The sequence below is a fragment of the Oryzias latipes genome, chromosome 20 (genome assembly GCF_053564925.1).
Source record: "Oryzias latipes strain Hd-rR chromosome 20, Olatipes_Hd-rR_3.1".
NCBI classification, from domain to species: Eukaryota; Metazoa; Chordata; class Actinopteri; order Beloniformes; family Adrianichthyidae; genus Oryzias; species Oryzias latipes.
The window spans coordinates 3,372,963-3,426,696 of record NC_136256.1 but is presented as its reverse complement, the minus strand read 5'-3'; the positions used below and the strand labels follow the sequence as shown (position 1 = coordinate 3,426,696).

General features: G+C 42.7%; 3 long non-coding RNA genes across 6 annotated transcripts; all 3 read left to right on the top strand.

The window, feature by feature from the left end:
* Positions 1-17,152: 17,152 nt before the first annotated feature.
* Positions 17,153-21,891, top strand: LOC144988127 (uncharacterized). 2 transcript variants are annotated; one of them, XR_013651934.1, is made up of 7 exons: positions 17,153-17,310; positions 18,298-18,380; positions 18,682-18,752; positions 19,105-19,216; positions 20,762-20,789; positions 20,906-21,025; positions 21,455-21,891. It is a non-coding gene; the product is annotated as an uncharacterized LOC144988127 (long non-coding RNA). The 2 variants fall into 2 exon arrangements; XR_013651935.1 differs by having other exon boundaries at positions 17,155-17,310; positions 20,926-21,025.
* A 20,951-nt stretch (positions 21,892-42,842) lies between these two features.
* LOC144988315 (uncharacterized) lies at positions 42,843-44,973 on the top strand. 3 transcript variants are annotated; one of them, XR_013652178.1, is made up of 4 exons: positions 42,928-44,014; positions 44,098-44,304; positions 44,371-44,837; positions 44,944-44,973. It is a non-coding gene; the product is annotated as an uncharacterized LOC144988315 (long non-coding RNA). The 3 variants fall into 3 exon arrangements; XR_013652176.1 differs by having other exon boundaries at positions 44,098-44,837; XR_013652177.1 differs by having other exon boundaries at positions 42,843-44,014; positions 44,098-44,960.
* Positions 44,974-44,978: 5 nt separating this feature from the next.
* Positions 44,979-45,888, top strand: LOC144988316 (uncharacterized). Its single transcript, XR_013652179.1, has 2 exons — positions 44,979-45,564; positions 45,648-45,888. It is a non-coding gene; the product is annotated as an uncharacterized LOC144988316 (long non-coding RNA).
* Positions 45,889-53,734: the final 7,846 nt, after the last annotated feature.

The following is a 53,734-nucleotide window of genomic DNA, read 5'->3' as shown; positions in this document are numbered from 1 at the left end:
AAAACAGTTCCAACAGGTTCAAGGTCAGATCAGGAAACACAGCGATGTAAAGCTGTGTATCATCAGCATAGCTCTGAAAGTTTCCTAATGACATCCCATAGAGGCAAAATCTACAAGTTAAAAAGTGAGACCTTTAACTTTTAACAGGTCTGTCGTTATCTAGAGTTTCTGGGTTAAAATCCAGCACTGCTCCACAGATAGAGTGAAGAAATCTGTCTGTCTGATAAATGGATGGATGGATGGATGGACGGACGGATCTTTGTTGTGTTTACAAAGACTACAAATCATTCCACCCTGACCAGGGGCCTCATTTATAAACGTTGCGTACGCACAAAAAAAAGGCGTACGCCACTCTCTACGCAATAATTGATATTGTAACAATCCAGCCGGACCGTCACTTTCGTGGGGTAGCTAAAGCCAACTGCTAATTTAGATGGCTTTGTTGGAGAGCTGACCCTGCCCCATACACCGCACGACCCCGGTCAGCCTCAAGCAGAAATAAAGGAAGAGAGGCAAAGTCTCCTTTTGAGCATCTAGCCCATTTATTCCAGCACTCCCAAACAGCCCAAACAGCATGGAGGTCACTTCAGTACACAACCCTCTGACTCAAGGTTTCACCCTAAAGCTCCCCACTTCCCATGAGCCTTTGGGGCTGAAAGCAGCGCTAACCCCCGGGTCGCCACAATATTTATAAAAAGCAAACTTGACGGGAAAATGTGCGGGGCTTCACGCAAGCTCTGACCCAGGCGTACGCACAAAAACGGGTGAAATGAGAAACGGCGACACCGTCGGCAGATGGAAGAAACACGTGAAAGTGAAAATGACAATCCTGCCTCTCATAAATAACATGAAGACTTCACAAAGCAAGTCTTACAATTAACAGCCTACACCAACACCCGTTTGATCGACCAGCAGGGAAACAAACAAAAAAATCAAACAGAAATTACAGCAGAAATTCAAATGAACACTTATTTGCAAAAATAAAAGTGAAATATGTTCTGCAATATTGGCATGTTGTGCAATTCATCTTCATAAATATTATAGTTAACAGAATGAAATAATGTACAAAACTGATATTCTCGTCAATGTGTCCGTCTAGCGGAGCAGATATAGGAGCAATTAGACAGACAGACAGACGGACGGACATATTAATTGTCCACAAACATTTCTTCATAAGCTATGGAATTATGGCATTCATGCATATGCCTTAAGTTTGTTTTATTTTTGATAAAACAATGTATGGCGTATGTCTCAACCATTCAGAAAGCAACAAGAAATTACATTTGCGCTGAACAATTTCCCATTTCCACGTGGATTATTACCGACATCTGTAGCTTGTCAGATGTAATTAAATGGAGGGAAATAAAATGCCCCATCACAATGCGTAATGACGCACATTGGCTGATCTTGCGCTCTTAGAAGATGTGGCAAATGGAAGAATTCGGAGTGAACGCATCTTTAGACAGCAAGAAGACGTGCTGGCAAACGAGGACGAGTGGCTTATGAGCCGGTTCCTACTTCCTCCAGCCGTCCTGTTGGACCTCTGCGGGCTTTTGGGGGTGTGTCACCCGGTGCATCTGGCGCGTCGGCGTCCCCCTGCGCCTCAGTCACCACTCCACTTAAAAGGGATTCCCCAATTATTGCCGCCAGTCTCTCTCTCCCCCCACCCCCACCCGTGGCAGACACAATCTGGCGATGCAGCGCTAGACGTTTCTTTGCCTCAACTTTGATGTCCGACCATTTCTTCTTTATTTCGGCCACGGTCCGAGGTTGTGAGGCTACAGCATTTGGCGGCTGCCACCGTTTGCCACTCAAGTGCCTTTTTGGGATTAGTAATGCCCACACTGTGCCCTCCAAACAACACTTTTCTCCTCTTTTCCACCTCGCCAACGATAACTTCTACTTCACATTGAGTGAAGTTACGTTTTTTTTTGATTTCCTCTCGGTGTTTGCCATGGTTTCGCAATCAATGAATATTCATTTGTGGGCGTTTGACGGACTATTTATGGGCAACTATGGGCGTGTCATGAAGCCGCAAAAGCTGTGCTGCATTTAGAATTGGTTGTGATTTATTAAGGGAAAGATGCGTTGGATGTGCATCTTTCTTTCTCTTTCTGCTTTTCCCATCAGGGGTCGCCACAGCGAATCATCCTTTTCCACCTCACTCTATCATGAACATCTTCTACCCTAACATTAGCCAACTTCATGTCCTCTGTTAAGACATCCATATACCTCCTCTTTGGCCGTCCTCTTGCCCTCCTTCCAGGCAGCTCCATCTCCAACATCCATCTACCAATATATCCACTATCCCTCCTCTGAACATGTCCATCCATCTCAGTCTGGCTTCTCTGACTTTGTCGCTAACACAGGCAACATGAGCCGTCCCTCTGATGTACTCGTTCCTTATCCTGTCTAACCTGGTCACTCCTAAGGAGAACCTCAACATCTTCATCTCCGCTACCTCCATCTCAGCCTCTTGTCTCTGTCTCACTGCTACCGTCTCTAACCCATAGTGCATGCGCACGGTTTTATAAATCCAAATATTTCTGTGCGTACGTACGTCCTATGTTTCATCCGTACGGCACTTCTGACACAAATCCAACGCAACGTTTTATAAATGAGGCCCCAGAACTTCCCTCACTGTTCTCAATCTGATGTCAGACTGTGTTTCCAGTGTTTTAACCACATTTCATTCCTTTTTCTGTTAAGGTTCTATTTGAATTAGATGATTTTTTAACCCTCCTGTTATGTTATGTTACGGGTTAAATTGACCCGTTTTAAAGTTTGAACATCTGGGAAAAATAGTTAAAAGTATTTTTTCAGCATGAAACTTCTTCTGCTTGCCTTAATTAGCGTAATCAACATATATTATGAAAATGGTTCATCTCATATATATGCAACCCCCCCCCCCCCCCCTGCATGTTTATATCACATAGATACTGTTCGGGTCAATTTGACCCGGCAGTCAAACTTGAGGTATAAGGATGTCTTATTATTAGTAGTATTCCTTTATTTGCAGCTGTGAGACATATTTCACCCAAATCACACATATAGACACACACATAGACAAATAGACACACACACACACAAACACACACACAGGTGCATAGGTGTTATGACTTTTGACAGGAACCATTTATGTTCTAACGGGAAAACTCAACCCACATTCAGTGGACACTCAACAGGGGAGGGGCACAATATTTCAAAGATTCTCTGCATGGGAGTCCTTCCAACATTACACTCTGTCAGGCAGACCTTTACAACATGAGCAGCAGAAGCAGAACGATGACAGTCCAGGAGGCTCTGGAAGTCATCACTGATCATGATCAGAAGAAGACTATCTTGAGCTAAATTCTGATTCTAATGATTCGGATTTTGAACCAGATGAGGGAATTGTTATTCCTTGTCCTCCAAGCAAAACATTCATGTCAAAGGATGCTGAAGTACATTGGTCTTCATCCCCAAATATGCATCAGACAAACCTATAATAAAGACAGACCAGGGCCCACTAGAATGGCAGTGACTCACGTGACCATGTCAATTCAATTCAATTCAATTCAATTTTATTTGTAAAGCCCAAATTCACAACAACAGTCGTCTCAATGGGCTTCGTATCGGTAATTGAAAAAGTAAAACATAAAATCAAAAGGATCATGAATACATAGAATTCAATAGGAAAATACTAAATTGAACTAACAAACTGACTAAACTAAACGGTCATCCTTTCCCATAGACCCCCCTTCGTGGTAAGGAAAAGCTCCTAATAATAAAAAAGGATTCCGGAAAAAACTAAGAAACCTCAGGAGTGTCCACATGAAGGAGGGATCCCCCCAGGCGATTTACCAGAACTCATAAAGAGGAATTAGTTTATCTAACCCTACAACTACATATTTAAAGTCCAGCAGACGAGCTTCATCTAGATGGAGTTGGGGGACGGCCAGGGGCGCGAGTCAAGCCGCAGACAGGATCCAGGTCAAGACAAGCATGAGCTGTACAAAGTGTGCTAAATTAATTTGCTCAAAGCACAGTGTGATGACTGGTCACTCTGGTGCTGTGTAGATGTACAGACACACACACAACTTCATATTGCAATTGCTGGTCTGTTGTACTGTGATTTTGTCTTTTCTGGTTCACAGTGTATTTATGTAAAAAAAAATTTCAAGATTATGTTTCAATGTTATGTAAAACTATTGTATTTTACATGGTGGTCTTTTAAAAGTAATATAGTAGTGAAAAATTAAAAAAGTTTGAACACGTATATTTTTAAGAAAAACGAGTGAATTATCTACCTGTTAGACCTGTTACCTGTTACTTGTTAGAGGTAAGGAACACCATTTCACTAAGTTTTTGAAAGAATGATTGGTAATGGAGTTAGTGATGATATATTCACACTGCTTGTTAGGATTTTCTGGGTTTCAGACATTTTTCAAATTGACCCAGGAACATCATCTCTGTTCCTCAAAAATGAACATAACAGGACGGTTAAAATGATTGTTCATCCTTTTTTTATCCAAGGAAGACGGATAAAGAACAATGTTCTCATTTTTAACTGTGGCCTGGCAAAAGGAAGAATTCTAGGCAGAAATATAAGAAACAATAGTTGATCCTGGAACAAAAGCATTGATTTCAGACCATTTCTGAACACCAATAATAGTTTCCTATGAATCAATAAAAAAGAAAAAAGATGTGACTGAACTTTGGCAGGACTGTGGTGAGTTGGTGAAACGGATGTGACATTATCAGTTCCAGGATTAGCTGCTAACTCTGGTCTGCTCTTTCCAGTCAGGCTGCATTCCTCCGCTCTGTGACTAAGACTTAAAGTTCTGCCACCAAGAACACAATTTATCTGTCACTAGTTAGAGTTTACTTTCTGTTAAGCCACTTGTGTTTTTTTTCTTGTGGATCCGCTGATTCTCAGGTTTTTGAAATGAGTTCAGAATGAAACGTTTTCCTTCATGCTCAGAAATAATTCATTAATCCGACTGGCTTCACAAGAGGAAATTATTAACAAGTCCAGAGCTCCTTGGGTCATTTCATACACATTCCCTGACACTGTAGCTCAGTAGCTAATAAACTTTGAACACGGCGTGTGCGACAGGTGTGTCGTCTCAGTGGAGAATATTTGTCACCTGTCAGACAGAAACTTTACTCATCAGAATCTCCATGGATCATTCAAAAACTGTTCCTTCCAGATCTGAAAGTCTGCTTGTCTCTAATTATTATCATCATCCTGATTGAATAATCAAACTGAGATAAACAGTAAAAACAGAGATTGAACATGTTGTGTGTCGATTGTGCGTTTGCTGGATGCTTTGCTCTTTGTTGTAAAAGTGATTTGCTGCAGTAAAAACTCTATTATCACCTGTTAGTCCTGTTGAAGCAGCTGATTAGTAAAAACCAGGCAAATCTCTAAATAATGAGCAGACATTTCTGGCAAAAACTTTTATTCAAGCTTCTTTATTTCAAAAAGAACCAAAAACAACTTCATCATTTTAACCTTTTCATTGACAACAATCCTGCAAAACTTTAGCAGCAATAAATTCAGTTGGATGAAAACGGTCAGATTATTTAGTAAAAGCTGCCGCATGTTGTTCAAGTTTCAGAATATTGAGTTATTCTCTGCTCTTTTAGTGTCCCACCACAGAAGATCAGTGCGTGGAGGACATTCTTGAATCCTCATGTATTTGCTTTTTACAGCCTCTTTACTTCAGACTATTGTCCTGCTGAAAGATACGTTTAAGGACAGTTGTTCTTTTTAGACCTTTCTCATTATTTTATGCTGTCAGATTTATGTGACATTTACTTTTATAGATTGTTGTGACTTTATATGCTCATTCATTTGAACATTTTTAGTCAATAATGCAAGACTTTTATTTCAGCAATAGCCCTTTAACCCTTGTGCTATCTTAGATGACCCCCCCCTTCCATTGACATGTTCTCCCTACCATGTCAAAGGTGGATAAAGGTGGAAAGATTTCATGTAATCCATGGACACCAGTGAAGATCACAAATCATTGAAGAAAAAAGGTTCAGAGCACTGTCTAGTGGGTCTAGATGACCCAACTCCCAATGTTAACGTAGCACAAGGGTTACAGCTGAAGAGAATGATCTGGAACTACACATCACAGACTGAGACATCCGTCTGTGAATCTGTGACGCGTTACTAACATCAGAATCTGCAATCTTCCATTACAGAGAGTGAGGATCATCTAAAAGCTGTGGCAGAGGCAGACCTTTAGATGCTCTTTATTTCCTGTCTTTGTGTCAAAACATCTGAATGTTCCTGAACTTGTTCTGCAGGTTTCCAAAGAAACAGTCTTTTCTTTTTTATAAATATCTAACAAAGTTCTTAAACCCTTTTAATAAAATCTCAGTATTCATTAACCCAATCCTCCATTGAATAATCTCTAAAACTAGAACAGAAAAACAATAAAACAGAAAGCCCTTTCTTTACACCAAACATCACAAGGAAAACTGAAAATAAATAATAAAGTGACATAAATCATGTTGTGTTTGTGTTGTCAGTTTGGTACCAAATAGTGTTTTTATGTTGGAGCTTTACGGTTTCAAACCCAAATCTAAATGAAGCGTTTTCCCTCAGAAGAGAACAAAGCTTCTCTCCGCACTACCCTGGACTGATGCCCTTTGTCCTGAACCCCATTAACTAACATAGAAGGATTTAGAGTCCATGCTGGAAAGAAAACAGGACATTTTGATTGACAGCCTCATCACTTCTTCTCTTGAAGTTTCGGTCATATAATGACAGATGAACTGCAGGTTTCATCAGAAAGACCAGAAATCTTATCTGACAGGTTTTGTGTCTTTAATGGAAAACATCCTAAACTAACCTGTAATCTCAGGTATTTTGCGTCGACACCATTGGCTGTAATCATCTTTGTTTTCCTTCCTTTTCTTTACTACAGGAACATGTTCTGGACTGTAGTTCTGAGCTGGACATCCTTCATAGAACTTCAGGATTTACTTCTGGTTCTTTAGAAATTTTCAAATAAATAACAATTAAAAGCTTTTTCTACATCAAAGTGCATTGATTTCTTTAGTAAGCTACTTAAATTTGTATTGAAATTCACTAAAGTGCTTTGAGATTTTGGATTTCAAATTTGCTGCAAACTTAATTTGAATTATTTCCATAATGTTCTGGTTATCATCATGTAGAATTAGAAAAGATGTTTTATGTTCATCCTTAAAAAAATAAACACACTACAGTATTTACAGTAAAATCACACTTCTATGCAACGAAAAAGTTAATAAAAGTCACAAAATCTCAAACTAAATGGAGCCACACTCTACAATAAAAACCTGTTGACGCTTTGAATTGAGAAACACCCTTACTCTTTCGGCTTCTCCCATCAGGGGTCGCCACAGCGAACAAGTCGCATGGTAAACTTGGCAATGTTTTACGCTGGATGCCCTTCCTGACGCAACCTTCTCAAACCGGGCTTGGAACCGGCACAGAGGTAGAGAAGGGAACAGGGAGGAGCCCGGAGTCGAACCCTGGTTTCACGGACGGAAGGCGCCGCAAACCAGCACGAGCTAAACCGGCTCTGAATTGAGAAACACCCACTTCTGTCAAAGTTTTCCAATAAAAAGATATTTTAAACAAAATGTTTCTAAACAAAACAAATTTAAAAACAATCTTCAGACATCTAGACTTCTGGCGTTCAGACAAAACTAAGTAATTTAATCTTTTCCATGAAAAATATCCACCCGTCTTCAGCAGACGGAGTAACCCGTCCATCCCAGCACCACAGAGACAATCAACAAACAGGGTTTACTTTGAGGGTTTTTGTGTTTTTCCCTCATCATGATGGGTTTTGCATATTTGATCATTTTAGTGTTTCATCCTTGAAGACAAAATGTAAAGATCTAAAAACGTTACAGAACATGCTAACCAGAGTCTGAGCTTTAAGTGACTCTTCAGTGCGTAATCAGAGGTCTCCTCTAAAGAAATACACTGTGGCAGCTTCTTTACAAACACATCGCTGGCAGTGATCTTCCTGTTATCACTGCACTCATGTTAGAGACAACAAACGGGGAACCCAGCTGTGGATGAACAACATCTGGTCAACTATTGATGACCAGCTATTGATGACCGGCTGGATATATATATATATGTAAAAGCATTCTGTCTCTTTTACTGAAAACCCACAGTTGAAATATAAATACTGTTTTTGTACCTTCATTCTTCGCTTTCAAATAATAAAATAAAATTAAAAAAAAAAAAAAAAAAAAAAAATTGTTCTTCTTATACAGTCTTCACATTACAGCGTGATTATATCTCCATCTTTCATAACCTGGTATTATAAATGAGGAAACTCTTGTTGTTGATCAGTCCTTTGCCTGAAGTTGTCTTTACATGAAGATGGAGGAAGAGGCTCTTCATTGCTGTTTCCAAACCAAAATATTTCAGTCAAAAATTCAAGTGTCCTTCTTCAGACCGTGTGATCCAGAGATTCTCATTTGTCCAAAAAATCTGAGTTATTTCTCATCTTTCATCATCTTGAGTTGGAAGTGCCTCTTAGATCATTCCTTCCTTTCTGTTCTTTTGTTTTTTATTCTGCAAAGAAGTGAATCAGAATTAGTTTCAAAGAGTCACATGTTTCATTTGTCACATGTCATTTCACAGCAGATGTCCTTCCTAAACTCTGCTGAAGCTAAGCTTACAATGGGGGGGGGGGGCTACATTTCTACCACAAAAACTGGATTTTTTGGAAAACTGCAGTTAAAGTGTAACTAAGTCCATTTAAACGTTTTGTCAGAGTGTGATGGTTTGTAACAAAGTGTGCGTGATAAAAACTTGTATTCAAAAGAGAGAGGTGTGCACATGTAAGCCGTGTAAGGACAAATGTTTTATTTACCTTTTTGAACCAGATGGATAATGCTATCGCTGCTGCAACAAGGACCAACACTGCAACAGTTACTCCAATAATTATCACAGTTGTTTTATTATTATTATTATCATCTGTAAAAGGAAAAAATGAAACTCAGTATCAGTTTCTGTGTTGGAAAAGTCACTTGACGTTTCTGCTTTGAACTAAGCTGCTTCTGACTTTACCTTCAATGATTAGAACATCTGAGCTTCTTATGAAGGTCCCGGTGTCATTCCTGATCTCACAGGTGTAGATCCCCGTCAGGCTGGGTTGCAGATGTTTTAATGTGAGTTTCTCTGATGAAGACTCAACAATGTGCTTCTTCCATTTCTCTGGGGGGGAGTGGGGGCCCCCTGCCTTTCCTCTCACAATCTCTTCGCTGTGGTTGAATCTCCAGATGAGAAAGGTGGCGTCAGTGACGGCCGGGCAGGAGATGCTGGCTTCAGTTCCAGAGATATTCTGTTGGACTGAAAAACAAAACACTACATAAATGCCGGGCAGCATTCATAAAGACAACAGCAGCGCAGAATTCTCCACCTGTGGGCTTTAGAACGGCCGTCCTGCTGTTTGCTGGCGTGCTGACGGTGCAGATGACGTCTTGACTTTCCCTGCTGTCAGAAGACGGCACAGAGCTTGTGATGCTGTAGAGTTTCTGCTCCGTCTGTGTGAAGCTGGTGTTTGAGTCAGTTTGATGGGGTGTCCAGGTGAGTGTGGGTTTTGGATAAATCCCATCTGAGCTGCAGATGATCTCCTTCCCTGAATGCTGAATGTGGACGTCCTGAACCAAAGCTGCAACCAGACAGATGGATTTCAGACTGCTGTTCTCATTTCACCGTTTGTAGAACTCTGAATAGATGCAAACCCGACAGATTTTAGTCAAAGCAACTATGAGTGATTTCTGATTTCTTTTTTTTTTTTTTAAAGAGACTGTTTTCTCATTCACAGCTTCCCTGTTGCAGGACTGCTCGTCTGTTCCTGTAACTCAGCTTGTGTTGGGTCACAAAGAAGAGATACTTTTATAAGTGTGTCATGCACTATCCTTAAAGGTTTTAATTTCTGACTCATTGGAAACTTCTTACAATAAAAATGAGGTACTGTAAAAGCCGCTTCGCTTTAACACTGTAAGTGTTACTAACAATGCAAAGCTGCTTTACTCATTGGAGTTGTTGTTTTTGCTTTGAAACAGTTCACCAACAGTGTCGACTGGCTGACCTCAGAAACTCAACCTTGACTGCATTATCAGTAGTTGTGGAATGAAGCAGATCAGCTGCATGCCTGTGTGCAGCAGCACTCAAACCTCCAACACTGTAAGATGAAAGACTCCTGAAACCTAAAGAATCAGCTCAACCTTTTTACAAATTATAAATTCCCCCCAAAGTTCACCTGATGAAGTCAGCTAAATTTCAGCTGCTGCTCTCTTTTTAATAAGCCTTCAGTTGTTGCTTTGTAATCAGGCTCACTGCTTTATGGCAGCTCAATCAGAATGAAAGAATGTAGGATCACTGCTTTCAGCTGTAAAGTCCCTTTCAACATTTCCTTTATCCGGTCTGTTCTGTGCAAATCTGTGACCACTCTCCTTCATTCAGAATGTTTCACTGATGAAAGGTTTTTTTTTAAACCTTGTGCTATCCTAGGCACTTCAACATTGGTAGTTGGGTCATCTAGACCCACTAGACAGTGCTCTGAACCTTTTTTCTTCAATGATTTGTGATCTTCACTGGTGTCCATGGATAACATGAAATCTTTCCACCTTTATCCACCTTTGTCATGGTAGGGAGAACACGTCAATGGTCATCTTGACCCCATAGGATAGCACAAGGGTTAAAAAGTCACCTGGACTTAGTTTTTAATTAATAAACCAAAAACATTTGATGCCCCTGAAACCCTTTTCAAGCTTTTGTTTTCTGAACTTGTGGGTTTCTCTTACCGTACGCCTTCAGGTTGATGAAGGACTCGTGGTTCCCTGCCAGGACGCTGCTGTAGCACCTATATCTGCCCTCATCCTCAACCCTCACTCCTGACAGCAGCAGGGAGGCGTTTCCTCTGGAGATCTGCTCCTGGAACAGAGACGTTCTGCCCCTGAATCCTTGGTGCTGCCGCTGCAGTTGGTCTGTGTTGTAATAGAAGGAGTGGGCCGGTTTCTCAGGCGATGTCATCTGAATCCAGTGGATGACAGTTTCATCTCCAGCTGGAAAACTGCAGGGCAAAGTGCAGCTCTGGCCCAACTGACAGGAGACGTCTGCATCTGTGAAACATCAGGAAGTACCAGCAATCAGGCTCTGATGAAGAAACAGAACCAAAACTCTGGAAAACAACTCCAGTGAGATTCTCAGATCTACAGGATCTGTTCATTTCCTCCACCAGCACGCTTTCTGCTTTCTTGAAGAACCAGAGATTTTAATTAAAACTCGCCTCAAACACCAGCTGCCAGCATCTGCAGACAACGCCTCAGAGAAAGACACACTCCAACTAAAAGCGCTGAATCTCACAAAGCAGGTTTGATTGGTGCCTTTAAAGGTGTAGGCATCGTCAAAGAAAAAGCTCTGGAGCTATAATTAGAAAAACATTCAGAAACTGTTTGGTACTTTCTATTAAAAGCACATTGAAATAAAATAGAAAAACAAAACATATTCTCTTAAGATTGTAGAGTTATCCATGTGGCAACATGCAGTTATAGAAAGAGTGACTTTGACCTCTGACAAGTTAAGCTTTTACAACCACTGACTGCTGAACAGAAACAACTCTGTCACAAACACACTTTGACCTATTTGGAAATTAAAACTATGACAAAACGTTTTTAATAGCTTTTAACACAAAATACTAAAATGTGAATTATTTCAAAAGAAGACCGAGGACTGAAAAAGTATTTACCTCCTCTGGCTAGAGTCCAGGCTGCATTAAGAAGAAACAAAACCTGAAAAAACGTCCTCATGTTGTTGTTTCAGGCTCTCCGTGGGTAGAATGAAGGAAAGAAGACTGAAGAGAAACTCAAGCGAAACTATGTCAGTGTCACCTGACTCAGGGGTGGAGTCAGAGAGATCGATCAAATCAAAGTCAATCAAAGTCTGAAAAAGCAAAATAAAAGTGAGACTAATGTGCAAATCCTTCACTCTCTGCTCCATGAATGTTACCCTAAACCCTTCTGCTATTTTTAGATGAACATGCCCACTCTCTGCCACTGACCAATCAAACCCACTGATCACTGCTGCTGAGAAAACCTTTACTTTTCCAGCTCTGATTGATGATCCCATGAATAAATACGAACTGAGGATGTTTCCATGTGGTTGGACGGCTCTGTGAGCTCATCTGTAGTTTGGGGCATTTGGTTGGGATCCCTGTGTTTGATGCCTCTCATAGACTCCGCCCAATTGGTGATCCTTCTGATGACTAAGCCCCGTGCTCGCCGTCATCTGTTGGATTATTGTTTCTCAAACTCTGCGTATTGGCTGGAACAGATGAAGCCCTGCTGTTTTTGTGGACGGTGTCATCCACACGTTGATGGCGTCCCTGTACAAACCTGACAGCTGCAACCCACAGACTGAGTGACAGAGTACGGCAAGCAAAAGGCTCATAAAACACCAGGCTGTAAATAACGGCATGAATAGCCATCAAGAGTAGGAATGTCCTGATCCTTCTCTGATTTCAAGTCGTTTGATTGTGAGGATCTGCTGATACAGAGTGCTTATCCGATTCTTTTATTACACATTTAAAAAATGAACAAATTTAATAAACAGATCCAGTTTTTTTACCAGTTTAAATTCAACAAACTTTCTTTTATCATTTCATTCTCATCAATCGACTGTAGAACCAACCTGCACACCTGAGAACCAGACGTTTCTCCTCAACAGAGCAGATTATTACTGACAGAAGAAAGCAGCTCAGCTCCTCAAAGCTGACTCATTAAGTCTTTTTAAATGCCAACCTTTATTATAAATTAAAGTTTGTCTTTTATTGTTTTTGTTTTTTTGCATATTTATTTGTTTTCTTGTGTTGTGGTTGCAGTGTTTTGTGTTGTTTCATTTCAAATTTGTTTAAAAAGAGAAAGTTCAAAATATATAGAGTTAAAGTTGAATTGTAAATAGTTTTTTTTTTCCAATTCAATTCAATTCAATTCAATTCAATTCAATTCAATTCAATTCAATTCAATTTTATTTGTATAGCCCAAAATCACAACAACAGTCGTCTCGATGGGCTTTGAAGTAAAACATGAACTCAAAAGGATCACGAATACAAAGAGTTCAATAGGAAAATACTAAAATGAACTAACAAACTGACTAAGCTATACTGGCATCCCTGCCCTTAGACCCCCCTTCGCGGTAAGGAAAAACTCCTAAAAAAAACGGATTCCGGAAAAAACGAAGAAACCTCAGGGGTGTCCACATGAAGGAGGGATCCTCCCCCAGGACGGACAGGCGATTTACCAGAACTCTTAGAGAAGAATTAACTTATCTAAATCTACAACTACATATATAAAAGTCCAGCAGACGAGCTTCATCCAGCCGTGGTTGTGGGGACAGTCAGGGGCGCAAGTCAAGCCGGAGACAGAAACCACATCCAGGTGTAGGAGCAGGAGCAGAGACGAGGTACTCGGTCAGGCACAGAGCAGAGACGAGCCAGAGATGAGCCAGAGGCAGGAACCACAGCCAGGTGTAGGAGCAGGAGCAGAGGCGAGGTAAACGGTCAGGAACTGGAGCACGGATGAACCAACTGGAGTCTGGAAGCACTCCCACTCCCCAGGAGGGGAGAGGGAAAGAGTGACAATACATGAATCGCACTGCACCAAACAGAGGCATGGAGAACTAAATGATAAATTATGATGAAGAATAGAGGAGAGGAAGGGTAGAAGTAAAAAAGGAAAGAGGACAGAACCCCAGTGCACCATAGTTACCCCAGCTTCACCTTCTAGCAGCCTTTTAAAAGAAATAGTTATTATTAAGTTTAATTTAAACAAATTAACATTAAGTTAAATAATCTCTGAATACTAACTAGTCTGACAATAATCCTGTCCAAAGAGGAATGTTTTCAGTCTAGCTTTGAATGTAGAAACTGAGTCGGCCTCTCTTCCATGAGCTGGGAGTTTATTCCATAAGACAGGGGCTTGGTGGCTAAACGCTCTACCTCCAACCGTACTTTTACTAATTCTAGGAACCACAAGCAGTCCTGCATTTTGCGAGTGAAGTGTTCTCATTGGATGGTAAGGGACTATGAGGTCCTTAATATAGGACGGGGCCATTCCATGTAAGGCCTTATAGGTTAACAGGAGGATCTTGAACTTGATTCTAGAATCAACTGGGAGCCAATGGAGCGAAACTAACACAGGAGTGATGTGATCTCTTCTGCTAGTTCCAGCTAACAATCTAGCTGCTGCGTTCTGAACAAGCTGGAGACTTCTTAAGGAACTCTTAGGACACGCTGCTAACAAGGAGTTACAGTAATCCAGCCTCAACGTAACAAATGCATGGATGAGTTTTTCAGCATCACTCTTAGAAAGTATATTTCTGATCTTAGCAATATTCCGCAGGTGAAAAAAGGCAGTTCTACACGCCTGAGATATGTGATCCTTAAATTATAAATCCTGATCAAATAAAACCCCAAGGTTTCTAACTGTGGAATTGGGGGCTATACTTACACCATCCAGGGAGACTATCTGAGCAGTCAGAGCATCTCTGAGGTTTTTAGGACCTAGTATAATGACCTCAGTTTTTTCTGGGTTCAAGAGGAGGTCATTAATTGTCATCCAGGTCTTGATGTCACTGATGCAGGCGTTCAGTTTCTCTATCTGGTCATTCTGGTCAGGCTTCATGGATAAATACAACTGCGTATCGTCGGCATAACAATGATAAATAATGCTGTGTTTCCTGATTATGTTTCCTAGGGGTAGTATATAAAGCGTAAACAGGATCGGTCCCAAGACTGAGCCCTGTGGGACTCCATAGTTGACTCGAGTGCACTGAGAGGAATGTCCATTTACATTAACGAACTGACTTACGGGTTTCTTGTTTAAGAGAACGAGTTTCAGCGTTAAACCACGGTGCTACTCTGTTTTGTCTAACGAACTTAGGTTTCAGGGGGGCAACGACATGGAGTGTACTCCTGAGGGCTTGTAAGGCATCATTAACAAACTGGTCATTTATACTAGGACTGATGCTATGGGAGTTGGTTTCAAAGTATTTGCTCAGAATGTCACAAAGTCCTAGTTGAACTTTGAGTTTGAACTCAGACACAGAACGGTCAGTTAAGGTTCTTCTAGGCTGTTTCTTGTTCACTGGGGCAGTAGCATGTTCTAATGTAAACTGGAAGGTAATCAGAAAGTGATCAGAAATGATGGGGTTAAGAGGAAGGACACTCAGCTGGCTGATCTCTATACCATGGGTTAAAACAAGGTCCAGGGTGTGTTTATGACAGTGAGTGGGTTCATTCACACTTTGGGTGAAACCAACATCATCTAATAAAGCTGCAAAAGCATTTCCTAGACAGTGACTGGAATCATTAACATGAATATTAAAATCCCCTAATATTATAGTTTGATCAGAATCTAAGACAATAGTCGATAGGAAGTCAGAAAACTCAGTTAAAAATTCTGAATATGGGCCGGGGGGGCGATAAATAATTATGAATAAAACAGGTTTTCGAGTCTTCTTGTTTGGGTGATTTATAGACAATATGATGCTTTCAAATGAATTATAAGCATTTTTAACTTTAGGGCTGAGAAGTAAGCTAGACTGTGATGTTACTGCCAAACCACCTCCTTTACCTGAAATCCTGGATTTCTGATAGTTAGCATAAGTGGGGGGGGTTGCTTCATTCAATCTAACATGGTCATCCTGTTGGAGCCAAGTTTCTTTCAAGGCTAGAAGACTGAGGTTGTTATCAGTGATTAACTCATTGACTAAGAAGGACTTAGAGGAAATGGATCGAATGTTTAATAAACCACATTTAATGACATAATTCTGCTTGTGAGAACTGCTGTCTGTCACTTTAAGGTTTCTATGACGCGCTCCTTTCATTTGTCTTTCAGCACATAAGCTAAAGCTAGGACCTGCTTGACTTTCCCTGCATGGGTTTTGCACCGGCACTAACCCTAAGGGAGGCTCAGAGGAGCGTTTTACACTGCTGCTCTGCGCCCGGGTCTCGTCTCTGGATTGTCAGGTTAACAGACTAAGGCTAGCAGAAATGTTTCTAGAAAGAAGAGCGGCACCGTCCCGAGTGGGATGGACGCCGTCTCTCCGCATGAGACCGGGCTTCCCCCAAAACGCGCTCCAGTTATCCACAAAACCAACGCCGTTTTCTGGGCACCATCTAGAAAGCCAGCGGTTAAATGATGAAAAGCGGCTGTACATTTCATCACTGACTAAGTTCGGCAGGGGACCAGAGAAAATTACAGTGTCGGACATCGTCTTAGCCAGTTTACACACCGAAGCTACGTTTAACTTAACCACCTCTGACTGTCTCCGTCGGGCATCATTACCGCCTGCGTGAATCACGACTCGACGGAACCTGGACTTTTTCTGAGCTAACATCCTAAGGTTCCCCTCGATGTCACCAACTCTGGCCCCCGGATAACACCTGACTGTAGCCGCTGGGAGCTCCACGTTTCTAACTTCAGAAGAGCCTATAACCAGAGTTGAGTGTTCAGCGGGTGTGTCGCTGAGGGGGGAGAACCTATTACTAACGTGGAGTCTCGGGTGCTCTAAGTTTTTGTGTTTAGCACTATGTTTCCTCCCAACCGGTGCAAACCCCTGACTGTCTCCCGGCTGTTAGGAGGGCGCTGGGGTGCTAACTAAGTTATATGGAGTTAATTCAGTCTCAATAATCAGAAATGCACACAACCGGTTTTACAAATGCACACGCTCCGATTCACAAATGTCATTTTATGCAAACGTGAAAAATAAATTCGGAAATACACATCCTGTGTTTCACAAACACACAGATCGTGTTTCACACATGCACACTAAATGTTTTACAAATGCACAATAAGTGTTTCTCACAAATGTGCACACTGTTTTTCACAAAAACATTTTAGAAATTCACAATAAATGTATCAGAAATGCACAGTAAGTGCTTCACAAACATGATTTTTAGGTACACATGTGGTGTGAACTCACAGATCATTCGAATTGCAGACTGTGCATTCAAAATCCCGTTCTCGTTTGTGAATCTCCCCGTGTGTGTGAGAGATTTTTCTACGGTGAATATTGAGACTCATCTGACGGAGCGGGTCGACTAATCTCACCATTGGCTAGTGAATCTGTCAATCAAACTCATCTGCAAAGCAGGCGGGTTCGCTTTTAACCAATCGAATGGCCCCTTACACTCTTCACTTTCAAAGTGACGAGGGAGGGAGCTGTTCAGCACAGCAGTTGAAAGGACGCGGGCGGCAAACATGGCGGAGAGGTCTTCTGAACGGGATCAGTCTCAGCCCGTAAGTAATGCATTTATTTGATCATTCCCTCGTTGTACGTCCTGTAATGTTATTGAATACTAAGTTGAAGTGTTCTCCTTTGCCAAGTGACATGTGTGAATGCTTTATGAACACTGCAGCCGAGTCGTTTGCAGAGTACCCCCACCGCTAATTAGCTTAGCTTTGTTTTGCTTAGCCTGTGCAAGTTGTGTCTGCCTGTGAGTGTGAGTGAAGTTCAAGCCGGTGTCGGTTCAAGCTAGCCAATGATCTGTAGGTTCTTAACATGATTCATAAGGAACTAAGGGGAAAAGCATGCCGGATTTACAGCAGCAAAGAAAGTTTAATAAAAAGTATTAATTTGGAGACGGGGATTTGTTTAAACACTGATGCTATGCTATGCTAACTAGCTAGTTGTTCCGTGTGCTGCCTTTATGTAAACGCGATCCGGGTTAAAGTAGACACAGCATTTTCACAACCCAGACTTTAAGACGGGGTGGACTGTGCAACAAAGTTAATTCATATGACATTCATGAAAACGGCATTTTTTAAATATAACATACATGAATCCACTGTTGAATGAAAGAAGCCTCATTAAGTTTCTAACGTTAGAACCCGTATTGTGATGACCAGCCCTGTGAGATTGTGTCAGAGTGACAGCCACTAAAATCCCCGTATCTTTACTTCCAATGACGTAATGACAAGAATCCCAAACATTATGTTTTTAGGCTGTTTTGTAGTCGATAAGTAGTCACAGAAAGGGTGGATGGGAGAAATATGCTGTCAACAGTGATTTGAGTAGAAGTTACTGTAAGTATTCCACACAGGCTTCCTGTGATCAGTGTCTTGTCTCTGATTTTTTTTAAAGGTGTTCTTTACTACAAGCTCAAGTAATCATAGCAAGAGTGTTTTAAAAAAATTCCCCTTTCATATATTTGAAAATTATGTAATTTAAGATCAGACAGCTAAATTATCTAATCCATGTTTGTTGTGTTTTTATTTATTCTCTAGGAATTACTGAAGCGTGACAGCGTGACAATCTTTTGTTCCTCGTGCCATCAGGCAATACAACTCTCTGGCAGGGCATCTTACAAGTAATTTCTTTTAATTTTACCCACTGATTTTCCAATTATTTACCTTTTTTTATCAATCTTTTTATTTTGTGATATTTCTATTTGTAATGCATGTGTGTTTATCTGTTTTTTTAAGATGGCCATTTTAAAAAAATTTCCTCAGGGATTATTAAATACCCTTCTATTCTATTCTATTTCATATTTTATCATCCTATTGTATTACTGTTTTACCTGTCAATTGGGAATTTAGCATTTTTGCCCCTGTAAATATCTGTCAGTTGAAAGTATTTGTACTTGTATTCCATGTATCCTGTACCTGAAGATAGCAGACAACAACTGTGCAGACTTGGCCTTCTTCAGTGACGCTGTGAACGTTTATGGCTTTCCTCTGAGGTATTCATGTTATTCATAAAGAAATATTGTATTCACATATCAGGCAGTATAAGTACTTGGTTATTTGTACAAAAATAAAATTACTTTTTTTAGACTCCTCTCCATAAACAAAGGCAACTCTAAAACTCTTTCCCCTCATGAATAACATTTTACCCCCCCCCCCCCCCCCTCAGTCTCTCACCTCATTTTTTTCCCCAGTGATACATGTAACCCACTCCTGCAATTTTTTTAACCTAGAAATTCTACTTATTGGCATCATACATAAGAACATTACATTTTAAACTGATGTGTACCGTATTGGCGATGCATTTGTAATTATGTGTTTGAGACATGATTTTCATGTTATTGTCAGGGTGAGAGGAGATCACGGAGGAGAAAATGTGGGCATAGCCGAGTTAATGCTCACAGTACGTACAACTGACACAAACGGGTTCATTGTGGGAAAAGTGTACACACAATCAACAGTGAGTTGAACCTAGTTTTAGAAGCTTTAATATATACACAGGGCTCCAGACTGCGTCCATTTGGTCGCATTTTGCGACCAAAATTTGAGAGTGTGCGACTGAATTTTACACCCAGTCGCACATGTGCTACCAGTAAATTTGCCTCCTCCACCCTCCGTATTTTTTATACATTAAACATGAAAGGAGCACGTCAATGATCGATGAAATGAGAGATGAAATCATCAATGAGACGCGAGCGCACACGCACGCAGGCAGACACACACACTCGCGCGAATACTCATGAGACTGGAGCACACGCGAGCACACACTCGCGTTTCATTGAGTGATGCCTGAGGCGGCCAATGCGTGTGAGAAGAATAGGGAAAGTCACTGCAAGTGGCTAAAATATGTGGAGGGGCGGGGCCTAGAGATAATCGAGCGCGCGTAAACATCCGTGGGAAGGAAACGGAGACAAATATCATCACAACCTGATATGTGTGCGTCTGAGCTATGAGCAAGCGAACTATTGATTCGTTCTTCCGACCTGCAGCTAGTGTACCAGTGACAGAGTGTACAGCAGGGGTCTCAAACTCGCATGAAATCGAAGCTGCAGTGAGACAGAAAGAGACCAGGAATTAGGAGTTGTCCTTAACATTCAATTTCGTTTTAATATGCCTCTCCCCCTAAGTATGAGCTGTGATATTACATCTTTTATAATTATTTTAATGTTTTGTAATGGATGTAGCCTTTTTTTAATCAGTTGGTATTTTAAATTATTTTAATTGATCACTGAACTACAAAAAACCCATCAGGATGCATGTCCCATAATGCATTGTTTTTTAGTCTGTAGGGCAGCTTTTAGTCAGTTCAATACTAAATTTCCAGCTGCGTTCGCTCTGATTGGTGTCTTGCTCTCACCCCTTTCTCGTGATATTTTTGTTTTGATTGACAGGTGATGTTGGAGCAAAAACAAAAATATACGTCACACACCAGGTGATCTGTGCAGTGTTGCGTCCATCTGGGTGATCTCAAACACGCTTATTGTGCATCTTGGCTGAACCTATTTGATGTCACCAACATGAATTTCCATCTAATATTTACATACATTTAAGTATTGTTTGAAACTGTGAAATTACGAAAGGTTACTACGGTAATCACTTGTTACTAAAAACTTTTTTTTTATTCTAAAAGTATGGTATTTTTTTTACTATTTTTACTTAGTTGTACTGTCATGACAGCGATGGTGATGTCAGTTTACCTTCTTGTTGCATCTTCAAAAGTGCAGAATAAAATATGACACTGAATTAGAAACAGCACATTGTAATTTCTGCATCTATTATTAAACTATTTATTTGTAATACAGTGGAAATTAGTAGATTTGGTTAGAATGTTGATTTACGGTATGCGCCCCTAAATTTTCTGGTTGTGCCCCTAAAATTTTCAGTTAGGGGCCACTATGCTCCTAGTTAAAAAAGTTAGTCTGGAGCCCTGATACATAAAAGTGAATGATGTATTAAAAATAAATCTGACAATATAATATTTCTTTTTGCTTTTTTCCAAATACAGGATTGAGCTCCTCTGGTGTGATGTCTTCGTGAGGGTTACTGGTTAATATTACTACATCCTGCACTCTCCTGAGGACCAAGACTTGCTCAATATCAGTCACATCACATATTCTGCTGCCATTACATTTTCCTACCACGCATTCAGGCCAGTTTGGATGTCTTTAGTGACGCGTGGGACAGCCATCCAATCAGGAGGGAGCAAAGCATGACACCAAATCAGCTGTGGCAGTTGGGCTTGACCCAGAACCCTGTTTCTGATCCCCGGGTAAATGCTTTATTTAATCTCACTGTACTGGACAACTGATTTGTGTGCAGTTTGACTAAAGTGGAAAGTATCAAGAAGAGTATCATGAAATCATAATGACTACAGTGAATTTTCAGCGAAAATGAATGAAAAGGATTATTGTTGTGTGGTGCAAACAATTTCCCTAAATTGTTTGTTTGTAGGAAGAATAGCACATCTGCAAGTTCAAAATGCATCACAATGCATGGCCTTATGAGCCATCAGATGTACTAATGTCACTACTTTGTTAAGGTTCACTTATTTGCAAATTATAAACAGTTATGGAGATATGAGGTCTGCCTGCAAGCAACAATATAAGTTATTATTAGTCGGTCACTGTTCCTACATAATCTAAAACACAAAAAAAACAGTGCTGTTCATAAACAGTATCTTTTTTTTTTTTTTTGTCAGGGTATGCTGGTTCCAGAGATTGAATGGGAGGACAGTGGATCCATGACTGAACCTCATCCTGGGATCAATGTCCCGGTATGGGACAGTCCCCTTTTGGGTCCACAAATGTTGGAACTGCAAGACGACATCAATCCATTGTGGAATTCAGACCGTTTGGGAGTGGACCTACATCTTTACTGTCCAGTGTGTTTAGAACTTAATTTAGGCGACATAATTACATACAGAAGAAGAGAGACTGAGGGGAGGAAGACAAAGTTCAAATCAATACTGCTGTATTGTTCAAGGGACTTCATTGTATGTAAGGAAGTTATGAAAATTAGTTCCAGTTTAAATAAAATTCAAATCAGTAGAGATCCCACATTTGCTTAAATTTTGATGTTTTAATCTGTCCATGTTTTCACTGAATTTTACTCTGCAATAAAGGGTGAATGTTTACACTTTGTTGTTCTATGACCATCTTTTGTTGTGTAGTATTTAACCAGCTATAAAACCCAGAGAGATGAGGATCTTTTTTGCAAGGGTGACCTGGCCAAGAGGTGTATATGTATATGGTTACAATATAAAATCAATGACATTTGAGTTATTAAAAAAATAAAATTAAGGTCAAGCAAAGTGACTTCGGGCTGAGCAGGGGAGGTGTATTGGGTATCTGTGATTGACAGTGAGATGAACTTGAGGTAATGTAGTCCCACTGCGTGGTACGGAGCAAAGTGATGCCAGTTTCTCCACAAAACCTGTGGAAGTTGAAGATTTTTCTCCTCCACCTTCATATGATCAAAACTGTCTGAGTGTTGAAATGACGCTAGCATGAAAGCTAAGAGAATAACGTACAAACAATCCCGAGTGAAACATTCATTTTAAATCTCATGACCAGTCCAGAGTTCGATGGATTCAATGTCAACTGCATTCAACCACTGTTGCCTTGCTTCCAGGTCCACTGAAAAGTTGCACAAGCCAGTAATTTTTGACAACCGAAGGCAATAAACCGACAAGCCATGCTAAGGCTAACACGCTAACGACCGACTGGTACAGAATCAAATATGGGCGGGGCTTTTGCCACCCGCAGAAAGCGTAGAGAAAGTGTAAGGGGCCATACGATTGGCTAAAAGCGAACCCGCCTGCTTTCCCGATGAGTTTGATTGACAGATTCACTAGCCAATGGTGACATTAGTTGACCCGCTCCGTCAGATGAGTCTCAATATTCACCGTAGAAAAATCTCTCACACACACGGGGAGATTCACAAACGAGAACGGGATTTTGAATGCACAGTCTGCAGTTCGAATGATCTGTGAGTTCACATCACATGTGTACCTAAAAATCATGTTTGTGAAGCACCTACTGTGTATTTCTGATACATTTATTGTGAATTTCTAAAATGTTTTTTGTGAAACACAGTGTGCACATTTGTGAGAAACACTTATTGTGCATTTGTAAAACATTTAGTGTGCATGTGTGAAACACAATCTGTGTGTTTGTGAAACACAGGGTGTGTATTTCCGAATTTATTTTTCACGTTTGCATAAAATGACATTTGTGAATCGGAGCGTGTGCATTTGTAAAACCGGTTGTGTGCATTTCTGATTATTGAGACTGAATTAACTCCATAAAGTTAGCCCTGGTAGCGCGGCCCGCACTACGAGTTACAACTTGGCTAGCCGGCTTAGCATCCACTGTGCGGAGCCGCGCTTCTAACTGCTGTAGCCTGGCCTCCAAGTCTAACACAAGACTACACTTAACACACCTACCGCTATTTTCACTAAAGGAGGCAGGATCATCACTAAACATATGGCACATGGGGCAGGAGAGAGGGGGAAAGGTGGAAGGTGGCCATGCTAGGTTCTAAGCTTAGGCTAGCGGTGTTTAGGTAAAGAGAAGTGGTTTATTTAGCAAAAATAGAAAGTGAACAGCAAGCGGTTTAACAGTAGTGTATTCGCTACTAAAAGGTGCTAGATGTGAATATTAAACCAGATAACCCTTAGAGTAAGCAATAGTAGTCAGGCTAATGCCAAACAAGAGAACAGCAGTCACATACGACTAGCACTGGAAAACGCTCAACTGGAAATGACATCACAGCAAAAAGTTTGTTCACAATTCTTTCAAAAATTTTATCTAGAAAAAACAAATTACAGGATGGCCATTATTTTCCATTTTGTTCATACATTTATGTAGTTGTTGATAATAATTTAAACAAAGCAATAAAACAACCTAAAGAGCCGCTTGAAAGCCAAAAGAGACGACTCTTTTTAGAGCCAAATGTCTAGGAAGAGCTGGATTCCCATCACTACAACCAATAAGAAAAACAAGGGACAGAAAAAATGACATCCAGCAAAGAGTCAGGATGAACGACGCTTCTGTTTAGTTCTGTTTAGTAGAGAAGTCAGATGGAGAAAAAATCATGGATGTGAGTTGAGTTAGATGGTGATACGACGTCATGTGCAGCTTGTAAACATGTCTTATATTAGTGAAGTACAATAATGATTCTGGGTTGAACGGTCTGGAGAGACACAGTTGTTGACAATTTACATTTTCATTTGCCTTACAAAAACATCACCTTAATATTACAATTACATTATTGCTGTACATAATGAGCAAAAAAAGAAAACATAGGAAGCAGGACAGAAGCAGGATCATTTTAGCAGGAGTGGGACAGGATTATTTTTTTAACCGTGGTATGGGAGCAGGACGCATTAGACACCACAATATAATACTATATTTGGATGCACGTTTTTGATGAATATTAAGCCATGTTTATTGCAGTTTTCTTTGTGTTTTATGGGAGTGGCTGTGCTGCAGAGGTACAGCAGTTGACCTCTGATCAGAAGATCACATATTCGTGAATGTTTGTGTGAATGAGTGGATGTGACTGTGACTGTAAAGCCTCTTAAGCCTTCAAGGAAGGTAGAAAAGCGCTGTACTAGTACACATCATTTACCAATTATGACACGTTTTTGCCAAAAAAAAATGACTTGACAGACTTCGCTTTCCTAAATGGTAAAACAAATACAAACAATATACATGAGTAAAAATGATGAAAATAAAACAAACTAATAGCTGTTTAATATCCATCAATTTGTTGGTTTACTTTTGCTTTAAAAGATGATCAGAATATACAGGTATTTTCTCTTTAAGCTGTGCATAAACAAACTTTTTTTTTCTTCTCCAGAACAGACTGTGGGTGATCTCACACATCGAATGGCATGTTATTTGAGTCAACACCAAACCCCCCACTGTGCTGCTGGATGGGTGGTCTCGTGCATAAATATGGGGCAATATTGGTCTTGTTATCCAGCCGTTTGGGGCTGGAATGCAGCCAGAGAGCAGTCATTTCTGGTCATATTTCTTTTTTTCTTTGAATGACTTCTGTTTAATGTATGTTTATAATCCTTTCCAAGACCCACGCTATTAAAAATATTTGATCAAACTATTAAACTTTGGTATGTTAGGATGCTCTCCGTGTGTGACGCAATATTTCAGCCACTAAAATGTGAACAAGTCACAGTTTTGAAATACCAACTTTCTAAACTTCAAACAATTTAGTTTTAAAACTATAACTTTCAAAGTTGGAAATAAAAATATTGTTCGTTTGCCAAATTTCAGGTGTACTTTCAAAATTTCTTCCTTTGGTTACAAAACACACGTTTGCCTTTGCAGCATCAAAAATCTGGTTAGTATTGTGTCATTTCACACAACTGTATTCAGACGCCTTCTGTTGAGTCTCACATTCTGTCAGTTTTTATGTTTTCATTCTCAACTCTGAGCTCAGCGATACAAATGTGCAACAAACTGGCCAATCTAAACTAGAGGGTACAACACTGCTCCATCTTGTGGAGCAACGGGTTGTTCTCCATACACCATCCTGACAGCCATTCTACCTCATCTCTATGAGCCATCTGGTCCCCACCAGAGATCAGCCCCACCCGCCGTGAAGTGGTCTGCAAACTTTAGAATGGTGTAAAGTTGTAAAGCAGGGGCTCAGCACACTGTCCTGTGAGGAGGTGCTGCTGATGTTAGTCTACCCTCTCTCTCTGTCTGCAGTCCTTCAGGAAACCTTTATCCACATTCAGGTGGAGTAGGGAGGCCCTAAGTCCACCAGTTTATCCTTATGGTTTTATAGGATATGGAGTTAACAGTGGGTCAAAGAAATATTCAGTCAGTCAGCCATTGGTTTATATGCAGTTTCTCCAACTTAAAAAGATGAGAGGCCTGCATATTTCATCACAAGTACTTCCCCTAAGAGAGACAGGATTTTTATAGGATTTCTAATGATATAATTAGTAAATTCCTCGATTAAAAGAAGTATTTGGTCACCTATGAACACCTACCATTTCTGGCTCTAATAAACCTGTAACTTCTCCTTCAAGAAGCTCTTCTATCCTTCAGTGGTTTGAACTGTGTATTGGTATAAAAGACATCTGTCCACACCCTTAACAGTAACACTGCAAATGCCACTATGGCCAATACCAAAGAGCTGTCAAATGACACTAGATGCAAAAATAATGGAACTGCACCAGGCTGGGAGACTGAATCTGTAACAGGTAAGCAGCTTGGTGGAAGAAATCACCTGTGGGGGCAATTATTAGGAAATGTAAGACATACAGAACACTGATAATCTCCCTCCATCTGTGGCTCCCCGCTAGATCTCACCCTGTGGGGTCAGAATGATCACAAAACCGGTGAGTAAAAATCCTAGAACCACATGGGAGACCTAGTGAATGACCTGCAGAGAGCTGGGACCAAAGTAACAAAGGCTATCATCAGTAACACACTACACCACCAGGGACTCCTGCAGTCCCAGTTGTGTTTCCCTGAAATGCCAGTACATGTGTAGGCCCACCTGAGGTTTGCTAGAGAGCATCTGGATGATCCAGAAGACATTTGGGAGAATGTCAATAAAAAGAAAAGTCTGATAAAACCACAATAGAACTTTGCAAAACTAAATTTGTCATGTTTGAAGAAGAAAGAGTGCTGGTTTGCATCCAAAGGCGAACATGGAGTTTCATGGAGAGCACAGACTCACAGCAGTAGACTTTTACAATTCAATCAAAAGCACCGTGGCTCTCCTGGCCAATGGAGCAGAGTGCTCACCCTTGAACTTCTGCTAAAAGTGGATAGCAAGTTGGAGCAACAAGACTAGTTCTAAATCATCTACAGTTCAGACCATAACATTTGCATCCAAGACCATGTTTGACCGGTCAAGGACATAACTAGCAAGACAAAACAACTGCTGATGCCTGAAAGCATTGTATCTAATCTGACTCCCAAGAGCTGAGGGTGCTGCCCTTGGATCTCCACAAACAAACGTGCTTCTACAGAAAGTGAGAATCAGCTGTGTGTGGAGGAGGAAACCTGCTGCTTATCCCTTCTTGACCTTGGCAATCCTGGTACACCCACCTCCGCACATAGTCTGGTGTAAGAAAGCCTCCCATGGATGCACCCCCACCACCCACCCACTGTACTTTACTAAGTACTAAGTCTTCATGTGTATTATGCTTGTGTGTTGAAATTGTGTTTTTTTTCTTGTGTCTACACATTGTTTGCTGAGTGAGGATGAAGATAAGATTTTTTTTTGCCACCATGACCTTACCCTCCTCTTGGAATCCATCTACACCCATGCTATGCAACAAGTGCTGAGCATCTCTGGGAACTCCGTCAAGACTGTTTGGACACCATTTCTGGTGACTACCTCTTGAAACTCATCAAGAGAATGCCAAGAGTGTGCAAAGCAGTAATCACAGCATAAGGTGCCTTTCATGAAGAACAATATGACATATTTTCAGTTGTTTCACACTTTTTTGTTATGTATATTATTCCACATGTGTTAATTCATAGTTTTTATGCCTTTAGTATGAATCTACAATTTTCATAGACATAAAAATAAAGAAAACTCTTTGAATGAGAAGGTGTGTCCAAACTTTTGGTCTGTACTGTAGGTATAAATACATGTAAATATCCAGGTAAGTTTATATAGGTAAATTCTTTGGAGCTTGTCATCTCAAAAGTAGCTTGCATGCCGATAAAGTGTCAGCACCGCTGCTGTACAACATCCACAAGGGACAAAAAAAAAAAAAAAAAAACAAGAAAAGGGAAACTCATTAGTACATTAGTAGAACGAATAAGATCAGAACGAATGGATGTTTGTAGCCCTGAAGCTGTTTATTAGGCAATTGTGATTGAAATGCAGAAGAAAGCTCCAAATGACCCTCTCATCAGAAAAATTATAGACATCACCTTTGCTCTTTGAAGACAGGAGGCGGTGAGGGATGAGCCTGAAGTAAGTCAAATAATGCAATGATGGCCAGCGCTTCTTACTGAATTCCAGGTTGGTGAAGTGTCCTTGCCTACATTATGTTTCTTCTGCTTTTTGGGGGATGTTTTTTAAAACAAATCCTTAGTGTCAAAATTGGGCTCTTATCTTTTCAGATTTATGTGGAGTTTTACAGAGGAGGAGAGAGGAATTCCTTAAAGTTCTTTATGGTTTGTGCCCCAGCCTCTTTGAAATTTAAAAACAAAAACTGGTCACATAGGCAAGCAGTTACTGTAATTTCCGGAATATAAGCCACTACTTTTGTCATATGCTTTCGACCCTGCAGCTTATTCAATGATGCAGCTAATTTATGGATTTCTGTGATGGCCCCCGAGAGCGCTCATGCAGACTCGGAGGGGAGGCAGAATGCATGAACCAACTTCCAGCAACAAACCTATTATGTTCAGAGACGCCTACACCCAGCCAAACAGCATGGACCTCACTTCAGCTATTAGACACTTTAGTCACGGTGCAACAAAAAAAAAAACACCCACGCCCAGCCGCATCCCACAATCCTTTGGTGCCATTAGACCCAACGTGCATGTGATCGCCACTACAATGTGATGCAGCTTTCAAGTTAAAAGCAATCATTAAAAGCAGTATAAAAAAATCCACCATCACCAACGGGTTTGGAAAAACCGATCCGCTGCATGGCGGAGAGAAAAGCGCATGCTCAGGAGTGAATTTACCTCTGAGTCAGAGTGACACTAGCCCATCTATTTAGCAGCTCCGTGATATACGAGATGATCTTTAAATGTGCTTTTATTATTGTTATGGTTATTATGAAGCGCCTGTTCGCTCATCATTTTATTTTTAATCTGTGTGGTCAGTGCTTTTTTGTGGTAGAACAAAGCCGGAAGAACGGTAAGGTGAAGGCTAACATGCGCTAACAACAACATTTAGCCTGGATGATCATGAATCCATGCGGGAAAAGCTGCAATCTGCATCTTGGCTGCACATAAATATGTGGGAATAACATCAGTCTTTATTTTGTCGGGACACCACTGGAAACACAAATCTATGTGATTGTTTGAACAGTTTCTAAGGACTGAGCGGCATTTTGATTTGAAAAGCTCACACCGCCCCAAAGCCGCTGTGTGAGCTGGAGACATGGTCCTCCTGAATTCAGCTGCTCGTTCACATAAAGCTGCGTGACAGATGGCAGTCTGAAGCGTCCGTCCCATAACACAGCATCCTCCCCGCCCCTCAAAGACAAAAATTTAAGTCCGGTTGCTCTGCTCAGAGACACGGTTCGCTCTGTCCACCGGCAGCCGCGCTCCGCGCACAGGGACCGGACGTCAGGGGGCACAAAGCGCTCCTCCTTGGTGCCCCCTTACGAGGGGTGTCAGAGAAGGTAGACAAGGAGCCAGCGGGGCGAGGGCGGAGCGCAGAGACGTCCGCGGAGCATCAGTGTGTCACTGGTGTGGAGGGAAACTTCTGGCGCACGCGCTGCGCAGAGGCACGTGCTTTTAAGTCGCTGCTGCTCTCTTTTACTGGTATGTTTTTTTAATCAGCCCTGTTACTACCATATTGCTGCCGCGGAAGGAGAGGAGAGCTGCTTTCCAGTTCTGCCCTCCTTCCGCTGCAGCTCTCTGCTCCTTCTTAAACACGCACGCGGTTTCAGCACATATACATCCTCAATCTACAACACAGTGTGGTGACCTGGGGGTTAGCCCCGCCTTAAGCCCTTAAGACTCATGGGAAGTGGGCAATCGTGGATGTAAATGTCCTCCCCAAACTGAGGGAGCTGTGAACAGAAGTGAGGTGCATGCTGTTTGGCAGTTGCGGGTGTGTTCAAATAAATGGGCTGACGCACTGTTAACTCCTCCCTCAGTGAGAGTTCCAGCATGTCTCAATAATCTGCTTTTTAATCCTGGTGGATCCACGCTCAGAGGCCAAGGAAAGGGTAGAGGGTGTTGCAACCATGCAAACCAACACAAAGGTGAGGCTTACTCTGTGCAGTGATGGGACTTTTCTACAGGGAGGGTTTGTATTTACTTTAGATCGGGGAGCATTTTATTTTAACGCCCACACCTGAGAAGGTAAAGCAGAAGCACTTCTGTATTGATCTGAAGACAAAAAAGAGTTGAAGAGACTTCCGGCACGGTAGCACCCTAGAGAGGCGGACGGCCACCTCCCTCTTGCAAACACTTTAAGCTAAACTCCTGCAAACAACTCATTTAACAAACTATCCTTTACAGTAAGCCCGCTAAAACTCTGATTATGTTGGCGGGACAAGGAAAATCGAGCAAAGGTCGTAATAAACCCTCACAATGGAAAATTGACTTCAGGTTCAAAAAGAACCAGGATGGCAGTGGTAACATGGAAGGTAACGATAGCAGTGGTGCTAACGCTAGCAATGATGCCGACTGCCCGACAAGTACCAAAGATCTTAATGAAGCCACAATTTTGAAACAGAACCATTTTGAGGAAAAAGGCCGGACAATCAGCGTCCCCGTCCTATTGTTGCTAAATTTGAACATTATAAACAAAAGATGCAGGTAAAAAGCAGAGGGCGAGAGCTGAAAGACACACAATACAGTGTGAATGATCAGTTTCCAGGCGAGATCCTCCGCCGGCGGAAAATCCTCTTCCCGCTGAGGAGGAAGCACCTGTCTGCTGGAGCACGCGCGGTGGTTGCCGTTGATAAACTTTTTGTGAATGGCAAGCTGTTCCGGGACCCCGAGGTAACACCCTGGCTGTGCTGAAGGCTTTCAGAGGCGCACTGACATCTGCGCTGCCCAGAAGAAACCCGCAAACTTATTTAACTAGGAAATAATCGGATCATCAATAATCCACACCTCTCAGGAAAAGTGTTTTTTCTCTCTCTCACATTCATGTTTCTGTTGTTGTTTCGTTGTTTTTGTTTTTTGTTCTTTCTCTTTCCCTCTCTCTTTTCTCTTGTCCCCCCCCCTTCCCATTTCCTCATATGTGAATCAGGTAAAGTCAACGCAACCACGGTGAGTATTTATTTATGCACGGAACGGGCGCGCGCGCATACTAGCGCGCATAAGAGCATGCACACGCGATCCCGCACACACACGTTGATAAACTGCAAAAACCTCACTTAGGCTCACACAGGACGCACATAACATGCAGCTCATAGCCAAGACACGTTCACCCACAACGCATAGCGCTTGTCAGTGTAGCAGGTACGCACAGCGGGCACGCGCACACGGACGGGCACACGCACTATTTAGCCCTCTCCCGGTTAGAACAGCTATGAACAGTCTTAACATCGTTAGCTGGAATGTGCGTGGACTTGGTTCTGGGCCAAAGAGATTGAAAGTGTTAAATCACCTGAATGATCTTAAAGCAGATATAGCTCTGCTGCAGGAGACCCATTTATCATTATCAGCTGGTCATCTCCTGTGCTGTTCCCAGTATCCAGCTATGTATTCTGCCAGTTTCAACTCCAAACAAAGAGGGGTTGCAGTTTTGATTAATAAAAATGTTACATTTACTCATAAGGATACAGTTACTGACCCAGAAGGCAGATTTGTAATCATTAATATATCCATTCAGAATAAAGACTTTTGCATCGCCAGCATCTATGGTCCTAATGTTGACGACTCTTCCTTCTTTCACAGATTCTTTACCTCACTCTCAGTTCACTCTGACTCCACAATCATTATAGGAGGAGACGTCAACCTTGTTTTGGACCCTGAACTTGACAGACTCAGCACAGCAGCAAACCAGCGTACATGGCAGTCTGCAAGTATTCTAAAGCAGTACATGAATGATCTGGGTCTCTGCGACGCTTGGCGCTCATGTCATCCAAACACTAAGGGGTTCACCTTTTTTTCTCCAGTTCACCATTCACAATCTCGTTTAGATTATTTATTAGTCAGTAACTCCCTTTTGAAAGAAATTAAAAGTTCCAACATTCATCCAATTATTATCAGTGACCATGCACCAGTTTCTGTTACTATTTCAAGGGAAGTACCCAGACCCTCGGGTTCAACCTGGAGGTTTAATACGTCTTTGTTAAAAGACCAGGAATTTATTGAATTCTTTAAAAAAGAGTGGGCAACCTTCTTAGAATTCAACGATACTTCTGAAATATCACCAAGTATTCTTTGGGAAGCAGCAAAAGCAGTCATGAGAGGGAAAATCATCTCTTATTCAACGCATAAAAAACGCAAGGAGAAAGCAGATTTATTAGAATTAGGAAATAAAATAAAAACTCTGGAGACTGCTTATGCTGCTTCTGCACAGGAACACATACTGGGGGACCTGAAAAATTTAAAGCTGCAGTTAAATGACATCATCAATAAACAAACACAATTCCAGATACAAAGGCTTCGACTGGAAAGATATGAAAACTCAAATAAATCTGGCAAATTTCTAGCTAATCAGCTTAAAATTAATAAAGAAAAATCAACAATCACTTCGATTATGGACCAAACAGGGAATGTCACCCATGACCCGGTAAAAATTAATAATGCGTTTAAAGACTTTTATCAAAACTTATACACTCCACAGATCAATCCATCAGAACAAAGCATCAACTCATTTCTCAACAATATAAACCTGCCCAAGTTAAACGAAGATCAAATCACAAATTTAGACTCTCCGCTCTCGTTGTCTGAGCTTCATGAAGCTCTGTTACTTATGCCTAATGGTAAAGCACCAGGGCCTGACGGCTTTCCTGCAGAGTTTTATAAGGAATTCTGGGAACAACTGGCACCAACGTTTTATAAAACGGTAAAATTTATCAATGAAAGCCAATCTCTACCACCTAACATGAACTCTGCCAACATTATCCTTCTTCTAAAACCAGACAAAGACCCCACGAGTCTTTCAAGCTATCGCCCCATTTCTTTAATTAATGCAGATGTAAAAATTATCTGCAAAGCACTAGCACAGAGAATAGAAAAAGTCACTCCTCACATAATTGACTTTGATCAAACTGGATTCATCAAAGGCAGACACTCGGATGACAATGTCCGCAGACTCGTTAACATAATAGACTTTGCCACCATCAAAAACCAGGAAATGACTATACTATCACTGGATGCTGAAAAAGCCTTTGATAGAGTAAATTGGAAGTTCCTCATTGCTGCCCTCCATAAGTTTGGGTTTGGAGAATCATTCATCAATTGGATCAAAATATTATATCACAACCCCAATGCATCAGTTAGAACTAATAAACAGACTTCCAACAGGTTTTTTCTTGGAAGAGGAACTAGACAGGGTTGCCCACTCTCCCCCTCGCTTTTTGCAATATTTATCGAGCCTCTAGCTGCAGCAATAAGACAGAATGAGAGTATTAAAGGAATTAAAACCAAACACAGCCATCATAAAATTAGTCTCTATGCAGATGACATATTACTGTTTTTAAGTAATATACATTCTGTAAATGAAACGGCAACAATCATTAATGAATTCTCTTCTATATCAGACTATTCCATTAATTGGAATAAATCTGTTTTATTACCACTGAACAGTAATGCGGAGCAAGGACTCACAATACCAGTTAAATCAGGCAATATAAAATATCTAGGTATTTATTTTTCCCCCAAAATATCAGAACTGGTGCTGCTAAACTACACCCCATTACTGAAAAACATACAGGACGATCTAACACGCTGGACCAACCTGCCTTTGTCCCTTATGGGCAAGGTAGCCACGGTTAAAATGAAAATCTTACCCAAAGTTAATTATCTCTTCTCAATGATTCCCACACAACCGCCATTAAAATGGTTCAAAACATTAGACTCATCCATATCAAGCTTTCTATGGAACAATAAACCTGCAAGAATTAGTCTAAAAACTTTAAAATCTGCAAAAAGCTGTGGAGGATTAGAATTACCTAACTTCCACAATTACTTTCTTGCAAATAGATTACAATACATCTTAAAATGGTTAAAAAATAATCCAGAAACAAACTCATGGTTAGACTTGGAACAGGCGTTATGTGGAAAGATCAACCTGTCAGATCTTCCATTTATTAGTCAAATAGTTAAAAAACAGGATTGTTTCAAAAGTATTAATATAAATGCCACTTTAACAGCCTGGTGGGAATTTCTCAAAATATCAAAATCATCAATTCAACCGTGCAAAATGACACCCATCTGGAACAACCCAGACATCCTCATAAACAAAAAAATTATCCACTTCCCAGCTTGGCAAGCAGGGGGCATAAAACAACTAGAGCACATAATTATTGATAGAAGATTCATAACTCCCCAGGAACTTCAAGACAAACATGGAATATATAACTTCTTGGAATATCAGCAACTTAAATCAATTATTACTAAAAAGTTTAAATACAGAGACAACGATTTAAAGCTACCAGATGTAGTTACCACTCTGATCAATTTCTCAATGAATAAAACTCTCTCCAAAATATACAAACTTTTATGTAATTTAGATAACAATATTTCACTTCCGACAACAAAATGGGATGCGGATTTGAGCATCAGCACAGATGAAAGTTTTTGGTCAGAACTTTGTCTAAACACCTTTAAAATGACAAAAAATCCAAATCTGCAGCTAATCCATTTCAAAACTCTTCACAGAATTTACTACACTGGACAGAGGATGTTCAAGATGGGTCTCAGTAACTCAGACATTTGTCAGCACTGTGACAGTAATCTACCTGACAATTACATGCATGCACTATGGTTCTGCACGCCTGTCCAGGCTCTCTGGCAGCAGGTATGTGCCGATCTATCAGTCTGGCTTAAGGTTTCAATCACAGCTTCACCGTCACTTTGTGTGCTTGGTGACATGAGTGCCATCGATGTAGAAGGAGGATTAGGCTCTATCATTTTCATAACTCTTTGCATTGCTAAAAAAACTATTTTAATAAATTGGAAAAGCAAAAAAAATAAAAATATAAGTCAACACAGAAATCTGCTGCTTGATCATATCAGCTTGGAAAAAATGTCAGCCCAAAGTTCAAGTAACTTTGAAAGAATTCGGTCTCTCTGGTCTCCCATAGCTAACTCCGTGACTTAGGGGGTGGGGGGGGCATGGTCGTCGCTGCTTCTTGCCCTTCTGCCGTGGGCCGGGGTGGGGGTCGGGGCCTCCGGTGCCTGGCCGGGGGTGGTGGGGGCTCCGTTGGTCGGGGGGTCGGGTCCGGCGCCTGGGTGGGGCGGCCTGGGGCGCTGCGTGGTCCTCTGGGCTTGGGTGTGGGGGTGCGTGGTTGGGGGGGTGGGGTGGTGGTCTGGCTTGGCTTGGGGGGGTGGTCCCTTTGCCTGTGCTGGGGGGGGTTGGCGGGGGGCGCTGCTCGGGGGGGGGGGCCCAGCGGCGCTGGATGGGCTTCCCGTCTACACCTGGGGCTGGGATCGGCCCTTCCCTGGCTCTGGGGCGGGACGGGACAACCCTCTTGGGGCCCCCGGTCACTCTGGGTGTCATCCGCTTCGGCTGCGGGGTCTGGGGGTGGGGTGGGGTGGGGGTCTTGTCGGCCCTGTCCTGTGGGGCGGCATTCTGGGGGAGGGGGGGGGGCACTATTGGTACGGGGCAGGGGGGGTTGACGGGTCGGGGTCTCCGCTGAGGCCATCGGCGGTTTCTCCGGCCGGTTGGCTGCCTCGGTCTCGTCGAGGCCTGACCAGAGCTCTTCTAGGGCCGGCGTTTGGGGGTGGGGGCCTGGGCTTGCTCCGGGGGGGGGCGGCGCTTTCTGGCTCCCCTCTCTCTGTGTGGGGGTGGTGGTGCTGGGCCTGGGGTGTCTGCGCCTCCGGGGGTGGGGCCCCGGGGCTGGGTGGGCCTGGCCCCCTTGCTGGGGGGGGGGGCGGGGGACGGCTGTTTGACCACCGGGGGACAGTCTATCATCTGTCCCCAACTTACCCCCTTCCTCATATAACCTCATAATAGGGTGAGGGGGTGGGGGGCTTAGCCTGCGATGAGCCTTGGGGGGGGGGGTTTACTAGGCAGTGACCCCCCTCCTGTGGTTGCCGTATGGAGTGGGCCCCCCCTCTTTCGGTTTTATTGGCACCTTAGACATGTAGGGCCCTTGGTAGGGGGGGTGCTTGGACATCACTGCCAGCAAGCAGCGGATGTCCTCCTAGCACCCTACCCGCCAATTTTAACCGCACCTTAGACATTTAGGGCCCCTTGGTGGGGAGGGTGAGGGGACGTCACTGTGAGTAATCAGGAGACGTCCCCTTAGTGCCCTACCCGCCAATTTTAACCGCACCCCCCTTAGTACACACACCCCTCCCCCCTCAATATATACATCCCAACATAAACACACACACATGCACACACACACTCTCTCAAACACACATACACGCACACACATTTTGCAAGGAAGGTGGGACCTGGGACCATCTGTCCCCTGCCTCTTCCCTGGTGGGGGGTACGGGCCCCTTTGCAACGGCGGCTGTGTCCCCGGGGTGCTGGCTTCCTGGGCCCGGCGGTGCTCTCTCCGCGCGGTGGGGGGGTTCACAGTACATCTGAGCCGGGGGTGTTCGTGTCCCTGGGGGGTGGGTTCTGGTCCTTGCTCCTGAGTGCTGGGCCCCGCCAAATTTCCAACTGTGGCCGAGCCTGGTCGGGCCATATTTACAACACCCCTTGTGGGCCCTCTTTTTTCCCCGGGGTTCCCCCCTCCTGGGCGGGGGCGGCGGGCCCCTGCCTCGCTCCTCCCTGGACCAACCGTGGGCCGGGCGGATGGCTGCCTGGGGTGCGGAGTGGGTCTCCCTTGGGGGGTCCTGGCCCATACCTGGGGTTGGGGCGGGGGGATGCCCGGAACTCCTGGGTGGTGGTGGGGTGCTCGTCTGGGGCTGTGGGCGTCCTTCTCCGGTGGGGCCCTGCGTTAGGTTCTCCCGGCGCGGCGGGGGGGCTGCTCTCCTGGTTGGGCTGGGGCGGCGCCCTCTTTCCCTCCGTGCCTCCCTGCTCTCTGGCTCTGGGGGCCTTGCGGCGGCCCTGCTGGCCCTGGCCTGGGTGGCGGGCTTGGTCGCCCGGGCGGCGGTTGTTCCCTGCCGGTTCCCGTGTGGTGTTGGGGGGAATCCGGCTGCCGCTGCTGGTGCGGTGGGGGTCTTGGGGTGGGGATGGCTGGGCACTCTCCCTCCTTCTTTTCACGTTCCACCATCCATTTTAGAAGAACATAAACACTCACCTGAGCACAGGTGTTAGCTCAACAGACTGAATGACTGAAATATTTCACACTAGTTGGTTTTAAGGCATAAGTATGCGTGTGAACACTATCTGTTTTGTGTACATGTCGACAGGTGGACATTTTTGCAACTAACAGGTGTGTTTATAACATTTGAGTGTGTGTGTGGACAGGCTCCGCCCTTTTTTTTTGTTTTTTTTTTTTTTTTACATTTGAACCTTACCATAATGATTAACAACCAGTAAACTTGTTGCTTTATGCTGCTTCATGGTCTTATCCCCCTTCCCCTCCTATTATCACCCCCTACCCCCCCTCTCTCTAACGTCCCTCTTTCTTCTTCCCCTCTTTCCTTTTCCGTCCGGTCCAACACCAAAGATTTTCAGACATGTTTGGAATTAATAAAGTTTGGCCTCAATTACAAAAGGGGTTTATTCAGACATACCTTTGGTTTGTCTGAAGATTAATAACCCCTCTTGTTAAAGTAAAATATGTCCAACCCAAGAGGCCCTCAGCTCTCATCTGTCTGCCTAGCTGTTGGACAGGACAAGTTAGAAAAAGAAAAAAAAAAAAAAAAATGTGCTTTTATTATTGTTATGGTTATTATGAAGCGCCTGTTCGCTCATCATTTTATTTTTAATCTGTGTGGTCAGTGCTTTTTTGTGGTAGAACAAAGCCGGAAGAACGGTAAGGTGAAGGCTAACATGCGCTAACAACAACATTTAGCCTGGATGATCATGAATCCATGCGGGAAAAGCTGCAATCTGCATCTTGGCTGCACATAAATATGTGGGAATACCATCAGTCTTTATTTTGTCGGGACACCACTGGAAACACAAATCTATGTGATTGTTTGAACAGTTTCTAAGGACTGAGCGGCATTTTGATTTGAAAAGCTCACACCGCCCCAAAGCCGCTGTGTGAGCTGGAGACATGGTCCTCCTGAATTCAGCTGCTCGTTCACATAAAGCTGCGTGACAGATGGCAGTCTGAAGCGTCCGTCCCATAACACAGCATCCTCCCCGCCCCTCAAAGACAAAAATTTAAGTCCGGTTGCTCTGCTCAGAGACACGGGTTGCTCCGTCCACCGGCAGCCGCGCACAGGGACCGGACGTCAGGGGGCACAAAGCGCTCCTCCTTGGTGCCCCCTTACGAGGGGTGTCACAGAAGGTAGACAAGGAGCCAGCGGGGCGAGGGCGGAGCGCAGAGACGTCCGCGGAGCATCAGTGTGTCACTGGTGTGGAGGGAAACTTCTGGCGCACGCGCTGCGCAGAGGCACGTGCTTTTAAGTCGCTGCTGCTCTCTTTTACTGGTATGTTTTTTTAATCAGCCCTGTTACTACCATATTGCTGCCGCGGAAGGAGAGGAGAGCTGCTTTCCAGTTCTGCCCTCCTTCCGCTGCAGCTCTCTGCTCCTTCTTAAACACGCACGCGGTTTCAGCACATAAACATCCTCAATCTACAACACAGTGTGGTGACCTGGGGGTTAGCCCCGCCTTAAGCCCTTAAGACTCATGGGAAGTGGGCAATCGTGGATGTAAATGTCCTCCCCAAACTGAGGGAGCTGTGAACAGAAGTGAGGTGCATGCTGTTTGGCAGTTGCGGGTGTGTTCAAATAAATGGGCTGACGCACTGTTAACTCCTCCCTCAGTGAGAGTTCCAGCATGTCTCAATAATCTGCTTTTTAATCCTGGTGGATCCACGCTCAGAGGCCAAGGAAAGGGTAGAGGGTGTTGCAACCATGCAAACCAACACAAAGGTGAGGCTTACTCTGTGCAGTGATGGGACTTTTCTACAGGGAGGGTTTGTATTTACTTTAGATCGGGGAGCATTTTATTTTAACGCCCACACCTGAGAAGGTAAAGCAGAAGCACTTCTGTATTGATCTGAAGACAAAAAAGAGTTGAAGAGACTTCCGGCACGGTAGCACCCTAGAGAGGCGGACGGCCACCTCCCTCTTGCAAACACTTTAAGCTAAACTCCTGCAAACAACTCATTTAACAAACTATCCTTTACAGTAAGCCCGCTAAAACTCTGATTATGTTGGCGGGACAAGGAAAATCGAGCAAAGGTCGTAATAAACCCTCACAATGGAAAATTGACTTCAGGTTCAAAAAGAACCAGGATGGCAGTGGTAACATGGAAGCTAACGATAGCAGTGGTGCTAACGCTAGCAATGATGCCGACTGCCCGACAAGTACCAAAGATCTTAATGAAGCCACAATTTTGAAACCTATCAAGGAGCTTAAGGTGGACTTTTCAACGAAATTTGAGTTTTAGCCTTAATTAAAGAGATGTTAATTAAAGAGATGAGAAGCGAGGTTGGAGAATGCATGGAGCGGATTGTGAACGCGGAGACGGGCATCTCCGCCACTGAAGACACGGTGATGAGCCTCCAGGCTAAAGTTTCATGTCTCGAAAACCAAGCATGAAATATGGAGAGCAAGATCGTAGATCTGGAAAGCAGATCCAGGAGAGCCAACTTGAGGCTGGTAAATCCACCTGAAAAAGTGGAGGGAGGCGATGCGTGTTCATTCCTGGAGACATGGCTCCCAGAGGCATTGGACATTCCCACGCTCAGATCAAAGCGGTTCCTGGAGAGGGCTCACCGTGTTGGCCTAAGATCTGATTCACTCATCATGAAATTCCTCAGCAACAGAGACAAACAAGGTTCTGGTGATAAAAGCAGTGAAAGCTAAAAAGGAAATTCTGGTCAGTTCTATCCGGATATAGCAACGGAATTACTGTTCATAAAAAGCAGAAAGAGTTCGACCCTGTGAGGAGACAACTGCGTGACATGGGAATAAGACATGGCGTGATGTTTCCAGCCAAGCTACTGGTTACCTTCAAGAATAAAACACGTGTTTGGAAAAGTGAAGGAAGCAGAAAACTTCATATGCGGGATATGAGACAAGGACAGCACAGGATAACTGTGAGCAGTAAAAAAAAAAGACCATTACACCTGAAAACCTGGATCACTGTGAGTCAACCTCCATGATGAGTAAAAACTGAATTATGTCCACTTAAAAAAATGTATAAGAGAGCTGTGGAAGTTCTAACACCAGTGGTATTATTGGACTAACTTTAAACAGAATGAGGTGAACCGTGATTATACATTTAAAGTTAAACTGATGTTTCACTAGTACGCTGATGTATAAAAGGTACCGGGTAGTTATTTTTACCTAGTAACAACAGGACACTTTAAGTTTGATGTGATTTAAAAGGCTTTTTAAGGCAGGTTGCTGCATTTAAAATATATATTTTTTATTTTACTCTGTTATATATTTGTGACATTTGCAACAATTGAAGATTTCTTCTTTGAATTTAATTTCTCACTTAAAGAGGGAGGAGGTGTTAATTTTTTATTTTCATGGTGAAATCTGGGTCACTCTTCATTAAGTGTGGAATGATCCGTAACACTTTCACAGTGACATACTGGGTTGGGGGAAATTGGCTCCAAAGCCAAGGGGAGATTGTTCAGATGTTGATGCAGTTCAAAGCATCCGAGACGTGTTTGAATTTTTTCTATGTTTGAAAGTGAAAATCTATATTTGTCCAAGAGATAAATTTGTAACCAATCACCATGTCCAGTATTTCAGAAATTAAAATGACTTCATGGAACTGCAGAGGGCTGTCCACTCTAAAGAAAATAAAACAAGTCATGCGAAGGCCAAAGAAAATGCAGTCCAAAATAATCTTTCTTCAAGAAACTCACCATACAGTGAATGAGGACCTAAAGATTCAGAAAAGGTGGAAAAGAGAGATGTTTTCAGGACCATTTACCTCTCAGGCAAGAGGGGTAATGACCTTAATACATAGTTCCATCCCCTTTAACCCTGGTGCTATCCTATGGAGTGGGGGTCACCAACCTTTTTGAGACTGAGGACTATTTCCTGGGCACTAAGTGGAATGAAGGGCGCCACAGGACCTGTTTACGTGAACGACGCCCACCCCATGTATGAGTCTGTGTCCTCACTGCACAGCCCCTTCAACGTCAGACTGAGACATCCTAAGTGTCTGAAGGAGCGACATCAGACTTTACAACCTTAGCTGCTCCCAGTGAACCACGTAAAACAACATCATCGACTTGGTCTTATCCTACCCTGTGCAATAACCGATCATATGATCATCCTGTGCAATGCGCAATATTTTGTAATGTATGTGTGTATAGTGTGTATATAGGTGTTTATACTTACTCCATAGTCTTTTTTCTTTTATATACTGCTCTCTGTTCCTGTACTGCTGCCGCAATAAGGAAATTTCCGCATCGCGGGACTAATAAAGGAATATCTTATCTTATCTTATCTTACTAAAAACCTTCTACCCCCCCCCCCCCCCCCCCACACACACACACACAAACACAATTTGATGACGTCCTTTTGTGTGCTCTTTTTTTAATTGCTTATTTTACACACAAAAACATGCATGAATTTTCTAGACTCGTCTTACAGGGGGGGTCAAACTCAGTTGCAGGGGGGCCTAAATCCAAAACACACTTTAGGTTGCAGCCGAACAAGATAAACATTTATTGAACACACTAAAGCTAAACTTTAAAGCTTTAAAACTTTAACTTAACTTTAACTTTTTAAACATAAATGTGAATAAAAACAGACAGGAATATTAATCCAGAATAATAAATATATTCTGTCAAAATTATGCAAATATGAACAAACAAAGCCATGAAATTTTTAATAATTAGAAATAATACATCAAAATTATTCCATTTTCTTTGCTCTGTTATCATTTTAGAGCTGAACTCCTGACATAATTTTTAGCAATAAGTTCATTTCTGCTTGGTGTGTGATGATCTGTGTCTGTCTTTGGTGTTATGGTTTCCCTCTAGTGGCAAGGCAAGGCAAGGCAAGTTTATTTGTATAGCACAATTCGTACACAAAGTAATTCAAGGTGCTTCACAAAACAGAAAAATGCATTAAAATCACAATACATGATAGAAATAATCAACGTAAAATTTAGTTTAAAAGAAAAGAAAAAATTTTAAAATTGATTTAAAAATAAAGGAAGGAAAGGAAAGAAAAGTTCAGATAGGACTTTTCAGTCACATACACGGCTAAACAGAAATGTTTTAAGACTAGATTTGAACATGAACACAGAAGAGGCCTGTCTTACGACTTCAGGGAGGCTGTTCCAGATTTTAGCCGCAGAATATTGAAACGCTGATTCCCCTTGTTTAGTTCTGACTCTGGGAATCAACAGGAGGCCGGCCCCTGAGGTCCTCAGAGTACGAGATGGTTCATATGGCACTAACATGTCAGAGATGTACTTTGGTGCTCGGCCATAGTGGTGTTTCTTTTGGTTGCATTTCTGGCAGGTTAGCTGTGGTCCCTCACTAATTGATCACAGCTGCCTGCAATCATGTTGCTTCCTATTTAAGTTCTGTTCTCTCTGTGTTTTGTGTTGGAGCATCTTCTCTGTTCGGATCCTGTTTGGTTCAAGTAAAAGCTTAAAACTTGATGGATTTGTTTGAGTCTTCCTGCTTCTGGGTTTATCCTCTCTGACCATCTGTAACATTTGGTCCTGTGTGTGTCTCTGGTCTTGTGTGTGTCTCTGGTCCTGTGTGTGTCTCTGGTCCTGTGTGTGATGTACTGTGTGTGTCTTTGGTCCTGTGTGTGTGTCTTTGGTCCTATTTGAGTCTCTGGCCCAGTGTGCGTCTTTGTGAAATGTATGAGGGATTTAATTATTTAAAAACCTGTTATTGTGAAAATCATGTTTAGGTCTCATAAAACATTAAAAACTAAATTACAGAACTCTTCACTGGGATTACGACAAAAATATTTGGCATTTTCATAATTTTTTGCAACACCAACAGTAAAAATCCTCCAAAATCCTCAATACTTTCATAAACAAATGATCTATTGTTTATTTATGGTCTGAAAAAGTGCAGCTGTTTTCCAGCCTGCATCACCTGCTGTTTTTATTTATACGTTACTATCACAAACTAAACAACCGTAAAAATAAATGTATATGGAAAATACAGACAAGTATTAAAAATGTCCGCAATAGTTAGTGAAGAATGACGTTATTAGAATGAGCTGAGTAATTTAAGCCACCCGATGATCCAGGTGTTGCGCAATGGTCTCCGTGCGCTGTTTTTCCTCGCAACTACCCTTCCCCTTCTCCTCCTCTCACACACACACACACACACACACACACACACACACACACACACACACACACACACACACACACACACACGCCTCTTTCTCAAAGGCGGGAGCGCCGATTCGCAAGTTACAGGCCGTTCCATACTCCATATATTTCACGATAGCAGAACTAAAGTGCCACAATTACTAAAGCAAGCACTGATTCACCACCCCCTACTAACCAGGCAAGTACCGTTGCACACAAGTCTTAATTCTAGGGATGGCCCGTTTGACACGGGGCTTCGGCGCGCGGTTCACCTTCATGAAACAGAGTGTTTCGGCACAATGTTTCAAAGCGTGTGTCAACCAGCGCAGATCACGTGATTGATGACGTATGACGCGCCAAATGCATCACTCACCTGAACCAGGTTTCAGATCTCAGGTGTGTTTGATCAGAAGGGCGCGCTGTTGTCTATAAATACAGATGAATCCCAAACAACATTTCCTGACCAGTTCTGTTGTTTCCCATGTATCGTAAGAATCAACGTCATGGCACCCGGTAAAAAACGTTCTGTGGCTTGGGATCATTTCAACTTGATTTCTCCAAATAAGGTAATACACTATTAACGTTATTTTATTAGTAGCCATTGCTGATTATGTCAGTTTTATAGGTATGTCTGTCAGTTGAAAGGAATCATTTTTATTCTTTCCATTTTTTTTTTTGTGCAATGTTTGATTTGCAAACATGAATTTGCATTTAATGATAGTACATCCTCCATGATGCGACATCTCCGCTCCGTTCATCATGTTGAAACTCCGCAGTCGGCCAATCAAGCCTTCAATCCACCTCGTATTGGTAATAAGAATATATCTAACTAATGGTACGCTAGAACTGAAACAGATAGCTCAGTGGAAAAATCAGTGACATGTGAATGCTGAGGTTCCGGGTTCGAGGCTCAGCTTCTACAATTAATATTTTTTTTTCTTCATATGTATATTTTGCAGTGTCAAGAAAGCAAGAACTTGATTCTGCATTGGTGGATATGATTGTAATGGATGCACAACCATTTTCAATTGTTGAAGACAAAGGCTTCAAGGTAAGGTGGCTAATATTATATAGCATTTACATTATTTATGTTTTTGTGTACATAATAAGCTGTATTTTATTTGTCACTATTAGGCTTTTGTCAACCTTTTGGACCCATCCTACATAATTCCTAATAGGAAGGCCTTGAGGACAATGGTGGAGGAGAAGTACAAAGCCAAAAAGGAGAAGGCTTTAGATGTGGTTAGCAGGGCCTCTGCTGTCAGCCTTACAGCAGACATGTGGACATCCATTAACATGGACGCTTACTTGGCTGTAACATGCCATTTTATCACCGAGGAGGTAGGTATCCCCTGCTTTGTGCAATGCTTTGGTTTATGTATCTCAGTTTGACTTTGTTCATTCTAGGTGGAGCTGGCCTCTGTGGTCTTGGGGGTTCTGAAGTTTCCCCAAACCCACACTGCAGCTCACTTGGCTGAGGCCAAAAATCTTCTCATGGAAGAATGGGGAATTAAAGGGAATGTGCGAGCCAGATCAATAAAGTACAAAATCATTCATCAATATGGCCTCCCAATACCTAATATACATGATTTGTGAACATGTAATCTTTCTTCCAGGTGACAGGCCTGGTTACAGACTGTGCTCCCAACATTGTTGCATGTGCTAATATATTACTGCTTCGGCACATAACGTGTTTTGCACATATGCTTAATTTGGTGATGAAAAAGTCCCTTGCCCAAACCCCTGAACTAGAGGATATCCGAAGTAAGGGGCGTAGGATTGTTGGTCTTTTTAAATCCAGCACCACAGCGAAGGAGAAGCTGTCAGAGATGCAGCGACAGCTGGCCAGGCCAGAGCACAAATTAATACAAGAGGTGAAACATTTTCTTTTTTTTAAATCTAAGATTTTACATGTTTTTGCAGTTGTTTATTGTGTTACTTTCTTCTCTCCTTTAAAATGTGCTTGCTGTCTTATCTTAGGTGGAAACAAGATGGAACAGCACATTTAATGTTGGAAAGGCTGTTTAAGGAGAGAGAGCCACTGGGGGCAGCTCTGGCCACCCTCCATACAGACCTTCCTCCACTCACCTCAGAGGACTACCAGGCCATACACCACTGCTTGAGCGTTGTTTCACCGTTTCAAGAGGCCACAGTTGAGCTTTCGACAGAAAAACGAGTGTCAGCATCCAAAGTCATTCCCATGGTCAAAATGCTGAAACATTACATCTCAAGCAGGTGTGGTCAGATCACACACCCACTTGGTGAAAAACTGGCCACTAACTTGAAGAACAATCTCCATGAGAGGTTTTCAGCTCTGGAGAAGGTCACTGCTCTGTCAATGGCAACCTTGTTGGACCCAAGGTTTAAAGAGCTGGGGTTCTGCAGCCAAGGCTCTGCCCACACGGCCATAGAGCGACTCACTAAAGAGTGTGCTGCAACAATGCAGGCGCTACTTCCAGAGGCACAGCCACAGTCGCCACCTAGAGAAGGTCCTTCAAGACAGCAGGAAGATGGTGGTCTCTGGGCCCTGCTGGACAGGCATGTGGGGGTTCAACAGCAGGTGACCAGCACAACTGCCAGTGCAACAGTGGAGGTTCAGAGGTACAGTAAAGATTAGAATCCTCATCATAACTTCTGCTCATTTTAGACTGCTGCATGACAATAGGCTATTAATGTCCTTCTAGGTACTTAAAGGAACCTCACATCCCAAGGACTCAGGACCCACTGAGATACTGGGTTACCCACAAGGTTTTATACCCACATCTCTACAAGCTGGCAATGAAGTTTTTATGCACACCAGCTTCATCTGTGCCTTGTGAGAGGATCTTCTCCAAGGCTGGCGAAATCGTCAGCCAAAGACGAAACGGGCTGAAGCCCAGCACAGTGGAGAAAATTCTGTTTTTAAATAAAAATCTATAACATGTATCCCACCCAGTCATGTTAGACCCTGGTTCACAATCACTCATTCTCACTTTATACATGGCATTCACAATGTAACACAAGCACTTCTCACAAATCTTCAAACATTGTCTTTGTTTTATTTCCACACTGAAGTGTTACAAGGGCAAGGAACTTAGTGGAGTAGATGATATATGTCCTGTCTGCCACCAGATGCCGCTGTTCTGTGTGGTTTCTAAGCCCCAAATGCTTCATTCATTTTTCTGGCACATTTACACAAAGCCCCATGAGAGCTTCATGGGGCTTCGATTCCCATCCCTACTTAATTCACTATCCTCTTACTTTGTAGCTGCCTCACTTGACATGTCCAAACCTGCTAGCCGTGCACTTTGCAAAGCACAACCCCGGTTTGTTGAAAACGACACTCACATAAGTTGGCGGACAATATCTGTCCATTTATTTTGAGCGCACCCACCACTAGCCAAACAGCATTGACCTCACTTCTGCTCACAGCTCCCTCACTTATGGTGAGCGATTTAACACACCCGAGATTCCCCACTTCCCATGAGTCTTTAAAAGTTGAAGGCGACGCTAACCCCCAAATCGCCACAATATAATGATTTGCTACATGAGCAGTGCTATTTTTGGAGCATTTCCATTAAATGATATTTACCCTTCCAATAATTTTTTACATTCTCACTTTAACTGGGATAGTGATCTTTGTGTCTTTTGTGGAAATTATGTAGAAACTATGGAACATCTTTTCTATGAAATGTTTTCATGTAAAAGAGTTTTGGTCTTCTTTTCATAATTGGCTCAAATCCCAAAATATCATTAACCCTTTAAATTGGAATACAATTTATTGCATATTATTGTATTGTGCTTTGACGCACAATCCTTTAGCAACCGTGGTGATATTCCGTCAGGACCAGCAGATTTCCAACCGTTGAGCCTCCTGAGCTCTATGCACACTTCCTCTACAAATATAGGTGGCACAGCATCAGAGCTGCAGCTGGAGCAGGCATCCACCATCTCCTCCATCAAGTGGAGAAGAGGACCCGGTCATAGCTGCTATGATGGAGGAACCACCGCGAGATGGTAACGAGGAGCCGATCACAGCATCATAGATGGGAAACCCGCTGCTGGGTGGAGGAGAAGAGCAGGCCACAGCCGCAGAGGTGTAGGAGCTGCCACTTGGTGGAGTAGAGGAACCAACCACAGCAGCAGAAGTCAAGGACCCGCCACTGGGTGGAAAAGGGGAGCCGGTCACAGCAGCAGAGGTGGAGGAGTCACTGATGGTTGGGCATGGGTGAGAGTGTACTGAGTCAAACCTATTATAAAAATGGTTGAACTCATCCGCCTTGGCCACATCATCAGGCACAGTCCATCCCCTCCTCTTAAAGCCAGTAATGGCTCTCATGCCGCTCCACTCCTCCCGAGTGTTCTTATTCTGCAGTTTACTCTCAATTTGTAATCCCTCCTGGCGCGCCTTATGGCTCTTCTCAGATCATGTTAAGCCACCCTCGCTTTGTGCCGATCGCCAGTCTTAAAGGCCTGTTTCTTCCGATTTAACAGGTGCTTCGTACTGCTTTTAATCCACGGCTTGTTATTGGGAAAGCAGCGCACTTTTTTCAGAGGCACTGCCACATCTGTACAGAGGTGGATGTAATCAGTGACACACACCACAGCCTGATCGATGTCACTGTCACTGTCTCCCACCAGCAAGTCCCAGTCGGTGGATTCAAAACAGTCCCTTAGCATGGCTGCTGTCTCAGGAGTTCTCTGCCTAAAGGATCTGGTAGCTTTCGGCAGCCTCATCACACATGGCTTATATGATGGTCTGAGCTGAATGAGGTTATGATTAGACCTATCAAGGAGGGGCAGAGCCACTTCAGTGTAGGCAGATCTTAAATTCACATAACACAGAGTGTTGTGTCTAGTTGGACAGTTCACATATTGTGTGAAAACCCCTAAGTGAGAGCTCACATCAACATGATTGAAGTCCCCCGATATTATGATGAGCGCCGCTGGGTGTGCAGACTGAGCCCTCGCGCCACTTCCTGGATGACGTCACATGCTGACGATGGGTCCGCCCGCTGCGGAATGTAAATAACAATGGCGACTACGTTGGAAAACTCTCATGGAAGATAGTATGGTCTTATACCGACCACCAAGAGCTCCACATCACGAGTGCAGATCTTGTTTTTGACCGGGATGGCACCACTTGTTGCTGACCAAAACAGCACGTCCACCACCCTTCATTTTTCCGCATAGTTCCACCTCTCTGTCTGCTCTGACGAGAGCGTAGCCGGGGATGCTAACAGCTGAGTGGGGGATCACGTCAGTCAGCCAGCTCTCCGTGAGCAGATATAAACACACACGGTATGCCTCGTCAGTTTTTATCAAGGCCATCAGCTCCTCACACTTGTTCGGTAGAGAGTTTACATTCCCCATGATAACCGATGGTAAGAAGGGCTTGTCTCTCCACCTTCTAGCCTTAAGTTTAGCCCCAGCACGGCATCCACGGAAGGGCTTCTTAATCTCCGGAGGAATCAGATGTTTTAATCTGTTCGATGTACGTCGTAATTGAAGGAGGATATCTCTCGAGTACTTGTAGATGCACATTTTGGTCAAAAAGGATGAGAAGAAAAAGCACAAAAAAGCTACTTTAACAGCAAAAACACAGCACTACACGAACTTGCTGCCACTTCAGTTGGCGCAACCGTTATGATAATATATATTAACCTACAATGTTAAAGGGCCTAGGATAGCACAAGGATTAAAACTCATAAGATAACAGCAGATAAAATGGGAAGGTATACTTGCTGATCCAAGGTACACTTTTCTCTGAGTTGATAATTTTGGTTAACATGTATGCACCAAATAAGAATGAACCGAATTTCATTTCTTTAACAACTTATTCTGTGAACTCTCTACACTCAAGGGCCACTATCCTAGCTTGCCATTTCAACTGCACCCTCAATTCTGCTATGGATTAAATCATCACACACAGATAAATCAAATTGTAAAAGTAAATAAACTATGCTGCAGTTTACCAAAGACTTGGATCTAAAGGAGGTCTGGAGAGAAAGAAACCCATGTAGTAGAACTTACTCTTGTTTTTCCTTTTTTTCTTCTTCTTTTTTTTTTTTTCTAACTTGTCCTGTCCAACAGCTGGGCAGGCAGATGAGAACTGAGGGCCTCTTGTGTTGGACATATTTTACTTTAACAACAGGGGTTATTAATCTTCAGACAAACCAAAGGTATGACTGAATAAACCCCTTTTGGAATTGAGGCCAAACTTTATTAATTTCAATCATGTTTGAAAATCTTTGGTGTTGGACTGGACGGAAAAGGAAAGAAGGGAAGAAGAGAGAGGGATGTTAGAGAGAGGGGGGGGGTAGGAGGGTAATAATAGGAGGGGGGGGGGGGGTAAGACCATGAAGCAGCATAGAGCAGCAAGTTTACTGGTTGTTTATCATTACGGTAAGGTTCAAATGTAGTACAAAAAGGGCGGGGCCTGTCCACACACACACACAAATGTTACAAACACACCTACTAGCTGCAAAAATGTCCACATGTCAACATGTACACAAAACAGATAGTGTTCACACACGCATACTTATGCCTTAAAACCAACTAGTGTGAAATATATCCTTCATTAAATCATGCAAACTATTAGTGCAAAGGTGAGCTAACACCTGTGCTCAGGTGAGTGTTTATGTTCTTCTAAAATGGATGGTGGAATGTGAAAAGAAGGAGGGAGAGTACCCTGCCATCCCCACACCAAGACCCCCGCCGCAGCAGCTGCGGCAGCCGGAACCCCCCAATGCCAGACGGCAGGAGGCACGGGACAACCGCCCCCCGGGCGACCACATCCGCCACCCAGGCCAGGGCCAGCAGGACTGCCGCGAGGCCCCCAGAGCCAGAGAGCAGGGAGGCATGGGGGGAAAGAGAGTGCCGCCCCAGCCCAACCAGGAGAGAAGCCCCCCCGCCGCGCCGGGAGAGCCCAACGCAGGGCTCCACCCACTGCCCCAGACGAGCACCCCATCACCACCCAGGGGTTCTGGGCATCCCCCCGCCCCAACCCCAGGTACGAGCCAGGACCCCCCAGGGGAGACCCGCTCCGCACTCCAGGCAGCCAACCACCCAGCCCACGGTTGGTCCAGGGAGGAGCAAGGCAGGGGCCAGCCGCCCCCGCCCAGGAGGGGAGCACCCTGGGGAAAGGGGGGCCCACAAGGGGTGTTGTAAATATGGCCCGACCAGGCTCGGCCACAGTTGGAAATTTGGTGGGGCCCAGCGCTCAGGGGCAAGGACCAGGACCCAGGACTGCTGAGAGAGCATCCCTGGGCCCAGGAAACCGGCACCCAGGGGACACGGCGCCGTTGCCAAGGGCCCCGTACCCCCCACCAGGGAAGGGGGTAGGGGACAGATGGTCCTAGGTCCCACCTTCCTTGCAAAATGTGTGTGCGTGTATGTGTGTTTGAGAGGGTGTGTGTGTGCATGTGTGTGTGTTTATGTTGGAATGTGTATTTTGAGGGGGGAGGGGTTTGTGTACTAAGGGGGGTGCAGTTAAAATTGGCGGGTAGGGCACTGACGGGACATCTCCTGATTACTCACAGTGATGTCCCCTCACCCTCCCCACCAAGGGGCCCTAAATGTCTAAGGTGCAGTTAAAATTGGCGGGTAGGGTGCTAGGAGGACATCTGCTGCTTGCTGGCAGTGATGTACTCTTGTTTTTCCGATGTACAAAACTCTTACTCTCATATAGATTATTTTTTTGATACCAGCAAGCATACAATATAAAATCAAAGACTGCAATCATGACAACATTGCAATCTCAGACCATGCCCCAAACAATTTGGTTTACATAGATCCAGGTCTAGTAAGAGATCCACCTAAATGGAAGTTCCAACAAAAATGGCTAAAGGATCCAGACTTAATGGCGTCGATGATTATTTCATTTTCAATATATCTGAAACATGTGCCTCTATTAGATGAGAAGCATTCAAAGCCTTCATTAGAGGCCAACCAAATAATACATTTTACCGGCTCAAAACCCAAAAAGGCTGACCAAAAACTAAGAATACTGGAAATAAAAATAAAAAACAGACAAAGGAATGACTTCAACAACCCCTGTCCCAAATTGCATCAAAATTTACTCTCTTTAACCCTTGTGCTATCTTAGATGACCCCTCCCTTACATTGATGTGTTCTCCCTACCATGACAAAGGTGGATAAAGATGGAAAGATTTCATGTAATCCATGGACACCAGTGAAGATCACAAATCATTGAAGAAAAAAGGTTCAGAGTACCGTCTAGTCCGGGGGTCGGCAACCCGTGGCTCAGGAGCCGCATGCGGCTCTTTAGCTCTGCCCTGGTGCCTTCCTTGAGCATTTTCAAAAACGTTTTAAAAATGTAAAAAGATGGGGGAGAGAAATATATTTTTTGTTTTAATATGGTTTCTGTAGGAGGAAAAACAAGACACAAACATTTTTAAGGTTTTCCAATGCTGTAAGAATGTGTAGAATAAATATTGCCCAGCAGGTACGTCACTTGTAGCGGGAAATACAGGAGCCACACTGCCAACAAGTTGAGCTGTCAATCATCTGGCAGCGCTGGAGAACTGTCCGTGTCCCACACACCGCACGATTCCGAACAGTCTCAGAGAGGAGACAGAAAGAGAAGCTCAGTGTCCTTTCTGACATATCAAGCCCATTTACTTTGAACACACACCACATTGAACATTGCACAGGTGTCATCAACCTCTCCCCCCTCCCACACTCATGGTGCAACATAAAGAAACAACATAACAGGAAGAATAAACTAAGGTGGAACAACAAAACTGCCATATGAAAAGAAACGTGGGCAAACAGTATGAGGTGCCGTGTAGGACATTATTCAGAATTAGCATTCACATACACATGTGAAATTTCTCACACACACTAGTGAAATGCTTGTATACATACAACTGAAAATGTATTCATTCACATACACATGTGAAATCTCTCACATACACTACTGAAAATGCTCTCACATACACATGTGAAATGCTCTCACACACACTACTGAAAATGCTCTCACACACACTACTGAAAATGCTCTCACATACACATGTGAAATGCTCTCACACACACTACTGAAAATGCTTTCACATACACATGTGAAATGCTCTCACACACACTACTGAAAATGCTCTCACACACACTACTGAAAATGCTCTCACACACACTACTGAAAATGCTCTCACACACACTACTGAAAATGCTCACACACACTACTGAAAATGCTCTCACATACACTACTGAAAATGCTCTCACATACACATGTGAAATGCTCTCACACACACTACTGAAAATGCTCTCACATACACATGTGAAATGCTCTCACACACACTACTGAAAATGCTCTCACACACACTACTGAAAATGCTCTCACACACACTACTGAAAATGCTCTCACACACACTACTGAAAATCCTCTCACATACACATGTGAAAATGCTCTCACATACACATGTGAAAATGCTCTCACATACAGATGTGAAAATGCTCTCACACACACTATCCAAAATGCTCTCACATACACATGTGAAAATTTCAATAGAAACGGAAGGCATTTCAGTAGAAACAACGTTTTTTTTTTTACTTTATTGTTAGAAACGAAGTTGGTCGACTGAAGGCATTTCAGTGGAAATGAACCTGTGTCCGAATTCCTGCCCTGATCCCTAACTACTAAAACCCTATATAGTGCAGAACTATATAGTTCTATATAGTTCTCTGAATTTAAAAGCAATTCAGACACCCGTGCTCAGTACTTTTTTCTTTTGGGTGTTGTTTATAACGCGCTTGACACGGAAACAAAGTGGCGCATTACCGCCACCACCTGGTCTGGAGGCGAACTACTCCTATTTAACGCGGAGAATGACACTTATTTGTCAGAGTAAAAACATAATAAATATGAACATTTTACAAAGACTATTTATGAATCTGCTGTGTACTGATCATGGAAAACGTGACTGATTTATAAATAATTAAATTACAAACACTTTGGTGTTGATTTAATGTATTTGTTCATAAATAAACCCCCAAGTTATTTTTTCATGCCAATATTTATTTTGTTTTTGTGCCGCTGAACGATTAACGGGCTCTTGCAAGGAGGCATTTTTTTCTGTAGTTTTCTTACACCTTACTGAAAATGGCTTTGAAAATGAATCTGTCCGTGTTCCTGGCAATAATTCAACCGTTTTTCGTGAGATCAAACTGAAAACGAGCAGATATGCAGCATCACAGGACGGCAAGGACAAGCAGACATCTCAGAAGATTTCCTCTGGATGCCCTGACCAGACAGAATAACTTGTGAGTTAAACTTAAAGCTTTTTTTTTAGTTAAACCTAAACTTTAACTTAAACTTTGTTACTAATCATGCTCAAGGTTACACAGTCTGCTGGGTAAGAGTTTAACATTCTTTTTCAAGTGAGTTGTGTAGTCCAATTACATGAAACACTTGTGAGTTCAAAGTTTAGAATTTTTTATTCAGAGTCAAACCATATCACTTGTTTTAAACAAAAACAAAACAAAAACTTTCATTTTTAAAAGTTTAAATGAAAATCCAAAAACCCAGCCAAATAAAAACCATGAGATTTTCCAGAATTAATAAATACTTCATAATCTAAAATGTAAGACATCAAAATAAATAGAAACATTAAAAAAATGAGATTTAATTTCCTCAATGAAATAAGTAATGTTGCATTTTCCAGGGTCTTCCACGTCTCTACTGCTTTGCCAACACAAAGGTGTCTGTCCTGGCCCTTTACGCTGACGGTCCGTCCAACACAAGACCGGATTTTCAGTTGACCCGCAGGACCATCGA